Source organism: Puma concolor, chromosome B4, assembly GCF_028749965.1.
Source record: "Puma concolor isolate L17-30 chromosome B4, mPumCon1.1.hap2, whole genome shotgun sequence".
Lineage (NCBI taxonomy): Eukaryota > Metazoa > Chordata > Mammalia > Carnivora > Felidae > Puma > Puma concolor.
The window spans coordinates 41,940,976-42,001,923 of NC_141673.1; the positions used below are offsets into that span (position 1 = coordinate 41,940,976).

Consider the following 60,948-nt stretch of genomic DNA (forward strand, 5'->3'; position numbering starts at 1 on the left):
CTGGAGCCTGCTTCAGATTCTGTGTCTCCCTCTCTCTCTGCCCCTCCCCCGTTCATGCTCTGTCTCTCTCTGTCTCAAAAATAAAATAAACATTAAAAAAAAAAAAAAGAAAGAAAGAAAATTGTTGAGGCTGGAGGCTGGCTTTATGGCCCTACCACATGATTAGGTTGGTTCATCTGTTCCTTATGTTCTCAAGAAGAATGTACATTCTTTAATCATTGGTTCTATATACCAATGGTTCTATATGTATCCATTAATCAAGCTGCTCAGTATATGATTCAGGTCTTCCATATATTCATGAAAACTTTTGGTCTACAATTCACATATTGTATTTGTCCACTTTTTGTATTATTACATCAGTTTTGTTCTCTAAATTTTGAGACTTTATCATTTTTATACTGTATTTTATATCTTTTATTGAGTTCTGTAAGGTTAGAATTAGAATTTCCTGTTGAAACGAGCTTTTTATCATTACGTTGTGAGTCTCCTTATCTTTGACAATACTTTTTTGTCTTGTATTCTATTTTCATTAATATTATTATAGAAACCCCAACATCTTTTGGCTAGTATTTTCCTGGTATACTTTTCAAAAATTATTTTTATTTTTTCATGTTCAACCTTTCTTAGTCCTTATGTTTTAGATGTGTCTCTTATAAACATGCAAAATCCATGTTTATAACAGTCTATCAGTCTCTGTCTTTTAGCTGATGAGTCCAGCTGCCTTATAGATATTGTTACCTGGACTAGTTTCTATCATCCTTCTTGTGCTTTTTCCTTTGTTGTATTTTTGTATGTTTATTCTTTCTTCAGGAAAATTATTGGTTTGGTTCAATTTTTTAAAAATTTAGGGCAAAAAAATATATATCATAAATTTGCCTCTTAAATCATTTTAGCATGTACAATTCAGTGGCATTAATTACATTCCCAATGTTGTGCAACCATCACCACTATCTATTTCCAAAACTTCTTCATCACTTGAAACAGAGACTCTGTTAACTGTTAAGCAATAATTCCTTTATTCCTTTATAGCCCCTGATGACCTTAATCTATTTTTTGTGTTTATGAATTTGCCTATTTTTGATATGTTACATAAGTGGAATCATACAATCCTTATCCTTTTGTGTCTGGCTCATTTCACTTAGCATAAAGTCTCCAGGTTCATCTATGTTGTAGCATGATCAGAACTACATTCTTTTGTGTGGTTTCATAACATTCCAATGTACGTATATACTGTATTTTATTAATCCATTCATTGGCTTATGGACATTTGGGTTGTTGCCACCATCTGGCTATTCTGAATAATGCTGCAATGAACACAGGTGTACAAATAACTGTTGGAGTCCCTGCTTTCAATTATTTTGGGTATATATATAGGAATGGAATTGCAGTTTGCTTTCTTATTTGATTGTTTCCTTCTACTGATTGAAGATTACAGACTCCATATCTACTCTTTAATGGTTAATTTTAAGTAATAGTTTGCATGCATAATAACTAACCAAGTCTACGGTCAATACTTTCACCTCCTCCAAATAACACAAGGAATTTAGAAACTTAACTCTGATCCCCTCCTTCTTAACTTACATAGATTTATTGTCCAGAATCAGGTTCTGTGTCCTTTGTTAACCCCACAAAGCATTTATTATCATTATTACAATTATTATTGCTGGTATGCTGATATGATACAAATTAAATAGCAATCACTAAAAAAGTAGAAATAAAGCATATAATTTAAATAACTAGAAATTTAAAAAGTGAAATATTGATGTAATCTTTCAATGTAAAAATATTCTGATTTTTTAAGTCAGCCCCTAAGTAAAAATAAATAAAAATTTTAAATTCTCAAGGAAAAAAAGACTTTCAATATTGTGCAGAGCAAACAAGACCCCAGGATGACAAATTTCAGCTCAAGTTTAAAATCTATGATGTAACTTGACATTGCCATTATGTCTAACTGTGGTTTGCTCATACCTGCATATGGATAAAATATGATATTTCATTTACCCTGACTATAATAATCAATTTTGGAACTATGTCATCAAGTACCCTAAAGTTTTTCCTCTATGCTTTACTTGTGGCTTGGCAGACCAATATCACTCCGCTGCTTCATTGGTCAGCATACAGTCCTCAAGTGCCTAGGACATGGCAGCCCAGTTTCAGTCATTAAGGACACAGCATTGAATATATTGACAAAAATGAATGCCTTTATATTTGGACAGACATCTCCAAAGAAGATGTACAAACAGCCCATGAGCACATGAAAAAATGCTCAATATCACTAATCATTAGGGAAATGCAAATCAAAACTACGAGATACCCCCTCCCATTCATCAGGATGGCTATCAAAACAACAACAACAACAACAACAACAACAACAACAGAAAACAATACGTGTTGATGAGGATGTAGAGAAACTGGAAGCCTTGTGTATCATAGGTAGGAATGTAAAATTGTGCAGCCACTGTGGAATACAGTATGGTGGTTCCTCAAAAATTAAAAATAGAACCACCACTATAAAATAGAACCACCATATGATCCACCAGTTCTACTTTTGGGTACACACTCAAAAGAAGTGAAATCAGAGTCTCACAGCAGCATTATTTAAATGAAGTAAACTGTGGAAGCAACGCAAGTGTCCCTAGATAGATGAGGGGATAAGCAAACTGTGATATATACATACATTAGAATATTATTCAACCTTAAAATGGAAGGAAATTCTGACACATGCTACAACATAGATGAAACTTAAGGACATTATACTAAGTGAAATAAGCCAGTCACAAAAAAGAAACAAATACTATATGACTCTATTCATATGAGGTACTTAAAGTAGTCAGAATCATAAAGACAGAAAGCCTGATGGTTGCCAGGGACTAGGAGAAAGGGCGGAATGGGGGTTAATGTTTAATGAGTATAGTGTTTCAATTTTACAAGATGACAAGTTCTGGAGATGGATGGTCGTGGTGAAGGTTGCACAACAATATGAATGCTCTTAATCCCACTGAACAGTACACTTAAAAATGGTTAAGAAAAAAAATGGTCAAGAGAGTAAATTTTATGTGTACTTTTTACCACAATAAAAAAAAAATTGAGGAGTGCCTGAGTGGCTCCGTCAGTTGGGTGTCCGACTCTTAGTTTCGGCTCAGGTCAGGACCTCACGGTTTTGTGGGGTCGAGCCCTGCATTGGGCTCTGCACTGGCAGCATGGAGCCTGCTTGGGATTCTCTCTCCCTCTCTCTCTCTGCCCCTCCCCCACTCACACTGACTCTGTCTCTCTCAAATACAATTAAAAAGAAAACAATTTTTTTTGAAAAAAAAAAAATTCCTTGAGGGAATTTACACATAGAAAGAAAGCAAATGAACAAACAAAACATATGCTAAGCCAAATGGTGAGAATGTTCTAGAGAAAAACAAAACAAGGCAAGAAGACAGAGAATGCTGGGGAAAGAGGCTGGAGGTGGTTGCAGTGGTCAGGGAAGATTTTACCAAGGAGGTGATTCTTGAGCAAAGACCTTGTGCTAGAGAGCATTAGCTCTGCCCTCCCCATCTTAGAGTAGAATTGTTACTATGGTGGCTTCTGAGCCAGGACCTTTCCCGGCCCCTCCTGCATCTTGACATAGCTGCATAACCAATGGAATTTGGGCAGATGTACGTTCTTTACTTCTAAGCCAGAGTTGTTAGGAATCTAGTGTGTCTCCTCCACTGGCTCTTCCCTCTTCTGCCAACTGAAGCAGAAGACCCAGAGGCTTCAGAGCGGTTGTCCAAGAGAAATATAATGTGAACCACGTTATTTTTAATTCTCCAACAGCCACATTGCTATGTGTTTGGGGAAAAAATGGGTGAAATTCATTTTAATAATGCATCTTTGAACCCAGTATTTCCAAAAATTATTTCAACATGTATCTAAGATACAAAAAATATCAATGAGATACTCTTCTTTTTTTCAAAATCCAGTATGTGTTTTACTCTTATTGCACATTTCAAGTGCTGCTAGCCCTTTTTCAAGTACTCAGTAGCACACGTGGCACCATGTTGGACAGTGCAAGCCCAGAATATGGTGGAGCATAGATGATGAAAGAAGGTGCGTCCCTATTCTCCGTATGGAGGACAGCCACCCATCAACCAGGAACACCCACATGTTATCATTACCTGAAAAATAAACTTCCTTTGTGTTAATCTCCCAAAGGTTTGAGATTCATCTTGCAGAAACTGATTCCTTGAAGTGGTGTAGAAAATAAAAAACTAAAATATAGAGAATTGGCTTGGGAATAAGGTAACAGGCAGCACAAAAGAGACATTAGGAGCTGGAAATCAGAGACTCATGTTATGTGCTGATAGAACTCTTAACTGTGCACACTTGTGAGACAGAACAGGTACAAGCAGTGACCCTGTAACATTACAGTAATTAAAAAAAAAACAACAAGAATGCCAACAGATGCTGTAGTCATCTGCTCAGGCTGCCATAAAAAAATACCACAGGCAGGGTGGCTTACACAACAGGAGATTATTTTCTCACAGTTCTGGAGACCGGAAATCCAAGATCAGCCCCAGCAGGATTGGTTTCTGGAAAGACCTCGCTCCTTGGCTTTCAGATAGCTGCCTTCTTTGTGTCCTTGCATGGTCTTTTGTCTGTGCATGCATACTCCTGGTGTCTCTTCCTCTTCTGGTCCTATTGGATTAGGTTCCCACCATTATTATCTCATTTTACCTTAATTACCTCCTTAAAGTCCCCATCTCCAAATCCAGGCACATTGAGGGTTAGGGCTCCTACATATGAATTTGGAGGGACACCATTCAGTTCATAAAAGATGCTAAATGCTCCTCTCTGTACTGAACAGAGTAAAAGTACAGAGAGGAGCATTCAGCATCTTTTATTCGGATTCTGGATAAACCTTTAAGGTAGTGCTAAAGGCTCCCTGTCTGAAATTCAGGCATAAATGATGCTTATGCTTCTGGGTGGCTCAAGTCAGAGAACTACATATGCATCAAGACCAGAAATTGGATCCCAGCAGCTCATAAAGTGCTTAATGTGCAAAAATTGTTTTAAAAATGTGTTCAGGGAAGAATTGGCTGGTCTGCAAGCAGAAATAAAAGAGAATGAAGAGAATCTAGAAATCAAGGTGAGTTTGGGGCCTTGATGGTATGGAAAGCTGACTGCTTCTAGATACCAAGCAGTAGGGGATAACATCAGAAATGCTTTGAGCAAAAGTGCCCATTAAGTTGTTTTTGGTTAAGCAGAACTTTTCAAGGCTAAAACAGAGATCATGGGTAACTTATTCTCTTCCCACCAAGCCTATTGCTTCAAGGGGGCCTCAAGTTAACCCCATGAAATTAAGAGAAAAATAAGTAGAGAGGCAAGGAGGGAAAGAAATAGAGAAGGCCTAAGAATAAATTATTTTTATTTTTTTTTAATGTTTATTTTGAGAGAGAGAGAGAGAGAGCATGAGCAGGGGAGGGACAGAGAGAGAGAAGGAGAGAATCCCAAGCAGTCTCCGCACTGTCAGCACAGAGCCCGATGCTGCGCCTGAACCTGTGAACCATGAGATCATGACCTGAGCCAAAATTGAGAGCCAGACGCTTAACTGACTGAACCACCCAGGCGCCCCAAGAATAATTTTCAAGAAAGAACTTTGGATGTGGTTACTGGCACATGGAGCTGACTAGAAATCATGGGAATAATGTTTCCAAAGAACAGTGATCTGAGTCTTAAAAAGCCTGTGACTAAACAGGCTTGTGTGATCCCTTGGACACACCTAGGGATCTCAAGTGCCCAGTGGCAGGACACAGCTGTACATGCTCTAAGGAAGTCAGATTCTTTACTGCTGCTCTCAGATATTGCCAGAAAGGATACTGGGCAAGAAAAATCACCCCAGAGGGCAGAGCCAAGAACTATAGAAAACAGTGAACAAGCAAGTTCCTCCCATCAAGCAGAACCACAGTCTAATGAAGGCACTTCCTATACCATGAGGGTAGGGAGGATTCATTCGTAACGCCTATCCAGTTGGGTTCGCCACTGCTGTGAACCAGTTACTGCTATGGATCTCTCAGCTGCCCTTTTCCAAAGAAGAGCTTCTATTGCTATCCTGTTCTTGATTCATATTTTTTATGTGAGGTTTGTTGTGGGGGAGGTGGGCAGACAATTAGCCTTTGAATTCATAGGTCTCTGAACCAAAGGAACACACTACCCAGAGTGCCTGGACTGTGTTCTGGATGAAGCACCGGGGTGGAACTTTGGGCTGTCTCCTTTGGGAAGGAGGCCACACAGATACTTGTGGCCAGGAGGCAGTCCATGGCAGAAATAGCTAGCTGCCTCAAGAGTTGTTACTCTCTGTCTCTAGTGTTAGGCTCTTACTGGGAATGTGCTGCAGAGCCAGTAACTAGCTATTGTCTCAAGAGAATGTGAGCAGAAGTGATACATGCCTTGTCTACTGTCTGTTTCTCCTTCCACCAGTGAGAAACAGAGGTCTCAGGGATTGTCTAAAGACCGTGCACACAAAGGGAAGGAGCCTGGGTCCCAGAGTTGCCACATACAGGAAATCTACCTGACATCCAGGAACACCGTTATCAGACTATTACATGAGTGAGAGATTGACTTCTGTTTTATTAAACCACTGAAATTGTAAAGTTCCTTTGCTATATAAGTTCACATGAACCTAATTAATGTGCCCCTGAAAGAGGTGAAAGAGAGAGCTGTACATCTCCAGACGAAAAGCATCCCAGGCAGAAGGAACAGAACAGTAAACGCATGGCCCTTGGGCAGGAGAATACCAAACGTGTTCAAGGATTAGCAAGGAGCTGAGCACGGCTGAAGCAAAGCAAACAAGGGGGAAAATTGAAGGCGATAAGATCAGAGTTGTAAAAAAGAGGCCATATCCTTAAAACCTTGTAGGCTACTGGGAAGATTTTAGCTTTTACTCTGAAATGAGTTGGAAAGCCACTACAGTATTTGGAGAGGAAGGAGGACATGATCTGACATTTTAATTTGGATCACTGTATCTGGTGCTTAGGAACAAATTACAGGGGAACAACAAATAGGGTAATCAGCTCTGAGAATATGAAAACAATCCAGGGGAGAGATGGAGGTGGTTTGGAATCAGGAGGTTGTAAACTTGGTGGTAATCAGTATTCGGATTCTGGATAAACCTTTAAGGTAGTGCTAAAGGCTCCCTGTCTGAAATTCAGGCATAAATGATGCTTATGCTTCTGGGTGGCTCAAGTCAGAGAACTACATATGCACCAAGACCAGAAATTGGATCCCAGCAGCTCATAAAGTGCTTAATGTCCTCGGTAGTGAAAAAGGAATAGTATTATTGTTTTGGTATAGGTATTAATAATTGACTTGTACAAAGTAAATGAAACTAACTGAAAGTCTTATGGATGCTTTCTGAGTTACCCACCCCATAAAGAACTTCCCACTGAGATTTAATGCTATTAAAGTACATGCATCTTCAGTGCCACCTTTAATATTAACCACGAGATGGTCATTGGCCTGAGAGACAAGGTTACTTTGGTTTCCTTCAAACAGCAAACTGTGATTTTCTAAAACAAGCAAACAAACAAACAAACAAAAATCAGCTACTACTTTAAATAGGAAAACTATGAAGATGTCAGTTTTACAGCCATGAAATTCAGTGAAGCTTGCCTCACAGGCTATATAGAGGTTTTTCTTACTTTCTCTTTACATGTGTAACAAGAGAATCATTAGAAAATAGTGAAAGCAAGATTATTCTTACTATTGCGCAAATTGTAATTTACCTCCTGCTTTTACATTTTTAATTTTAGCCCTATAGTTGCCACACGCGGAATCCCCCACAAGCAATATGGTGGGCTTTCCTCTCCTCATATGTCCCAGTTATGCTTCGGCTGAGTTTGTCATTTTTTTATGCCTTTAGAAGAGTCACTGGAAAAAACGTAAATCATTTACATAACTGTATTTTTCCTCAACTAGCAACTTTGCTCAGTTTATGTTGACACTGACAAAGGTAAAATATTTTCAAAATTTTTCATTATAAAAAAAATTGCAAGATTACAAAAAGTTTAGGAAAAGAGCAAACACAAATTACCCTAAGTGGATACTCCAGCATCATGTCACGATGATTGCAAACATCAATAAAATATTTAACAACCATGAGACAGGTAAAGAAATCATTAAAATGGAAAAACATATTTCCAGAGTAAATTTCAGCAAGCTTAAGAAAATAGAAGTGGCCACTTGGGAACATAATTAAACAATAAGAAAACCAGTAAAACTGGGTATGAAGGTAGGAAGAAATCCTCCTTGAGTCAAAAGGACAGGCAAAATTTAACTTCATCAGCCAAAAAAATGTTGAATAACTGAAATAAAGAGGAATTACATACACACACACAAACACACACACGTGCACGTGCACACACAGGGTATTAGACCAATTTATATGCTGGCGTAAGTCTAAGGGGGGAAAATAAATGCAAAAAACTTTAGATATTATTTGCAAAAACCAAAACACACAAGGATAGGAAAATATTGTTACTTTGCTTACTTAAATTACATAAAGTATAAGATAAAGTAAAAGAAACTATGCTCTCTTGTGGATAAGGACCTACAACTGTTAAAAGTAACATTAAACATGGGGCGCCTGGGTGGCACAGTCAGTTAAGCGTCCGACTTCAGCCAGGTCACGATCTCGTGGTCCGTGAGTTTGAGCCCCGCGTCAGGCTCTGGGCTGATGGCTCAGAGCCTGGAGCCTGTTTCCGATTCTGTGTCTCCCTCTCTCTCTGCCCCTCCCCCGTTCATGCTCTGTCTCTCTCTGTCCCAAAAATAAATAAACGTTGAAAAAAAAATTTTTAAAGTAACATTAAACAGAAGAAACATAATTTTTTGGCCTTCCTTGGCCAAAACAGGATCACGCTTGATGGCACTTTTATAACAGAGAACATCTGGATTAGAGAGAAAGAAAACTTAATAAAAGTATGTCATTAAACTGTAGATCAAAAGAATATGTCTTAATTTGTAGGGCCTTATAGCTCCCTGTGTGATATGGTACCATAGGTGTCTGCAGCTGAATATAAGAACACAGAAGTTTCCGTTCTACCATCTCAGAAGCACCAATTTATTTGATAGTCATGCTCTAGATAACCAGGGAAGATTTTATTCATATCTTTTAAATCTTTAACAAGAATAATAATCCAGGAATCCCAAGCGATTTTATTAAGTTGGTCATGCAGGCTGCTGTTTTCTGCACTCTTTTCTGAATATTTCTCCGTTTATCAGGAGACATCTCCTCCAACTCTGTTAGGAATGTGGGGTCCCCTCCCATTCAAGCCTTCCTCCTGGAGGAAGGAACAACTCTTGCCCCAATCTTACCTGATTCCACTCACATCTGTACCACTCAAATAAGCCTACCCTGAGCCCTTTCTTCTTGGGGCCTATACCTTCGCGGTCCTATTCTCTAAGCCACAGATACACCCATTTGAGAGTAGTGAGGCCATTACTGAATATGCCCAAGAAGTGGCCATGTTGGTTTGTAAGTAAATAGTAGAGAGGAGCACTTTGGGAAATATTCATCGAAAGAGACCAAACTTTCGTCCAATCACAATGCCTCTGCTACTGTGGGAGGGAAGGAATTATGAGTACAACACAGTGTCTACAACCCAGATTTGGCCACCAGCCTAGGCCCCATGCTTAGAAAAAGGATAAGAAGTAAAAAGCAACTACCAACAGAGATTGTTCTCTGACTCCATATTTCAGCACAGAGAAGCAGTGGCCTGATAGGACTTTGCTGGGTAGGAGGAGAGTGCGAGGGGGAACCAGGCCGTCTCCCATTCGTACTCCATGGTAGTAGCACCTCACAGAAGCAGTAGCAGCAGCAACACCGGTACTAAAAGCAGTGAAGAGCCAGTTCTGGTTTCATGAGATGGCAGTGGCTGCAGCCAGCACCACCTTGACACTGGGCACAGTGTCATCACAGAGTATCCCTGACCTGAGTGCCAACGGCTTTACTTGCCAGAGGTGGCCATGCTACCTGGAGATACCCTATGTCACGCATCACTAATAAGGGCAGAAAGAAACCAACATATGGCAGGGGAGGCCTTGGGTATCAGGGAAGATTTAAAGAACCTGTTTTGAGAGGAGGTATGACCAGGGACTCTCGGAATTCACTGGCGAGACAGGGGTGAGTTTCTGAAGGAGCTAGAAGGTCCAGTGTGTTACATGAAGTATTACAGAGAAATTAACCCCATTTTCATCTCCAGGGACAGACTGAGGAAAGACGTCTTAATGTGCTATGTGGGCGATGTTGGTTAAATGATTACTCTTTCCAGGAACAGTATGCATTTTAACAGAGACTTCTTGTGGACGATACATTAACCTTTGTACACGAACATTTCCCCCTGATTGTTTAGAGAAGACCTGGGCTAATACATCTCCATTTGGGTTCAATATTCTAATTGTCTAGTTTTTTCAAGGTGAAAGGCTCTGCATATAAGATGGTTCTGGGTTAGGAAAGGCAATATCTGTAGTATTTAAGCACAAGTTTCTAGTTCCTGAGCTGCTAACCCCAAGCCTTCTTTCCACCACTTCCGACCCCAACCTCCTCTTTCCACTGCACAATGGAAACATCTTCATGCGGTCCTACCAAGGATCACAATGAATAAATGTTATTAATATGATGATATTAGGTAGGTATATAAATACATTCAGCCATTTAATTCTAAGCCTAGAAGAATAAAGGTCACAAAGGTCAGTCTTTGGCCTGATATTTTTTTAATATTCTCCTTACTAATGTATGTACATTATGTAATGTAATAAGGAAAGAGGTGTTCAGTTTCACTAAATATGGAAATAAAAATTTATTTCAGTAATATTCTTATATATCCATACTAAGTGATAAGGACTCAGTAGTGAGTAGTTTTAAGATGATAATCTAAGTGTCTACTAAGTATTTAGAATGACCGAATTGGCAGGTTCAGAGGTTTTCCAAATCATTCCTACCACTTAATATTTTTTAACGTGCATTTATTTGTTAAAGAGTTTGTGCCTGTGAGCACACCAGAGAGGGGCAGAGAGAGACAGAAACAGAGGATACGAAGCAGGCTCCATGCCGACAGCAGGTAGTCCGATGTGAGGCTCAAACTCATGAACTGTGAGATCATGACCCGAGCCGAAGTCAGGTGTTCAACTCACTGGGCCACCCACGTTAGGTGGCACCCTAATCCTACCACTTTAAAGAGAGACCTGAGCCCCAGGTAGGCAATACTTTTCTGCTTCAGGTTACCCAGCAAGTTCCGGCCAAGCCTGGGCTAGAACCTGTTTCTCTACTCCTCAGTGTGAATTCCTTCCCTTCTATAAGGCTCTGGAAATTAAGGTGAAGCTTGTCCCCCATTTTCTCCAGAATCTCAATCCCAGGGCAGTGGTCAATTCCCATTTTTACTGTTCCGTCCACCATGACCCTTCCAGAGTGGCAGCATAGATGTGGTGCCACGTAAAGGGTGGCCCGTTATACACCCTCCACTATCACATTTCCAGAAACACCTAACCCAGCTTGGAATTCATCCTCTCTGTTGTGGTTTGGAATGTTTGTTACAGCACAAAACCCTCTCCACATCCTGGCCTTCAACATGCACACATGGGTACACACATACACATGCATGCACACCAAACACACTATCTTTTCCTTTAGTGAGAACACAAATTACATGATCACTAAGGAAAATGACCTTGCTCCACAGTGCTAACGATGACAACAAATCTATAAAGAATGAATTCCTCTGTTCCCTATGGGACATGTGATCACAGCTTAGGTACCTCTCTTAGAAGAGCTGGACATCTGGATGCAATTTGAGATGGGAGCCATAACTGCCCTTTGGTATTAATATGATCTTTTTGTTGTTGTTGTTGTTGCTAAGGCTATGAGCAGGAACCAATCATAGACTTACTCTCCTGACATAGCTTATGGTCAGCCAAGAATAAATCTGCATTCTTTGAACTTTCTAGCAGTTAGAGAAACAAATGTATTAGGCCCATGAATGGCTGCAGACAAAGGCCATTTTTAAAAACAGTGTGGAGGTTCCTCAAAAAATTAAAAATAGATATACCCTATGACCCAGCAATAGCACTGCTAGGAATTTACCCAAGGGATACAGGAGTGCTGATGCATAGGGGCACTTGTACCCCAATGTTTATAGCAGCACTTTTAACAATAGTCAAATTATGGAAAGAGCCCAAATGTCCATCAACTGACCAATGGAATAAGAAGATGTGGTTTATATATACAATGGAATACTACTTGGCAATGAGAAAGAATGAAATCTGGCCACTTGCAGCAATGTGGATGGAACTGGAGGGTATGTGTTATGCTAAGTGAAATAAGTCAGGCAGAGAAAGACAGATACCATATGTTTTCACTCCTATATGGATCCTGAGAAACTTAACAGAAGACCAGGGGGGAGGGGGAGGGGAAAAAAGTTACAGAGAGGGAGGCAACCATAAGAGACTCTTAAGGACTGAGAACAAACTGAGGGTTGATGGGAGGTGGGGGAGAGGGGAAAGTGGGTGATGGGCATGAAGGAGAGCACTTGTTGGGATGAGCACTGGGTGTTGTATGGAAACTAATTTGACAATAAATTATATTAAAAAAAAAAAGAACAGCCCTCAGTTTATGAACTGCTAAATTGATACACTCAAAAGAGACTTGAGAATTGCCAGGATGTGAAGCCAAGGTCCCTCTGTTGCTCCTTGTGGAGAAAACGTCAACCTCTAATTCCCTCTGTAACTGAACTTTTGAGAACAGATGATGCTACACCCAGATGACTGAGTTTGAGGGAGTGGAAGAAAAGGAAAATATTGGGGCACCTGGGTGGCTTAGTCAGTTAAGCATCAGACTTCTTCGGCTCAGGTCACAATCTCAAGGTTTGTGGGTATGAGCCCGGCCTCAGGCTCCATGCTGACAACTCAGAGCCTGGAGCCTGCTTCGGATTCTGTGTCTCCCTCTCTCTGCCCCTCCCCTGCTCACACTCTGTCTCTCTCTCAAAATTAAATAAACATTAAAAATTTTTTTTAAAAAAGGAAAAGGAAAATATCTGAGGAAGCTTAAATATTAACTAGACAACTCAACCTGTCTGACTGACATGAATTAATATTTCACTACCAAGTATTTTTACTGTAAAGTGTAAAAACTCTTGGGATTTGCAACCCTCAAGGGATAAAAGACTATTTGCAAGTTTGATAAGCTTGATTTCCTCCTTTGCACAGAGGAATGTCACATGTCATCAGTGTATTTTCTCTTGGTCACAACCCTTGCTGCTCATTCTCTACCTCACCCATGAGTTCTCATTTACAACCTCAACTCCTTTCAAAAATCAGTGACTTAGCCATGAACCAGTAAGACCCAACCCTCTGAATTCTGCATCTACGCCAGAGGGTGACCCACCTGCCCAAATCTTCCTCTCTTCATTGATGGCACAAGAGGGTCCATTTCTGAAATCACTGAGTCGGAAGCATCCCCCAAAATCAATGAATAAGCATACAACCAGCATGATGCTAAGGCACAAGAAACTAGGCATTGGAAAAAAACACCCGAGCACAATTCCAGATCAGGTAAACTAGAAATCTCTGGGTGTGGGATTCAGGTACTGGTATTTTAAAAAAATCTCCCCCCATGGGATTCTAAAGCATAGACAGCGTTGAGAACCACAGCCCTAGCACAATACAGAGCCCTGGTGACTGTTGCTATGTGGGCAGTACAATACTGTTCCAAAGTCAGGGACCTTTCAGGCAGAGTTTATAGAGGTAGAATTGCAAAATAATTCAATCAGCATGAAACCTGGTGTGCCAGTTTTAAAATATAGCCCAAATCATTTGACACTTCTTCCATTGAAACATAGGGTGTATCAAAAAAAAATTCAAATGGATGAAAGACCTAAATGTGTTTAAAGACCTTTACCTAGAGAAGAACACAGGCAGCAATCTTTGTGACATCGGCCGTAGCATCATCTTATTAGACAGGTCTCTGGAGACAAGGGAAACAAAAGCAAAAATGAAAATGAACTATTGGGACCTCATCAAGACAAAAAGCTTCTGCAGAGCTAAGGAAACAATCAACAAAACTAAAAGGCAACCTATGGAATGGAAGAAGATAATTGCAAATGACATATCTGACAAAGGGTTAGTATCCAAAATCTATAAAGAACTTATCAAACTCAATACCCCCCCCCAAAAAAACAAATAATCCAGTTAAGAAATGGGCAGAAGACAGACATTATTCAAAAAAAGACATCTGTGGCTAACAAACACATGAAAAGATGTTCAACGGGGCGCCTGGGTGGCTCAGTCGGTTGAGCGTCCGACTTCAGCTCAGGTCACAATCTCGCGGTCCGTGAGTTCGAGCCCCGCGTCGGGCTCTGGGCTGATGGCTCGGAGCCTGGAGCCTGCTTCCGATTCTGTGTCTCCCTCCCTCTCTCTGCCCCTCCCCCGTTCATGCTCTGTCTCTCTCTGTCTCAAAAATAAACAAACATTAAAAAAAATTAAAAAAAAAAAGAAAAAGATGCTCAACATCACTCATCTTCAGAGAAACACAAATCCAAACCACAATAAGATACCACCTCACACCTGTCAGAATGGCCAAAATTAACATCACAGGAAATAATAGATGTTGGCGAGGATGCAGAGAGAGGGGAACCCTCTTAAACTGTTGGTGGGAATGAAAACTGGTGCAGCCACTCTGGAAAACAGTATGGAGCTTCCTCAAAAAGTTAAAAATAGAACTACCCTATGATCCAGCAATTACACCACTAGGTATTTGCCCAAAGGATACAAAAATACTGATTTGAAGGGGCATGCACCCTGTTTATAGCAGCATTATCAACAATAGCCAAATTATGGAAAAAGCCCAAATGTCCACTAACTGATGAACTGATAAAGAAGATGTGGTGTTATATATGCAATGGAATATTAGCCACCAAAAAGAATGATATCTTGGGGCACCAGGGTGGCTCAGTCGGTTGAGCATCTGACTTCGGCTCAGGTCATGATCTCACAGCTCGTGAGTTCAAGCCCTGCATCAGGCTCTGTGCTGATAGCTCGGAGCCTGAGCCTGCTTCGGATTCTGTGTCTCCCTCTCTCTCTGCCCCTAACCCACTCACATTCTGTCTCTGTCTCTCTCAAAAATTAATAAACATAAAAAAAAAAAAAGAATGATATCTTGCCATTTGCAACAACATGGATGGAGCTTGAGTAAATTATGCTAAGTGAAATAAGTTAGAGAAAGATAAATATCATATGATTTCACTCATATGTGGAATTTAAGAAAAAAAACAGATGGGGTGCCTGGATGGCTCAGTTGGTTAAGCATCCGACTTCAGTTCAGGTCATGATCTCGTGGTTCCTGGGTTCAAGCTCTGCATTGGGCTCTGTGCTGACAGCTCAGAGCCTGAAGCCCGATTCTGTCTTCCTCTCTTTCTGCCCCTTGCCCACTCACACTTTGTTTTTCTCTCTCAAAAATAAATAAACATTTAAATAAAAATTTTTTAAAGAAACAAAACAGATGAACATAGGAGAAGGAAAGAAAAAAAGAGAGAGAGAGGGAGGCAAACCATAAGAGACTATTAACTATAGAGAACAAACAGGATTGCTGGAGGGGAGGTGGGCAAGGGATGGGCTAAATGGGTAATGGGCATTAAGGAGGATACTTGTGATGAGCACTGGGTGTTATATGTAAGTGATGAATCTGTCCCTGAAACCAATATTATACTATAAGTTAACTAACTAGAACTTAAATAAAAACTTGAAACCAAAAAAAAAAAAAGGAAGGGTAGGGTATATGTCCTTTCCTATCAAATATGGGTGGATCTTTGACTGCTTCATCCAAAAGATACAGCAGAATTGATGCTACCTTAGGTCTAAGGTTACATCATGAAAGGCAGTACAATTTCCACTTTGTGGACTTGGGTACTCATGGTGGAGTCCTGAGCTCCTAAAAGAAGTCCAACTGCCTTAGCCACCATGCTGTAAGGAAGATCAAGCTACACTGAGAAGCCACATGCAAGGACTCTTCTTGATGCCCCACCCAAGTTCCCAGCCACCATCAGTGTCCACTGAGTAACTGAGAGATTGACAGAACATTTACAAACTCTGGGACCTGAAGGCAGCAAAGTAAGTGTATTAGAGGAATGTCTCCGAATTTGCCCATCGAACACTCATTTTCCAGTTTCCCTCCAAATTTAAGATCACTCTTTAAGCAAGCAATGCAAGAGTCTGAAGCTATATGTTGAGTTATTCTTGTTCTGAATAGTGGCTACATTTGAAACATAGATAGAAAAAACACTGAAAATGCTAGGAAAAGGTCTGTAACATAAAACTGCCTAACCTCAAAGAGACACCATTATTATTTTAAAATATCAGAGAAATGAATAGACTTTAATCATTTGAAAGTGGAGATGGTGGTCCCCAAAAGGAATATCCACGTCCTAATCTGTGGAACCCATGAATGTTACCTTATATGGGAAAAAAGGTCTTTGCAGATGTAATTAAGTTAAGGACCTAAAGGGGAAACCATCCTGAATATAGGTGGGACCTACATTCAGTAACAAGTGTCCTTATGAGAGATACACAATAGAGATTTAACAGATAGAAGGGGAGCAGGCAATGTAACCACGGAGGCAGAGAACCAAGTGAGGCAGCCAAATATCAAAGATTGCTTATAGTCACCAGAAGCTGGAAGAGGCAAAGAACAGATTCTCCTTTAGAGCCCCAGAGGGAATGTGGCTCAGCCAATACCCTAATCTCAGACTTCTGCCCCCAGAACTGTGAGAAAATGAATCTCTATTCTTCTAAATCAACCAGGTTGTAGTAATTTGTCACAGCAGCCACAGCAAATTAATACAGTTGGAAAAAAAATATTTCCTAATCAAAATTTTCTGCTTCTATACAAGTGTAAATTTAATGAATGGAATTTTATTCTTTATACTTGTCTCCTTATGCTTCTACCTAGAAGATAGATTTCAGTTCAAAATATCATTTCTCATATAAAAATGTCAAATTTTTATTACTGTTGTTATTTTCCTATATGTTTAATGTTTCCATGCGTGTCTCTTTGATACCATCTAACAGTGATTTTTAGGCTGTATTTATCAGTAATCTAAACAGAGTACAAAGTGAAGGACTTGATTGAGCATTCTAAATTCTGCTTGGGAGGTGAGGAGTGGAGAGCAGAGCACTAGACAGGAAAGGATAAGGAGGTATATGATTTGTTGGGAAGTGTCTGTAGACATGCTTTTAAAAGGATGTCTCAAATACCAACAGCAGGACATCCTACAAAATGACTTACCAGTTATTCCTCAAAACCATGGGGGCCAGCAAAAACCGGGAAAGTATGAGAAATATCATGGCCAAGAGGAGCCTAAGGAGACATGAACACTAAATATAATGCAGTATCCTGGAACAGAAAAACAGGTAATTTAAGGAAATCTGAATAAAGAAATGACTTCAGTTATCATTATTGGCTCATTAATTTCAACAAAAACACTATACAAATATAAGGTGTTAAACAGGCAAAACTGAGTGCGGGATATATGGGCACTCTGTCCTATCTTCTCAATTTTCCTGTAAATGTAAAACTGTTCTAAGCACTAATCTAGTAAAACACACCACATACATACACACACAGCTGTCTCTATCAATATCCATATTTCAAATAAGAAACTAAAGTTGAAGGAAGTGAAACACTTAATACAAATCAGCAAGTCGAGGAAATTTTCTCGACTACTTCCCGGAATGCTAGTGCATGTTGCAAAGAATTATTTGGTAAGTCTTTTCCCCCTTAATTATTGGCGATGTTCTTAAAAAGGAACACCAAAAAAACTCTTCCAGACTTAACAAGAAAGGAAAAGAAAGAAAAGGAAAAGAAAGAAAACCAAAACAGCTGGTTGTGCTTGCAGTCTAGTTTCCAGGACTAACTGGCGTGCCATCTGCTCGCAGCATAGAGTGGTAACTATGGTTCACGTGCCACACCAGCGTGCGGCGTTAGGAAGTTTGCCCCAACAAGCCTGGACAACTTAGCTTCCGCGCAGGTTGCTGCGGGGAGGGGGTGGCGGCGGCAGCGTCCAGAGTGTGTATATCGTTTTTCCAAACTCCATCTGCTTTCCCCTCCCCTGGCTGTGCCCGCGGTCCCCCAGCGCGGCAAGCCGAAAGGACAGGAGCGGGCCTTTTATGCATAACAAAAGAGCTCCCCTCCTCCTCCCGCCGCCCCCGCGCCGCCCCCACCTTGGCTTTCCCGCGGCCGCCCGGGCCCAAGTCCCCGGCAGGAATTGGCTCCCGGGCCCGAGGTTTCCAGGTACCCGGAAGGGGGAGGGGGCCGAGGCGGTAACAATTGGGCGGGTGAGGGCTAAACGCGCGGCCGGGAGCGCCAAGACTCCGAGGGGCGGCGGGCCCGGGCCGTGCCGCCGAGCGATTGGCCGGGGCCATCCCGCCGGCCGCCGCTGATTGGCTGATTCTCAAATTCGGTCTCAAGGCGCCAGAGGAGGTGTTTTAGCGGGGATTGCGATCCGGGGCTGGAGCGCTGGCGCTGCCCTGACACCGCGGGGTCCCCGCCAGCTCAGGGCGCTCGGAGCGGGGATCTGCGCGCCTCGCTTTCCCCGCCCGATGTCGCCGCCCGCCTGCTGATCTCCTCTCCCCGCTGGTCCCTCGCGGGTGTGGGATCGTGAAAGGTCCCCACAGAGGCAGGAAACCTCCTTCTCAAAGTGGGAGTAAGTAGCGTGCGGCCCTAAGCGCTGCGTGGAGGCGGGAATTGGGGTAAAAGGGGACCCCCCCCCACCTCCCGCCCAGGCTGCCAGCCTCCCTGGCTGGTGGGGATCCAGTCATTTCTGCCGCCGGACCAAGAGCGTGTGGGGTGTCCTGGCTCCAGCTCTCCCTCCCGTGAGGCAGTAGAGGGGACTTGTTGTTCCTCACGATCTGGGGGGTTCATTGGAAGAGTTTATCCTTGGGGTCTGCTTGGAGGCCTGGGAAGGGGCTGCGTTAAGAGCTGAGTGGGTTTGGTCTAACGATCAGGTTTCCCTCCCCCCTGATTCAAAACCCCCTCAAAGCCGAATTCCTCCCAGTTCTTTGCGCCAAAATTAACTGACCTAGGAGACCCTGTGCTTTCTGACAGATTTGCCCTACACTCTTCTGACTTGGTAACTTTGTTTTGTGCTGTTGCTTTTCATAAACGATTACCAGTTTTGTCGATTTTTTGCCTTCTCAGGTTTTTAGTAATTATCAAACACACTTTAAGTGTTCGTGTTATTCATGTGCGTTTTAGAGTTGAGGGTGGCTGCACTCCTGGAAATTCCCAGGATGAGTTTAGAGAGGGGAAGTTCATGTTCACGAGCAAGTAATAAATATTTTTGTTGGAGGAGAAAACATCCAATTGTAAAATCATTTTCTAATGTAATTGTGCATTACAGATGGAGGTAAATTGTTTAACATTAAAAGACCTGATCAACCCCAGGCAGCCCAGACTAGATTTTGCAATTGAAGATGGGGAAAATGCACAAAAGGTAAGTGTGCTTAAATACCTTATGCTCTAACATATTTAAGATGGTCATTTCTAATTCAATGAAGTATTTCGACATGGCACTTGTATTTGTCTTATAAACATAATAATGTTGACGATCGTTATAGAAATATACTTTTTTAAAAATGGAGGCATCCAAACCATTATTGTTGAGTTTCTCACTCACTGCGCAGTAGAAAGAGGCTGTTAGATGTAATGTTGAAACCAATTTATATGAATCGAAAATGTGCTGGACACTGCAACCAAAAATTTATACTTACAGTTGTCAAGAGTGGATTAGCTCATGCTGTGCAGGAACGTTACCCCTTGGGTCCTGGAATATAGACTGTACATTGTAAATACTGGCTATTTAAAGTGCTGTGAAGTGTTCTTCATACCAATGAACCCTCTCCTAGCGACTATTCCATTCACCCAAAATTAAGACCTGTGCCACCCATATATAGGGAGATAAAATGACTTAGCCCACTAGCATACTCTGAATATTTTACAGTGCTGCTCCTGGTTCTGTACTGAGCCTTTCTCTCTCTTTCTGCACCCCTTGTGACTTTTAAGACCATGGTTGTGTCTTCAAGACCCATAACGAAGTGGCCATTGTAATGTCTAAACTGTCACCATCCCCACATCGGCACAGCTGCACTCACCAGCTAGTGCCCTACGGAAAAGGTGTAATAGCTTGTTAGTGAATGTCTAAGCATTTTTAGGCAGAAGCCAAATATATAACAGAAACTTTGAATACAAATCTGAGCATAGCAACTTACTTGGGCATTGCACTTCTCTAGGCTCCTTGTCTTTATTTTTAGACTTGCCATCAACAATGAAACTGTCTGGTTGCAAAGCACCTCTTATGTGGACCTTTGAAAATACTTGACAACCATTAATTTTGGATAGGTGTGCAACTGTATGTTTTGTAGTGTTTTTTTTTTTTTCCTAGCCTTCAAAATTTTTTTGTTAGGAAAAGAAGGATACCAAAACATTGTTGTTTTCAAGAGGACTTTCTAAAAATGAACCTAAGCCATATGAGGATGGAAATGCCCAGACTTTAAAATGTATATTGAGAGTTTTGGCTTTGGGATTTTCAGAGCAAAACTTTTTGTTTTCCTTTATAATTTGGATGGAATAGCTTTGAAGGAATGTGTATGCATTTATATAAAGCCTGAGTTAGCGTCTACTTCTTTCCTTCTGGGTCAGTGATTTTTTTTTATCAAGTGCCTTCCACAAGGGCATTCTACTCTGGTTGGTATCAGTGAGTACTGTTTGCAAATGAAATTTCCCATTTTAATAGGTGTGGACAATAATTCAAATGACTCCACAAAGAGGTTGGAAAAGTGGTTAAAATGTTTGAAATGGATTGTATGAGCAGGGATTATTTCACCTCTCAAAGAGAAGGCAAGGAATGAGAATAGTGCTTCTGCCCAGAGCCTAGGTGGAGCTTTCGTCTCCTTTTCACATTGCTGTGTAGTAAACAAAGGAGGATTTCTAGGGATGGCGAGAACGTGGGATTTGCAGTAACAGAGATCTGGGTTTGATTTCCTGCTCTGCCATTTATTAGCTCCATAACCTCGAACTAATATATTTATTCAGTCACTCAATAAATATTTATATTCCAGGTGCTGAGATACAGTGGTTTAAGTTTCCTAACCTCTCTAGGCTTATTTTTTTCTTCCATAAATTGGAGCTAATAAATAGCACCTCCCTCTTTAGGTGTTTGTAAAGTACCCAGCAACACATACTGTTCACACTGTACTCAGTGACAACGCAAAGATAAAACTACCCAACTGTACTATCATTTGCCAAGTGCCATCACAGAAGTGGGAACAAAATGTTTGGCAAAATAACAGAAGAGGAAATACATTCACAGGGAATCCCGGGAGATTTGGGAAGCTTCACAGAGCAGGTAACATCTGGGCTAACCATGTCTCCATGCCTGAGGACGTTCAGCCTACAGAAAAACAGGAGTGAGCAGAACAGACATTGTAGGCAGAGGAAATAATGTGAGGTGCAGGTGTTCTAGAAATGTTCAAGATACTCAGAATGGCCAGAAGCTGATGGTGTTGAATTGTTGCTTGAAAGCCTCTGAGAGATGCCTGGCACAGTGTTTTGTGGGTCAGCTGGCATTTAGAGGATTTCTCTTTCTTGACTTTCTACACATTGGTCAAGAGCTAGAAGTACTGTATGATGCATGCATCTTCTTGCTACTTACGGAGGAATTTTTTTTTAAGTGTACAGTTTTCAGTTTCATTACCCACATTTCCTGAGCCCAGTTGTGAGGTAATAAACAAGACTCTCCTCTTAAGTTGTTTACAGAGCATTTGGGGAGGACAAAAGAAGAAAATGGATGGTTTGGCATGCAGGGGCAAGCAATAAGGATTGAGCTACCGGGGTGCTCTGTGAAGGAGATAAACCTGAACAAGGGCTTGAAGGGATGAATGTTAAGACTTAGGCAAGTGGAGGGGCGCCTGGGTGGCGCAGTCGGTTAAGCGTCCGACTTCAGCCAGGTCACGATCTCACGGTCCGTGAGTTCGAGCCCCGCGTCAGGCTCTGGGCTGATGGCTCGGAGCCTGGAGTCTGTTTCCGATTCTGTGTCTCCCTCTCTCTCTGCCCCTCCCCCGTTCATGCTCTGTCTCTCTCTGTCCCAAAAATAAATAAAAACGTTGAAAAAAAAATTAAAAAAAAAAAAAAGACTTAGGCAAGTGGAGAGGGAGGCAACTGGTAAGAAGTAGCAATGAGCAGTACATTTGGGGACAGTGCCCAGACTTAGTGGGCACAAGTTTTCTTTGAAGGTCATTCATCATTTTTAGGAGTGATTGAGAGAGAAGGGAAGGTCAGTTTGAGCTATGTATCTGTACCTGTGTGATTACAGGTAGATAAATGTGTGCAGGAGGCACTGGTTGCCTGACTTTGGAATTCATGAAAGGTCCTAGCCAGATACAAACTTGGGAACTGTCAACATTCAGGTTGGTTTTAAAGCCCTGTACATGAGGATGAGTGAACTGTCCCAGAGAGAGCGAACAGAGAGGAGTGGAGAGCTGAGGTTCTAAGAGTAGAAAACGAGGAACCAACGAAGGAGACTGAGAAGTAGGGAGAGAACCAAGAGAAAAAATATGCTGTTTCCAAAGGGCTGCATGTTTCATAGAGCAAGAATAGTCAACAGTCTCAACCTGTACAGTGAGGTCAAATGAGGTGTTTTACTGTTCATTTGGCAAGTGAGAGGCGACCTAGATGAGACCAGTGGGAACCCCTGGGAGACGGGCAGAGGAAAGCCCTTGGTGTGGATTACTCATTCTAGAAAGTGTGCTCTGAAGAGAAGGAGAGTTTGTTAGTCAAAAGCTAGAAAGAGACGCTTCCTAACATGTCATCTTTGCAGTGAGCCTTAAACCATAGGTCGAGTTTCAAGGGGCAAAGCTTCACCAGTAGCATTAAAGACAAAGTAATGGTGCAGGGCAGGTTTGAAGAAAAGCAAGTGCACTGTTTGGGCACAAGGTAGAATAATGCATGAGATAGAACTGGAAAAGCAGTTGGCAAAATATTGCCAAGGGCCCCAACAAGGCTGATATCTGCACATATTATTTGAGGTAACGTGATCAAAGCTATATCTGAGACCCAAGCAAGACGGGAACCAAGATCTTATAATTACACAGCTTTTCTTTGGCGGCATACAGCAGAGTCGAAGTACTGGTATAATTCATAACAAATATTTGTATAGCACTCAGGTGACAAACTGCCTTCACCTTCATTATCTGAGCCCATCCTCACAGCACCTCTATGGCAGATAAGCGAGGCTATGTTGTGTCCATTTGCATATGAGAATTGGAGAGCCTGTTTCAGGGTTACATTTCTCCAGGCCCTCTCTAATCGAAGAAGCTACTTCCAGGGTGTTGCACTTAGATTTACCGACAGGCAGATCGGACATGGAGGTAACGTGCTGGAGGCTTGTTAGGGGTGCTCTGGGGAGCCACGTCTGTGGGTAGGAAGGGAAGGCAGCAGAACTAGACAGAGGGAGAAGCGGATCTGAGACAGTCTCAGGGGAAGTCTGGAGTTTACCCAACTAGGAGTTCTAGAATGACCCCTCAGAGTCATCCTGAGTGGGGGCAAGCCTGGCTAGGCTTTTACACGTCAGCGCTACCTCTATTGGCATCGAGGACAGTCCGGGTCTCCCTGGGAAGTTATGATTCTGGAGGACTCTGCCCTCTCAGACTGGTGAAGGGCTTCTAGCATCAGGGGAGATGAGTCATTCATTCCTGAAGAGATCTCAGCACATCCCTGTGTCCACCACACAGCTGGAGAGTCTGGTTGGAAAGTTGTAGAGATAGATTCTTTAGTTGGAACCCCTTATTTTTTTGATAAGGAAACTTGGGCCTAGACAGAACAATTTGTCCAGTATCAAAAAGACCCAGAGCGGAGACAAAAACCAGGTTTCCAGTCTCATTCTAACTTCCTTTCCACTTATACAGTGTTAGGACTACAGGCTAGACAGACAGATGAAGCAGTTGACTTTAGATTACAGTTGACTTTCTGCCCATCTGAGATCTCAGCATAAAAATTTGCTTGGCATTCTTTTTTCTCTTGATGTAGAGGTGTGTACAATCATAACCTCGCAGGTAACCTAATTCCCCTCCAACTTTATGTATTAAACTGTAGTAAAAATATATCAAAGTGTTGAAGGAAATAATCCATCTAAATAGTTCCTTCATAGGGCAAAAGTAGGAGCTCATTACTCCTTTGAGAATAGGTAGGTCCGCTAGAGGGAGCACAGAAGGAGTGTGCATCTCTGTAACCTCAGTGAGGCTGGCCCACACCCTCTATCACAGGGATACTTTTTGGAAAATGAGATAATCAAGGCACAGTGTTCTGTCAGCACCCATAAGGGGCAAGGCACTGTGCCAAAAAAACTATGAGGAATGAGCCATATGGAACTTGATTCCTGACCTCCATAAGTGCACAGTCACATTAATGAGTCAAGACACGCACCTAGGAAGTTAAATAGCAATATGACGCATTGTGTTGTTGTATTAGCTCTGAGTGCCAGAATGGACGGTAACAAAGAATGGGAAAGAGGGGAACAGGTAACAGCTAGGTTTTACTGAGGGCTCAATATATGCCAGGAACTACTCTAATAACCCTTGAGGTTGGTATTTTTATGGACTTCATTTTCAGTTGAGAGAATTAGAATATAGTGAGACAAGCAGCTTGCCCACACTGATAAGCAGCAGAGACAGGTAAGCTGGCCCAAGAGCCTGCGTGCATAACTACTTCCCCATACTGCCTCTCCATAGTGCCAGTGGGGATCAGTGGCCTGCTCAGTACCTTTTGTTAATCCAACAAAAGTTTGCACCCACGATAAGCTCACTTCTAGATGCAAGATTTCAGAAACTTCTGCTGTCAGCTGTTTCTTGCATACCAGTAACTTTTATACTGAATGAAGGTTGTATGTGACCCCAGGCAAGTTATTTAACCTCTCTGTGCCTCAGTTTCTTCATCTGTAGACTGGAAAAATAATAGTACCTAGGTCACAGGATTGGATGAGGTGTTAATATATGTAAAGTACATAAAATGGGGTGTGGTCCATAGTAAACACTTAATACTTTCCCCTCAGAATTCCCTTGTAGAAGACTTCACCAGAACTGCACATTAGTATGGATGTGTTAAGAGATATGGGTAGATGCAGTGCTCCAGGCTGGCTGTTTCTGCTGCGTGGTGGGAAACCATCCCCCCCATCCCATTCCCTCCTCTCCCCCCACCCCAGTGACACCGGGGCAAAACCTCACCATGGCCAGCCAGCAGCTTTTGCTGATCCAAGGAACAAGAGATGCCGCCCCCGCCCCCCAACACAGACTCCAGGGGCTCCCAATCTTCTTTTCCTCTCTTCATATGTTGCTCATTGGTGGGAAAGCACCTTTCTTAAAGGACTGCTTAGCGGAAATCCAAGCGCACAGTAGCTACAGGATGCTACATATATAGGAAAAGCATATATATATGGAATATATATATATATTTTCCTATAGGAAAAGCATATATAGGATGCTACATATATAGGAAAAGCTATAGGACAAACCTTTAGCTCATCCACCTTCATCATTATGTAAAATGCAATTGCTTGGAGGTGAATTCTGTTACAGAAAGAACAGAATCTTTCCGTTTTTGAATGATGAGTCCTTATTTTAGGGGAAAGAAACTTGTTTTCATTACTTGGTATTTCCAAATGTGGCTTCCATTCACTTAGTCCTTTTTCAAAGTGGACTAAGGGACATAATGGACCCATCACTGCTCTTTTCTTATAATTATCTAAGGCGGTCTACTCAAAGTGTGATCTGGGGACGGGTGCTAGCCCACAAACTATTGCTAAACCGTAAAAAATTAAGACCAGAATTTGAAAGGCAGGCACTTAGAAAGCTCTGTAACAATTTGATCTTGCCCCCTGTGGCATCTAAGCCCATGATCAGTGGTCTCTTCCTAGTGAACAGGCTGTAGGTTGTTTGAGTGACAAACTCACATGGAGAGTTACAGGTGGTGGAAAATGCATATAAGTCCTGTGAAGTGAAACTACATATCAGTATGTGGGAGTTTGGAAATAAAAAACCCTGCTGGCCCTTCACCGTGGATAGTTTGAGAAGTACTGCTCTAAGGGAATAACAGCCCTTCCAGGTTGGTTTGAAATGTGGCATTTTGTTGGATACTTTTCCATTGGTTGGTCCTGCTACAAATTTCTAAATTAGCACCAGTGAACACTGAACTACAAAAGCATAACTGTACTGCACTAGTTAGTGCAAACTCGTAAATGGAGAAGCAGTATGGACTCAGCCCACATTTGCCCTTATTATCATCCCCAACAATTACAAGCATCTACCAGGGGTACATACACTCAACTTCTTTCCCAGAGCTGCCATGAGAAGTGTATTTAAAAGCAGTAGATGATAATCATGTTCTCACTGAACCACTGTTGGATTCCATGAATCCTTCAGTCTATTTTCATTAGTCCCAGCCTGGTATTTTTCAGCGGTGAATATATGGTCTCTTTGTATTTTCATGTCTCGATGAATCATGGGAACAAAATGCTCTTAGCTTATACCTGCCCTTTCTCTTTCTTACTAAAAGGTCTCTTTTTTTTAAATAGGAAAATATATTTGTTGATCTCTCAAGGATGGCCCCGAAGACTCCAATAAAAAATGAACCAATTGATTTATCAAAGCAAAAAATTTTCACTCCAGAAAGAAACCCCATTACTCCAGTTAAGCTTGTTGACAGACAGCAGGCAGAACCATGGACGCCCACAGCTAACCTGAAGATGCTCATTAGTGCTGCCAGCCCTGACATAAGAGACCGGGAGAAGAAAAAGGGACTGTTCAGACCCATTGAAAACAAGGATGATGCCTTTACAGACTCTCTGCAGGTAAACAGGCTGTGCGTCTCAGGCTTTATAGAAAATTTTTTTTAAGTTTATTTATTTTGAGGGAGACAGAGACAGTGTGAGTGGGGAGGGGCAGAGAAAAAGGGAGAGAGAGAATCCCAAGCAGGTTCTGCGCTGTCAACATGGGGCCGATGTGGGGCTCAAACCCGTGAAACCACAAGACCATGACCTGAGCCAAAACCAAGAGTCAGAGTCTTAGCCGACGGAGCAACCTAGGCACCCCAGGCTTTATAGAATTTTAAACTCTTTACTTAACAACTTAAAAGTCATAGGATTCTCAGTTTTTCAGTTACCATTGAGCCAAAGGCGGTATTAAACTTAATGTCTTCCTCTCTTCTTTTTTTTTTTTTTTTAATGGCATGTCAGATGTCTATAATGGTAAAATACTTTTAGGCAGGCGGTATCTTTCATCCACAAATCCCTGCTGTTTACAGATATCAAAATATGCCAAAACTTAATATCTTACTTCTAGCTGAAATGGAATTCTCACTCTGTGTCTTATTTTTTTCATAATGAATGTATTTTTTTCTCTTCTATATGCTACTCCCTTGACTACTCCCAGTACACATTTAAAAATGATAATTTTTAAAGCAGAACTGTTTCATAATTTTGATTTAATAAAAAAGTTTGGGCTTTTTTTAATGCTGCTGTGAATTATAATTTTTCTCTGATTTTGAGGGTAGCAGTTTATTTTAGACTTTGGAAATTTCATTGTTTTTATATATGTTGAAGTCTTTGGTTTGGGGCCTTAAAGGTAAATCATCTTTAAATTATCTGTCCCATGGAGAACCAGAGCTATTGAATAAGCAGCATATCTATACTTTAAAGAAAAAAAAAATCAATGGTCAATAATTTTCACTCTCCCATTAAACCTTTTCCCAGGCTTGCTAAGAAAAGTTACAGATTTGAATGTTATTTCTCTTCTATTTTTTCCTCCTTTTGGTAGACTTTTTATGCTATAAAAATTACCAAAATGAAGAAATTGAAAAAGAAGAGAAAAAGATATCCTGAATTACAACATGAAATTAATAGAACAAAATGAAGTGAATCTGGTATACTTCATTGCAGTGACAGAGCTAACTAATAGATTTTTCCATGTAACTAAATACAAATCAGACCATACTTTGAGAACCACCACTCCAGAGAAACTCCTGTGTGTATACACCAAGAGACACGAACAAGAATATCATAGCAGCACAGTTCCTGTTAGTGCACACTGGAAACAACACACAAGGCTATGAGTAGGAGAATGGATAACTAAATTGTGGTATATTTATACAGTGGAATATCAAACAGCAGTGACAATGAGAGAAAATCATAGCTACATGCAAGAACGTGGATGAATCATAAAGACGTATGTTGATTGAAAGGAGCAAGTTTCAGAAGACTATCTACTAGTTTCAATTTTACAAACGCTGAAAACCCAAACCAAACAAAACCTAAGCAATATTTTATATAGGAATATATCCATATGTGATAGGATTATTTGAAAATGGCCATGAAATGATACATGCAAATTTAGGAGAAAGGTTACTCTGTGCGGTAGGCAGATGTAAATTAATAGTATTGTTCTGGTTTGGGGCATTAAAGATATTATGTACATGGTAAGTATATTTTATATGACCAAATATTCTATCAAAAGGTAGTAAAAAATCAATTTAAAGAAGATATTCCTCAGTAATTTTTAGGAATATGAAAGGATTCTATGACCAAAAAATTTGAGAACTACTGTTCTAGGGTACACATCTAGTAGTGAAATGATTAGGTCATTGGATATGCAAATATGCACAAAGTAATTGCTTTCCCAAGTGCTGTTCTCATCCACCAATAATGTACGAACATTTATTGATCCACTTCTCTGACACTTGACACTGTGAAATTTATTAATTTCTGCCAATCGAATGGGTGTACAATTGTGTATTATTGTGATATTCACTTGCTTTTCCTTGGTTACTCATGAGGCTCAGCCTCTTTCGACATGTTTACTGGCCACCATGTTGTTTTTTCCCTTTTCTGTGAAGTGTTTGTGCATGTTCTTTGCTGATGTTTATTATTCATTTTTCCATATTGGTTTGTAGGAGTTTATTGTATGTTCTTGAAATACCTTTATCAGCTCTGTGTGTTACATTTCAACTTACTGCTTGTGTTTTTTCATGTTGTATATTATAATCAATTGTCCCTGCACTATTTATTCAGTCCCTCCTGCTCTCCCAAGTGGTCATTGCTATCTCTGTGGTATGTCAAAGTTCTTTTCATGTATGTATCTGTTTCTTGGCTCTCTTCTGTTCCATTGGCCAATTTATGCATACCTACACCAATACCATATGGTAATAAGCCTTGATATCAGGTAAAGCAAGACTCTCATTTTTGCTTCAGAGTGTGTGGGCTATTCTTTGCCTTTTGTTCCTCCATATATACTTTAGATTGGATTTTTTTAATGTTTATTTTGAGAGAGAGTGTGTGCATGCACATACACGAGTGGAGGAGGGGCAGGCAGAGAGAGGGGGAGAGAGAGAATCCTACGCACACTCCATGCTCAGCACGGAGCCCAATGCAGGGCTCGATCTCACAAACCATGAGATCATGACCTGAGCTGAAGTCGGACCCTTAACCGACTGAGCCACCCAGGCGCCCCACAGCTGATTTTTTAAATCTCTTTTTAAATCTGCCTTTATAGCTACTTTGTTAAATTCACTTATTATTTTAAATAATTTGAGATACTTTTGAGTTTTTTATATAAACAATCATCTTCTGCAAAGTGAAAGTTTTGCTTCTTCTTTTCTAATCCCTGTGCCTCAGTTTCTTTTTCTTGTCCTCAGGCACTGGCTAGGATCTTCAATATGATATAGAAGAGGAACAGTAATAATGGGCATCCTTATCATTTTCCAGATTTTAAGGGAATACTTCCAAGATTTTTCCATTAAGACATGTGTTTGCAGTTGGGTTTTTATGGGTACACTTTATTAAAGAAATTCTCCATTTCTGGTTTTCTAAGAGCATTTTTAAAAATCATGAATGGGTGTTAAATTTATCAAATGCTTTTTTCTGAAGCCCATTGAGATAATCATACCACTTTCTTCCTTGAATCAGTTCGTTGAAAAGCCTTTTTTACTGGGGCGCCTGGGTGGCTCAGTCAGTTGAGCGTCCGACTTCAGCTCGGGTCATGATCTCATGGTCCATGAGTTCGAGCCCCTTGTCGGGCTCTGTGCTGACAGCTCAGGGCCTGAAGCCTGTTTCAGATTCTGTGTCTCCCTCTCTCTCTGCCCCTCCCCTCCTCATGCTCTGTCTCTGTCTCAAAAAAAAAATAAAAACATTAAAAAAATAATAAAAAAGAAAAGCCTTTTACTTTTGCGGCTTGAACTGAGCCTTTCTCAAATGTGGGTTACTGAGACAAGGACACCACGTTAGTATCCTTACAAAAAGAATAAAGAGGAGTAAGACTTAGCTGCCCTTGTTCAGTTCCTTGAACCTTGGTCAGTTGTAAAAAATAAAACACATTGGTGACGCAATGCAGGCCAGTGAATCTCAGAATTTTATGTCAATAGGAATTACCCAGGACCTAAATTCTGATACATCAGGTCTGGGATGGGGCAAGCTCCCGGTGATGCCGATCTATAGGTCTAGTGAGCACATTCATAGCAAGGGTGTAGCAAGCTGTAAATGACTATTTTTCATTTTTTTAAGCTTTTAACCAATAGACTCACCCTCAAGTTTCAAAGGAGGAAAAAATCAGTCCAAAGAAAACAACCAATAAAATGTTAAGAAAATTGGATTAGGTAATGAATATATTTTAACCAGAATCTAGAATGCTGTGGACTGGGATGTCCCCCCAGGTTTGCCAATAACTCATTAGTCCATGCATTTCTTCTGCATTTTTCATGCAATTTCTCCACATGCAATTTCGGTGACATCTCTCCTTTCCCTTTTGTCTGCCCTTTGCAGCTTGATGTTGTTGGGGACAGTGCTGTGGATGAATTTGAAAAGCAGAGGCCAAGCAGAAAACAGAAAAGTCTAGGACTCCTATGCCAGAAGTTTCTAGCTCGCTATCCAAGTTACCCCTTGTCAACTGAGAAAACAACCATCTCCCTGGATGAAGTTGCTGTCAGTCTTGGTATGTATCATCAGATTACCTGGAGGCCCGTCTCCAGTCACAGTGGGAAACTGGTTTCCTCGAGCAGGCCAAAGTCTTCAGATAGCTTCTCATTAAGTAAAGAGTGGGCTCCCAAAGGATGAGGACAGAGGAGCAGGTAGCGCTTCCTTCTGTCATCGAATTTCTCATCCTCATGCAGAGGATTTCAGGGAGTCTTCTAGGCCTGAGGGTCAAACAAAAATTTGTGTCTTTTTTAACCTCGTAAAATATTTGTATAAAAGACTCAACGTTAAAAACATATCACTTGTAATTTCATATTATTGCAGACAGACAAAATACATTTTAAAATATCTTACTGTTTATTTTTAAAAATGCTTCTAAGATTTCAGACCTGGTATTACTTCTGTTATCAAATAGGATTTGAGAGCAAGAGCGTTATGTTTGAAGCCATACAGTGTGATACAGCGAGCCTGTCAAGCTGGAGGAAGCACATCCGGACATAACTCAAACAGCTAACCTTCTAACAAAGAGGAGTACATGTGTTCACATGGCATGGGTGTGTGTAATGTGCAGTGGGGTATGGGCTGTAAATATGAAGACAGCTGCCTCAGAGTAGAGACCCCTAGTGGGCATGGGTTGCAGTTGGTCCCAGGATAAACATGTTGACAATCTTAACTAAGCAGAAATCGCAGTGATTTGAAGTTATAGGGTGTCCCCTTAAAAAATAAGGTTTTACACACAGAAGAAAAGAAAAAAAATCAACTAAACAGGCTTTATGATAGATTATATTTTTAATTTGTTTATTCTCTTTCTTCCCCTAGCCCTGAGAAATGTGCCCCAGTAGATGACTGGCCATCTGAATTATTCAAACTGATGGCTAAAACTGTTTTAGTTGTTAGAAACTGAGATAATGAGGCAGTGAATGTGATGGAAGGACCATGGGCTGGGCTTTGGATCAGATGGAGCTCTCCAATTTATAGGCTGTGAGAGTTTTTAAAAAGTTACTTAACCTGTTCCTGTCTGAAACACAAGGATCATAGCACCTACCTTGCAGAAACTTAGCAAAGTTTGGGGAGAATGTCAGCAACATGCCTCACTCAGGGCCGGGCATGGGTAACTCCTACTATTACGTGGAACACTTTCTACTCAGCTCTTACTAGATCTCTCCCTGCCCTCCCCAACCTATCCTGTCACCCTCTGGGAAAGGAAGTACAGTGCCTGGTTGGGGAGCCCAGAAGTAAAATACAGTATTTGGAGTCAGTGCCAATGAAACAAGAAAGGGAAAGTGACCCAGCGGATGAAGACTTAGGGTACACCCATTTGAGGCAAAGGCCTAGAAACTAATCTTACAGAGGATGAGGGTAAAACAGTAGCATACAGTGTCCTTACTGAGGTTCATGCAACCAGCTTCCTCCATATACCCAGCTTCCATCCATGGACCTTGCACTAATGTCAGTGCAGAAGACAAAAGATTAGATCAAAAGATTAGACAAAAACATCAGACAAGCTCCATCTCGGACTAAGGGAAGCATGGTAATAACTGATAAATCCGTGGGGGCGTACGTAATGCCATGGCTAGGATTAACAGGATTACGCTGATACAAAAGGAAAAGGCTGGATGCTGGGAAAAACCTTCCTGACGGAGCAAGCCCCAGAGTAACCTGAAGGTCTCAAGACCTGTGAAATGGAACTTTTTAGTGCACTAGCCAGTAGACAGATAAACCCAGTCCAGATTGAAAGGCAGCTGCCACAGTGGCTTTTACCAACACCGCCTATTAAACACCCATTGTGCATATTAAACACTCATCTTACCTTCAAGCGGTCAGAATCTTCCTTTATTTTCCCTTCTTAGGATGTCTACTCACTAGATGGAGAATTAACAATTTGTATCTAATACAGAATCACAAAACAGCCCAGCATATGGCTGGCCCTGGGGTGTCTCAGTTGCGTTCACATGACATTTCTAATGGGAAGGTTTATGGAATGTTACACTCTAAACAAGATGTGTTAATATATGAAAACAGACTGGAATAAAAAAAAAAACAGGCAGATCTGGACAAGGGGCTGTTGACTGCCCCTGCCAGCACCTTCCAGCAGGCATCTGGCACCGAAGTCTGAGCTTCTGAGGATGAAGAGCCTTTCAGGTTCATGAGCCGAAATGTTCTGATGAACTGTGAAATGCCTCTTCCTGCAGATAATAGAACTTCGTTTCACCTCCAAAGTTTTCATCAGAATTTGATCAATTTCTTGTGTTAAATCTTTGAAGGGCCAGAAGCTACATTCACTAAGCCTGCTCTGATTATATAACGGCTCCTGGCAAGTGAGCAGAAAGAGGACATCTTTGTAGCTGGACCAGTTTTCTGGGAGATGCCCGGAGGCTTTTATTATGGGTTCTCGGATGAGAGCAAAGGAGCCAGTGGGTTCCAAAAGCCTAAGGGCCTGTTGCTCAGCAGGATGAGTCACAGGAAAGTTTTAAAATCTGTTTATACTGTGACTTATCATGCTAGCAGGGATTTTAGGTATTTCCAATGCTGTGCAGAAAGTATTTACAAAATAATACATAACAGTAGATAAAAATTGATACCCTATTGGAGACCCGTTACATTTATGGTCACATTTAATCCTCCTCATCTAATGAGATAAATACTAAGGCATAGAAAGATTACCCAGGTAGTAAGGGATTGAGCAGGGATTCAAATCCAGGCAGTCTGACCTCAAAGCCCCCACACTTAACTCCTGTAAATATTTTTGGTAAATGTGGTAGACAGCCCTATAACTCTAGCTATTTTGAGAGTGTTGGGAAAGTGGGTAGAGACTTGAAGAACTTCATGGTCAGCCAGTATTGTGCATAAAGAGTGTCTGTGCTTTACCCCTGGGCTGTTTAGCCCGAACGGCTGTGAATGGGAGCACGGGAACAGTTACCAGCGGCCAAGCTATGAGCAAAAGGAGCCTCGTATATTGTTCAGCCCTGGCTGTAGCTTCCTCCAGCAGCTTGAGAAGGGTGCCCAAGCTGTAGACTCCTAAGTTTCCAACGCAAAATAGGAAACAAAATATTTGCCATCTGTTTTCCTTCCTGGGCCATTAAGAAAGTTAACAAAGATAATTATTCCACATCATTCAAACTCCAGGAAAGGATATGATTGTCCAAATGAGGTGTCACGCGTTGGACACAGTTTATTTTACAGTCTGCATAATTAGGAGAAGTCAAAATCAACCAAACAGCATTCATCAGGTGTCCATTAGACATACTGGTACATGTGTTGCTCAATCCCACCTGTTTTAACGTGCTGAGGTGTTCACGTGGTTTACCTAACGGGTCTAAAGAAGAGACATACTGGTGTTGACGTAACAGAGATGCGACTATCCTCCATCTCTGGGTGGATGTTTTTTACCCTCGCTCTTTTAAGGGTTGGATCCCAAGAACATCCTTACAGGTTCGGTTTGTGGAGCATCCACCCTTGCTGCGCATTGCCCTGGGCAGCATGTAGAGTAGTTTACAGACATGGTCCAGGCCCTCAAGGAATTTTTACTCAAAAATGTTTGCCTGCATGATTGTCGACTTCTGTTTTTCAAACAGGCGTTGAAAGGAGACGTATCTATGACATTGTAAATGTGCTGGAATCACTGCATCTGGTCAGCCGGGTGGCCAAGAATCAGTATGGCTGGCATGGACGGCACAGCCTGCCAAAAACCCTGAGAAGCCTCCAGAGACTGGGAGAGGAGCAGAAATATGAGGAGCAGATGGCACATCTCCAACAGAAAGAGCTAGAGCTGATGGATTATAAACTTGGAGAACGTAAAAAAGATGGCTGCCCAGATTCTCAAGATCAACAGTTACTGGATTTCTCTGAACCCGACTACCCCTCTTGTGAGTGCACCATAAAACCGCACGAGTGATGGTTCCTTCCACAGAGATTCACTGCTAAGGCGGGAAGTGCCAGATCGACAGCCCTGGAGGGAGATGTCCTCCTGTTCTACCTACTGAAGAAAGGGGGACAGATGGCTCCCCCACTGGGCTTCCCACTCGACCTCACTTCAAGCCTGTCTGGTGGCAGTTCACTTGGTACTTGGTGTGTTTGGACCACAGATCGCTAACGGCGCTCCCGTTTCTGATTGACAGCCCCATGCTGATTTCTGTTTGTGAGCCTTTAAGGAAATTTCACTTGGAAAGAAGTTATCTTTTCACAGAATTCAGTTTTTTAAATTCTATTTAGGGTAGATTACTTAGGAACAAACCCCGTTAGGAGAACACGTTGGTAAGAAAGATAGATAACCCCTGCTGTCATTTGATACAGAATTTTTTTTTTTTATTTATATCTACATTATTCTTCCCCTCCCAGCTCCTTTTGAGCCTCTTCCTGTTTTGACCACTGATCTTCATCATTCTTACCCTAAATCCCATTGCTAAGATGATAAAGTACAAGTATCACTCAACATTTCCCTTACATATGTAATAGGGATGGAAATGTGGGCCTGGTTTTCATTAGATTTACTGCCTCATGCCTTTTAGCTCCACCCCATGAGCCAGTTCTTATACTAGTAACCAGAGGAGACAGCCATCTGTCAGGGATGGTTTGCCTGCCATATACAGCAACAGACATCTAATCAGTGTCTCTTACTCATTTACAGCTTAGTTCTTCACTTATTTCTGAAAAGCAATGGAAGAGGCGAGCGCCTACTGTGTTTAAGATATATTCTAGATATTGTGGGCACAGAGAAAGAAAAACAGAGTTCTTGCCTTTGAGGGAACAGCTGATGTTCTGAAAACCGTCTGTGATGTCTACCCTTCCTTTTATCCTTCTGCATTCATCTTTTCAAAAAGTTGCTCCAGGAAAACTACCTCATGGATTTATTCTATGAAGTAGGAGTGTAAAGCATTAAAGAGTGGTTTCAGATATGCATTTCAGAGTTTATGCCTCCTGTAGAGTCATTTTCCAAGCCATAAGAAAACCCATCTCATTTCTTGAGGCGCCTGGCTGGCTCAGTCAGTAGAACAAGCAACTCTTGATCTCAGGGTCATGAGTTCGAGTCCCACATTGGGTGTAGAGGTTACTTAAAAAAAAAAAAAAAAAAAGACAAAAATCCATCTCATTTGTTTACAAGCCATCTTTTTGTGCTGTGTGTCCAGTAGGCTTCTGCCTGTAACAAGACTGATCTTTCCATCTGCTGGTGGAGTTAGTAGTTCTGGCAAACTCTAAGTACCATCTTTCATGTGGTAAATTATATGTTTTGATGCTTTCATTTCATTCCCTTTGTAGCATCTGCAAACAGTAGAAAAGACAAGTCTCTGAGAATTATGAGCCAGAAGTTTGTCATGCTATTCCTCGTCTCCAAAACCAAGATTGTTACTCTTGATGTGGCTGCCAAAATACTGATAGAAGAAAGCCAGGATACCCCAGACCATAGTAAATTTAAAAGTAAGCATCTTCACCTAAATCCACTTATAAGTACAAAAAGGGTGTCATATCATATATTGATATTTTCTGCCTGTGAGATTGAAGAAGAAATTGTTTTTGAGAAGTGCAGTCCTTCCTGCACTCATAAAGATTCTTGGGGCTGTGAGAGGTAAGTTAGTAAATACTATAATTCCCATTAAAGTTCTGTCCGATGCCTTTTCCTCGGCAGTTAGGATGGATGGTGGAAGCAGAATGCCATCCATCCCACAAATGCAGGTCAGGGAGGGTGTAAGATGCTTTGCGTTTCTCTTTAGTATTGCTGCTTCCAAGACAGAATGTCTGAGTTTTCTTTCCCCTTTTTTCCTCACCCCCTGCCTACTCTCCTGATGGGTGGAGATGAAAGTTGTCTGCAGGTAAGAAACAGAGGAATGACCAGGGTAAGGTAGGGGTGGTGGGATGAGGCTGCTGGGCAAGAATAGAGTTTCCGAGATTCGTACCCAGTGCATCTTCCTTTTCTGTCGAGCCTAGGTTGAGCCAAATGCCCTTGGCTGCCAGTAGCCCTTTCAAGGCCTGGGAAGCCATGATCTCAGCTTCTGCTTTTTCTGTTTCCATTGGAGGTATAGGCACCCTGTGGGAGAAATGAGTAGGTAAAATGCAGCTCTATCAGAATTGGGAAGAAGATTGCATCTGGGGTGAATGTTTGATGTTCCTGGACCATAATCAGAGCTCCTCTGATTGATCTTAGATACAAAGTCAAGTGGGTTTCCTACCTGTAAATTGATTTCTTGAACGGACATTACTTTGTGGGTATTGCCCTGCCTGTCAGATGTCTTACCACCTCTTCTGAATGTCTCCTCTAGTACCTGCATTTTCAAATGTCTCTCCCCCAGCCCTCATAAGACTCAGGGAAGGACCACCCCGCCCCTCCCCCACTAGGTGGCCAGATGCCTGTCTTCAGCACAGCTGAACCTCATGACCTTGAGCCCCAACGGTCTTGTGTGCCCAAGAGCGCAGCCTCACGGGAAGCTCTGGGGAATCCCTGTCATTTTCACAGGCCAGCTGCCTGCTGGAGCTGGTGCCACCACCTCCTGCTGGGAGAAACTCAGAGCGAGCTTTTGACATGCCACACATCAGAATTACATTTACTAAGCCTTTAATTATAGCCCCTTTCCCTCCCTTGGCGTTCTTGAAATCTCGGTGCTCCCTGCAAATCTCGGTACTCCCTGCTCATTACCAGGTGCCTCTCACAAGGGGTGTGAAGTTGTGGAAAAGGAAAGACACACTGACCTTCCCGTAGTATGTGTCTTCAGATACATCAGATCCATAAATCTCGGGCCATTGCACGACAGAGCCGTTGGCCTCTGCTGCACCCCACTGCTTTCTGCTTGAGGTTTATATGGCCGCCCAGAAAAGTGACCTGTCACATAAACTAAAATGTAATGGTGTTACAGACTGTGTGACCATAATTGTGTTTTATATCTTCAAGCAAAGGTACGACGCCTCTATGACATAGCCAATGTTCTGACCAGCTTGGCTCTAATAAAGAAGGTGCATGTAACCGAGGAGCGAGGCCGGAAACCAGCCTTCAAATGGATCGGGCCTGTGGACTTCAGTTCCAGCGGTAAGGTGGCATGGTTTTGCTAGGGACCTATTTTATTTTCAATCCCCAGTTCCTTTCCCAAATCATGCATCTACCACTCAATGAGATTGATCTTCATTTCCCATAACCTGTGTCACATTCAAAATTAGACTAGAGGTATCACTCTTGGAACAAGGAACGTTAGTCTTTAAATGGTGTGTGGGGCCAGCTCCCATATGGTAGGAAGGGAGATCCTGAGAGCTTATAATGTGGGAGTTTCTGTAACTATTAAATTATAACTCATTAGCATGTTTTATTTTATTCCAAAGTTCCTGGAAGTTTGGGATTAAGGATTAAAAATAACACTTCTTACAAACTCTGGGTGTTTCTGCATCAGCAAAATAAAGCATTATTTTTCTTCGAAATCCCAGATAGTGTTAAAATTATATCGATTACTATCACAAAACTAATACGTGATAAGATGGCTTCTAAATATAGTATGGATGTCATGAACACCTTTTTGGTAATTTATTTAACAGGTTACAAGTGTTATAATTTTACTAAACTAGAGCAAAAAAGGGTATTATCTTCTAATTTGACAGGTAATATCTGAGCAATTGGGGACTGGATCCTACTATACCAGCTACTTTACATATAGCTGTGCTGCCTGGAAAAAAGAAGCCATTAAAGTTATTTTTAAATTACCCTTCCAATTTTGGTATTAGTGGCATAAATTCCTGCCACTTAACCCAGGCTTATAAAAGATACAGCTCTCTACCTCACTTACAACACATTATTCACTTAGGATCTAGATGAAACCACTTAAAATCAAGTATAACTAATTCAGGCCAGCCGGCACTTACTGCATGTGCATTGTGCACATGAAGTTACTGTACTAAATGCCACGAGAGATTGAAAGGCGCGTGTGACGCCATCCCTGCCTGCATGAATTACACACCTTTGCCATTTTGCACACCTCTGCCTTTAGCTTCTAGCCTTTTCACTTGTGAAGCCCTCTTCTTTTCAACCCAAACATATTCTACTCGGCTTTCAAGATCTGGCTTGAATGTCAACTCCTCCGTGAAGTTTTCCCTGATCACCCGGAGAAAAGACTGTCACATCTGAGCTGTTGCGATGTAGTATTGTGCTACTGTGCTCGGTGATGTTGATGTCATGCCATTGCCCCAGCTCTCTGCATTCATTGGAAGCCCGACGTGGTCATTTTGTTTTAATTTTTAACAACCATATTAAGATATAACTCACGTAAGCTGTAACTCACATAACTCATCAATTTAAATTGTACAATTCGGTGGCTTTTAGTGCAGGGTTGTGCAACCATCACCACAATTACTTGGAAAACACAGTCCATCCCCAAAAGAAACCCTGTCCACATTAGCACTTCCTTCCCACTTCTTCCCAACCTCTCCCTTCCAGCACCAGGAGAAAATTAATATATTTCCATCTCTGTAGATTTGCCTATTCTGGAGATTCCCTATAAATGGAATCACACAATATATGGTCTTTTGTGACCAACTTCATTCACTTAGCATAGTGTTGTTAGGTCCTTCAGCCTCATAGCATGTATCAGTACTTCCTTGCCTTCTGTTGTGGAATACTATCCCATTGTATAGATGTGCCACATTTCATTTATTCATTCATCGGTTGACAGACACTTGGATTTTTTCCATTTTTTGGCAATTATGAATAATACCACTTTGAACATTCACAGAGAAGTTCTGATACGAACGTCTGTTTGCGTTTCTCATGGGTATATCTAGGGGTGGACGTGATGGCTCATATGGTAGCACTATGCTTAACATTTTAAGGAATGGTCAAACTGTTTTCTAAAGAGGCAGATTCCCGATGAGTTAAAAGCAGACTCAGCCTGTGTTCATCCATGATTACCCTATAGTACCCAGATTAGTGCCTTTACTTGCTTTAGTTGATTAATGAGCTTCTATCGAAGGTGTAATTAGCCTACATTTGAAAATTAGAGAACGATTAAGCACGACACATGGTGGTCCTGGCTCTGGGGGAGCTCAGAGAGGATATGGGTGACATTCTGATGAATGGAACCGTTAGGTTTTGGAGGGAAAGAGAGCTGTTGAGTTCAGGGAGAAGATACCTAAGAACAAATCTGGTGCATGTTTAGAGATCAGCCACCCTGATTTAGGTGTAGGGCATGGGCTAGAGGATAACGAGACATAAAATGTGATTGGTTGGGACGTTTTGGAAGCCTTCAAAATAAACCAAGAAATCTGTCCTAGATGTAATAGGCAGAAGTGACAAGAGATCTTTAGATAGATTAAAAAAAGAAGAGGGACTCAAGGGTAGTAGTGTCATTGCAGAAAATAGGGTAGTCAGGGAACTGAGGTGGTGTTGAGAAGTCTCACGAAGGGATTTGTGTACCCAGCTAGAAGGGCTCCAATCTGATGAGGGGACCAGGACTTGAGACCAGGTCAGGAACCTCATTGTGAACCCACTTTCTCTATCTGACAGAAACCTGATCTTCTTTCTGTATATCTAGTTTCATTACTGACATCACCATCGTCATCAACAACCCAGCAATCTGGAACTTCACATTACCTTTGATTTCTTGAATTCACTCTCCTTCACTCCTTGTGTAGCAATTCCTCATGGGTAAACTTAATAAATGTCTCTTTCCTCTTCTCCTTCCCACCATCGTGGCCTTTTCATCCTCTTCACAGCTTTTTTGAGTTATTATGACACAGGATAAATGGCACATGGTTAAAATTACAATTTGGTAGGTTTTGCATTGTATACACCTGTGAAAGAATGACCACAGTCAATATAATGAACCCATCACCCTCCAAAGTCTCCTGTGTCTTTGTAATTCCTCCCTCCTTACCCCCGTCCCGTCCCCAGGGCAACCACTGATCTGCTTTCTTTCACTCTAGATTTTGTACATATTTTCTAAAATTTTTTATAAGCAAATTATATACAGTCGATGCTCATTATTCAGAGTGCATATTTGCAAATTTACATACTCACTCAAATTTTTTGATAACTCCAAAATCAACACTCGCAGAATTTTCTCATTCATTCACAGACATGCAAAGAGTGGCAAAAAATTTCGGTTGGTAACACCCTTGTTCCCAGCTGAGGTCAAACAAGGTAACACAGCCTTCTTGTTTCTCATACTTGTTCCTACTTGGCTCTCATGCTATAAACAAGTGTCCTTTCCATGGTCTTTTTAAGGCCATGTATTCACATTTTTTGTGCTTTGTGTTGGGGATTATGCTGTTAAAATGGCTCACAAGTGTCCTACTGAAGTGCTAATGATTCTAAGTACAAGAAGGCTGTGAAGTGCCTTACAGTGGAAATACATATGTTAGAAAAGCTTCCTTCAGGCATGCGTTCTAGTGCTTTTGGCTAAGAGTTGAACACTAATGAATCAACAATGTATATTAAATAAGGTGTCTTTAAACAGACACACATATAAAACAGGGTTATGTGCTGATCAGTTGATGAAAATGTTGTGACTGGAGGCTGGCAGGAACCTAACCCTGTATTTCCTCTAAGAGCAGTAGTTCAGTATTTGCTAATTCAGTGTTCATGGTGACTTCACAGAACATAACTACCGTGAATAACAAGAATTGACTGTAATGTGTATACTCTTTTTATCAAGCTTCTTTCACTCAGCATAATTACTTTCAGATTAATAGTATTGTATCATGTGTCAATAGTTTATTCCTTTACATTGCTGAGTATCCCATTATATGGATATATCATTCTTTATTCATTTACTTGTTGGTGGACATGTGGATTATTTCCAGTGTTTGGCTAGAAATTTACTTATAAATTTATTTATTTACAAATAAAGCTACAGTAAATAGTCATGTACTTCTGTTCATATGGTAGAATTCACCAGTGAAGCATGTGGGCAAGCAGTTTCCTACATGAGAGGTTTTTAATAACAGATTCAATTTTTTCAGTTATAGGGCTATTCAGTTTATCTCTAGTAGATCTATCCTTCTACTTTGTGTTCAGTTTTCTCTTTTTCTAGTTTCTTAAGGTAGAAGTGGAGGTGATTCTAGATCGTTCTTTTTTCTAGTAGGTATTTAATGCTGTCAACTTTTACTGTAAGTGCTGCTTTAGCTCTATCCCACAAATTTTGATATGTGTGTTTTCTCTGTTTTTCAATTCAAAATATTTTGCAATTTCCCTTTATGTTTTCCTTTTATTGGGATGTGAGCTCATTTCCAATTTTTCTGAGATTTTTCCAGATCTTTTTCTTATGGATTTCTAACTTCATTCCATGTGGGCAGAGAATATACTTTATGTAACTTGAATCCTTTCAAATTTATTGAGGTTTGTGTTATGGTACAGATATGGTCTACCCATATGCACTTAAAAAGAATGTATATTCTACTTTGTTGAGTGGAATGTTTTACAAATGACAACTAAATCAAGTTGGTTGATTGTGTTGTCTAATTCTTCTATATCCTTACTGACTTTATGTTTATTTCTTCTCTCAGTTGCTGGTAGAGGAATGTTGAAATGTCTGATTATAGTTGCAGATTTGTCTATTTCTTCTTTCAGCTCTATCAGGTTTTGCTATGTGTATTTGAAGCTGTCATTATGTACACAAACATTTAAGACCAATCCCTACGTCTTCTTGGTGAATTGACCCTTTTCTCATTATGAATGACCCTTCTTTATGCCTGATGATATTCTTTGTTCTGAAATCTACTTTATCTAATGGTAATATAATCATTTCAGCTTTCTTTCGATTAGTTAGCATAGTGTATATTGTTCATTCTTTTAACTATTGGTACCTATATTTAAAGTGAGTTTCTAGGGGCGCCTGGGTGGCTCAGTCAGTTAAGCGGCTGACTTCGGCTCAGGTCATGATTTCACTGTCCGTGAGTTCGAGCCCCGCATCGGGCTCTGTGCTGACAGCTCAGAGCCTGGAGCCTGTTTCAGATTCTGTGTCTCCCTCTCTCTGACCCTCCCCCGTTCATGCTCTCTCTCTGTCTCAAAAATAAATAAAAAGGTTAAAAAAATAAATAAATAAAGTGAGTTTCTAGTAGGTAGTATATGGTTGAGAGTTTTTTCATCTAATCTGACAATTTCTGCTTTTTAATTGAGTTGTTTAGACCATTTGCATTTAAGGTGATTATTGATATTTGACTTTAGTCTGTCTTGCTATTTGTTTTCAATTTGTCCCATCTGCTCATTGTTTCCCTTTTTACTTTTTTTTTTTACTTCTTTTGGATTTATTATTTTTTATGCTTCCATAAAAATTTTTTTTTTACTGGCTTTATTGGCTTATTAGCGGTAACTCTTTGTTGTGTTATTTTAATGGCTGCCTTAGGATTTATAGTATGCACTTTTAACTTATCACAGGCTACCTTCAAATGATGTACTACTTATATAAGGATCTTCTAATAGCGTACTTTCACTTCTCCCTGCCTGGCCTTTGTACTATTATTACCAAACATTTTACTGCTCTGTGTGTTATAAACTCCACAATGCATTGTTATTATTTTTGGTTTAAACAGTCTATTGTCTTTTAAAAGACTTTCATAAGGGGAAAACTTTATATCTACCCATGTAATCACCATTTCTGGTGCTTGTCATCCCTTTTTTGTAGGTGCGGGTTTCCATCTGGTATCATTTTTCTTGGCTTGATGGACTTTCTTTAACATTGCTTGTAGTGCAGGTTTGCCACTAATGAATTCTTCCAGCTCTCCTATGTCCAAAGATATCTTTATTTTCCCCATTTTCCAGCTTTATTGAGATATACTCAACATACATCACTGTATAAGCTTAAGGTGTAGAGCATAATGATTTGACTTACATATATTGTGAATTCATCACTGCAGTAAGTTGGGTTAGCATACATCATATTAATACAATAAAAAGAGAAAAAAAAAGGGGAACAAATTTTTTTCCTTGTGATGAGAACTCTTAGGAGTTCTGTTAACAACCGTTAACTCTGTTAACAACTATTGTATATAACATACAGCAGTGTTAGCTATAGCCATCATGGCAGACATTACATCCTGAGTACTTATCATGTAACAGGAAATCTGTATGTTTTTTACCACCTTGCTCCATTGTTTTTAAAAGATAATTTTGCTGGGACTCCTGGGTGGCTCAGTCAATTGAGTGTCTGACTCTTTGATTTTGACTCAGATCATGATCCCAGGGTCATGGGATTGATCCCTGCATTGGGCTCTGGGCAGTGTGGAACCTGCTTAAGATTTATGCTCTCTCTCTCTCTGCCCCTCTCCCCCATTTGCACTCTCTCTCTCTCTCTCTCTCTCTCAAAATAAAATAAATTTTTAAAAAGGTATTTTCAATGGGTAAAGGTTTCAGGATTGAAGGTTTTTCCTCTCAGTACTTTAAAGAAGTTGCTCTACTGTCTTCTAGGTTGGATTGTTTCTTGTTAGAAATCTATCATCATCTTGTTCTTCCAGATATAATGTGTCCTTTGTCTCTGGTTGCTTTTAAGATTTTCCTTCTGCTTTGTTTTAAATGATTTGATTATGTGTGCTTTGGTATTTCTTCATGTCTCTTGTACTTGGGTTTGTTGGGCTTCTTAGATCTATGGGTTGAAGGTGTTTATCAACTTTGACAAATTTTCAGCCATTATTTTTTTGGATTTTTTTTCTGTCCCCTCTTCTGTTCTTTGGGGACTACAGTTATGCCTAAATTTGGCTGCTTGAAGTTGTCCCACAGTTCAGTTTTGTTTCTTTCATTCTCTTTTCTGGGTTTCATTTGGGAGAGTTTCTATTGGTATATCTTCAAATTCACTATTTTTTTCCTGCAGCATTACAGTTTTTATCACTGGAAGTTTGACTTGAGCCTTTAGATTTTTGATGTCTCTACTCAACATGTTCAGTCTTTCCTCTAGTTCCCTGAGTTCATGGAATTATAATACCTGTTTTCATGTGCCCGTCTACTAATTCTATCATGTGTCACTTTTGAATCCATTTCCATTGATTTGTCTCTTCACTGCAGGTTATATTTCGCTCAACTTTTTGTACCTGGTAATTTTTAATTATATGCCAGACACTAAGATGTGGGGTGCTAGATATTTCAGTTTTTCTAAAAATGTTCTTCAGCTTTGTTCTGGGATGCAGTGAAGTTACTTGGGAACAGTGAACCTTTCAGGCCTTGTTTTTAAGCTTTGGTAGGCAGGGCCATCAGCAGTTAGTCTTTAGTGCATTATCCCCACTACTGAGGCAATAATACCCTTTTCAGCATTCTAACCAGTGACCCATGAATTACAAGATTTTTCCATGCTAGCTATTGACAACAGGCACTATTCCCAGCCCTGGGTGAACTGCAAGACACTATTCCTTCTTCTCCTTTTGAGTGGTTCTTTCCGTAACATTGGGTAGGTTTCTCACATGCGTGGGTGTTCCACGGAATACTTAAGAGTGGGAGTACCTTCTGCAGATCCCCACCATTCTTTTTGTGTGGTTCTCCTTTCTGGTATTTTGCCCTGCAAATTCTAGCCATCCTGGCTTTCCTTGACTCCCAGCTCCAACCTCAATGTGGAGAGACTTCCAGTTTCTGTCCAGGTTCCCTTCCCTATACTCCAACTTGGAAACATTCTCCAGACAGTAAGTGGGGGGGCAATCCTCAATCTCACTCCATTGATTCCTGTCTTTAAGGACCCTGCTGTCCAGTGTCTTGAGAGCCATTGTTTTGATATACTTTGTCTGATATTTTGTTTCAGAAAGGAGGGTAAATTTGTTCCCTGTTACTGTCTGGACCCATTTTCTTTTTGATTTTATAATTTTTAACTTTCTAAAGACCATTTTGGGGGTTTTTGTAAAGGTGATTTTGTTTTTCAGTTTTTATGTGTTTTAGAAAATGTAAGTCTAGCAGGGCCCTTCAGTTTATTAATCTTTTCATTAAAATGGGCATGCTTTGGGGTGCCTGGGTGGCTCAGTCAGTTAAGTGTCTGACTTGATTTCAGCTCAGGTCATGATCTCACGCTTCATGAGTTCCAGCCCCACATCGGGCTCCGTAATGACAGTGTGGAGCCTGCTTGGGATTCTCTGTCTCCCTCTCTCTCTGCTTGCTACCCCCACTGGCACCTACTCTCTCTCAAAATAGATAAATATTTCTTAAAATTATGCGTGTTTTTTGGTCTCTGCACTGACAGCACAGAGCCTGCTTGGGATTCTCTGTCTGCCCCTCCCCTACTCATTCCCTCGGTCTCTCTTTCAAAATAAATGAATAAACAAACAAATGTGCATGCTTTGAACCTAGAAAGAAAAATCACACAGATGAACAGGGTGGGAATGACTAAACAACAGGGACTATTTCTATGTAGAAACATAGGCCTGGCTCTATACAGGAAGTTTTGTCCTGATTTTACACAGCCTCTTTAAGCAAAAAAATGGGCCTCCAAGGCCCTTCTATTCTCACTGTTCTGCAGCACTTCAACCATGACGTTTTTGCTGACCTTATTCCCTTGGTCACTTAGTAACTGAGCCTCCTACTGCCTAAGAAAGACATAATAGAACATAATAGAAAATAGAGATTCGTATACTCATTGCCCTAGAGCTGTGGCAGAAGCGGCTGATCCCAATTAATGTTAAAATCTCTAAATATGTGTGTTGGGCTGAGCATGGTTGGGTTTTCCTTTGATATCTCTGCCCAAAGAAAGCATCTGAAATGTCAGGTCCATTCTAATTTGGGTTGGAGAACATTTTGCTCTACTTTTGTTGCAGTTGGGATAATTTTAGAATATATATGAATTCGGTCTCACTTTATAGTCTTTTACTAACTCTTAAAAAAATTAGTACATCTAAAGAAATTGGGGTTTGAGACAAGGCTCATAAAATTCCTTTGATTGTCTTAGTTTTTAATTTATAGGATAGCTCCATTACAATTACAGGCTCCCAAAGCTATATTCTAAAAAGGCTAAAATTATCCTGAATTATAGCTATATAACAACACTACCAATTCTCTCATTTATTTAGATGAAGAACTAGTGGATGTTTCTGCATCTGTCTTACCAGAATTGAAAAGAGAAACATATGGCCAGATTCAAGTCTGTGCAAAACAGAGGCTGGCTCGACATGGTTCTTTTAACACAGTTCAGGCTTCTGAGAGGATCCAGAGGAAAGTGAACTCAGAGCCCAGCAGCCCTTATAGAGAAGAACAAGGTATATGCCTTTTCTTATTCCGTGGACTCCGTCAGCTGTCATGTAACAGTCACCCTACCCAGGCATTTTAAAATGAGCTGACTCGAGGCCATGCCCTTTTTTTCACTTACCTGAAGTAAAAGGATGGTTGAGGGCAAAAGAGTTGCTGACTTCACAGGGAATGAACATGGCTCCGTGCCTGAAATTCATCCTAGTCAGCCATGAAGATCCACTGGTTTGCCAACTGGGTCTGTTTGATGCATCTCAGACATTCATCAGGTTTACAAAGCAACACTTGTTTTCTTTGTTTTGTTTCTAATTATTGATGAGACCTGAACTCCCCACTAATAGCTAGCTTCTGGAAATTTCTCTCTTTGAATCAAAACCAGAATGGATTTGAGATAATCTTATAATCCCTGAGCTGTGAATAATGAATCCTACTATATATAATTGGTGTGTGTAAGTCTCTTGCCATATTTTGTTAGAGTTTTAATTTCCTTTTTAGGATCAGGTGGCTACTCCTTAGAAATTGGAAGTCTAGCAGCTGTTTACCGACAGAAAATAGAAGACAGTTCACAGTAAGTAGTTTTTAAAAACTCTGAGTGTATTCTTTTCTATTTTCTGGTGTTAACTTTGAACACATTGAAATGCAACCCATCAAAAGGTAAATTTAGCAGTCTTCCTCAGAAGTCAGCCATTTGTTTATTAAGAATTTTCTGGGGTGCCTGGGTGGCTCAGTTGGTTGTGCATCTGACTTTGGCTCAGGTCATGATCCCACAGTTTGTGAGTTCAAGCCCCATAGCAGGTTCTCTGCTGTCAGCACAGAGCCCACTTTCAGATCCTCTGTCCCCTCTCACTCTGCCTCTCCTCTACTCACACACACACACACACACACACACACACACACTCTCTCTCTCTCTCTCTCTTTCTCTCTCTGAAAAATAAATAAATACTTAAAAAAAAAAAAGAATTTTCTGTTTCCCCTTTGTGCCTAACACTGTTCTGGATATAGCATCAAGGACACAAAAGTAGGAAGAATGGATCCCCTATGCTAATGAAAGCTTATGGGAAAAAATAAAAACAAATACACTGAGAAAAGACAATCCACTACTAACATGGCACTGAGGACTGAAGATTGGAGCTCCAGGAGTCATTTTGTCATTACCATAGATAACTTTGTTTATGAACCACCAGATCTTGTTCCAAAAGTTTTATATATATTAACTCATCTAATCATAACAAACGTTTGAGGTGGGTACTGTTTTTTCTTCATTTTACAGAAAGGAAATGGAAACCCAAAGAGGTTAAATAACTTGCCCAAAGTCACAGTGCTGATTCAAACCCAGGATTCAAACCCAGACTCTTTGATTCAAATTTTGGGTCTGATTTTGAAGAAAATCACGTATTATCAGAAGAAGCAGAGGAAGTGCTAATGAGGGAACAAGAGTGGTTTTTAAGGACAAATTTGGGAAGAAACAGATTATGATGTGGGGTCAGGGAGTACCGGGACATTAAGCCGATTAGTTTAGCTGTAATGATTTGTCCAAATAGGATAGTAAAGGGAAACATCATTCGTAAAAAGAACTTGGGGTGTTGGAGGTGAATAGGTCAGGTTGGCAAAGAGCTTTGAAAGCCAGGTGGAAGAGTTTGGGTTTATGAGACAGACAATAATGAACTATGTAGACTCCATGGAGAACAGCACTCTGGCCGCTTTTATTAAGCAGGTGGGATTCAGCACCTGCAGCCTTTCTGCTGTGTCATGGTGCAGATCTGAGCTGTGTCAGCTGCAGACGGAAGAGTAGAAATCAGTGTAAGACGGTGAGTGAGCAAGACTCACCGAAGTAGAGAGACATCACAAAGAACACCTGGATCTCAGACGGTGGTGCTGTTGTTGGTGGAGGTAGACAGGTTGAGGATGGATGACCAGAGGGAGGACGGTGAGTGATAGACTCAGCATGGCCATGTTGAGCTTCTCACAGCCAAGTAGTAGTGATCACTCTCTCAGGCTGTGGTTGGACAGATACACTCACCTCTGCAGCCCGGTGCCCTCCATTTTAACTTCAGCACACGGACAACAAGACCGGGCAAAATAGGTCCTACTGATTAGTTCTTAGAAGAGTCCTTTTTTTTAATGTTTATTTATTTTTGAGACAGAGAGAGACAGAGCATGAATGGGGGAGGGTCAGAGAGAGGGAGACACAGAATCTGAAACAGGCTCCAGGCTCTGAGCAGTCAGCACAGAGCCCGACACGGGGCTCGAACTCACATACCGCGAGATCATGACCTGAGCCGAAGTCGGACGCTTAACCGACTGAGCCACCCAGGCGCCCCTCTTAGAGGAGTCTTAAAAGGATTTTCTTCACCTGTTTCCAAAAATACACTAGAAATATAAATGTTTTTTAATATTTAGACATTTTTCCATAGAAAACACCCAGACATTGTTTATAATCTCATATGTTAAATGGGGGTTAATTTTTCATGTGTTCTGCCTAAAAATTGTGATACTGAACAGAACGGGACAAGAATGGCAGAAAATAATTTAGTAGGTAACTTTATTTCCTCACTGCCCAGTTCATTTATGTCACAGTGGATTTGAAACAAACCAGATGTATCCTTTAAATGAAACTCTGATCTGGGGGCACCTAGGTGGCTAAAGTCAGTTAGGCGTCCGACTCTTGATATCAGCTCAGGTCACCATCTCGCAGTTTGTGACATCAAGCCCTGCATTGGGCTCTGTTCTGTCAGTGCAGAGCCTGCTTGGGATTCTCTCTGCCCCTCTCCTCTCTCTCTCTCTCTCTCTCTCTCCCTCTCAAAATAAACAAACTTTAAAAAAATAAATGAAAATAAAAAATAATAAATAAATGAATAAACTCTGGTCCAGTCTTTGCTATCTACCCAGAATGTCATACAGTGCCTAGTGTGAGGCCCAGCTTCATCACGTTAGAGGTGGGTGACCCTCAGTAGGCTGATGAGCCTCTGAGCTTCAGTCTCGTAAACTGGTGGCAGAGAGCTATCATTATCATAATTATGTAAAACAATTATAATATTATGCTAACTGATAACTATTAGATGTAGAAGAAGCAGGGGAGGAGCCAGTCTGAGCTCTAACCTGAGATCCCTCAAAGGCGGCCCTCCCAATCCCTAACCATCTATCCACGTTACATGGGCCCCTGCCTCTGGGATTAGCTAATAGGTGCTCAAGGGGCACACTTCAGTAGCAGCATGAGCAGCATTATCTCATTTCTGCTTTGGTACATCTCTCTGGAGGAAGGCAAAGAATCAGGAGCTGGTGGAACACGATAACTTGTTGAGACCCATTATGTTTCTTTTCATTTCAGGGGAAAGGCCTTTGCCGGTAAGAGAGTGATGCCTCCGTCAAGCAGCCTGGACCCTGTTGCTCCTTCCCCTACCCTGTCTGCTGACTCAGAATATCGTGTTAATCCTTTAGCGCACCAAGTATTTTCTGTGGCCCAAACGGACCTGCAGTCCTTCTCCATGCAGAATGGTCTGAATGCACAAGCGGGTGTCTCACCGTCTTCTGCCGCCTCAGACGGGGAAACGCCAAAGCCAGCCCTGCTGACCGGCCAGCCCTTGGTGTACGTGCCCTCCACCTCACTGTTCATGCTGTATGGGAACCTACAGGAGGGACCGTCCCCAGGGTCAGGCTCAGGGTCGGAGAGGGACGGTGGAAGCTTGGAGGTCACGGCATCAGAGCAGTCACCCACACCCTCAGTTCAGAAGCGCCTGGGTGAGGAGAGGAAGCCTCAAGAGGAGGAGCCAGCCACTAAAAGACAGAGCAGGGACTATGATGACAGCCCTCTAGCCCTTGTCATGCCCAAGGTAAGGGAGTTTGGGGAGGGAGGGACATGTTTAGTGACATCCCGTTAACCCAGAATTCCTTCCCAGTAAAGACACACAGATACTAATAAGCTACTGAGTCTGGAATGGAAGGTATTTTGTGTATCACTTGTATAACTAAGCCTGGGACTGGCTCTCCCATAGTCTTGCCATAAAGTAGTACCATAGGAAAAGCGATTTTGGGGGCGCCTGGGTGGCTCAGTCAGTTAAGCATCCAACTCTTGACTTTGGCTCAGGTCATGATCTCAGGGTTCGTGGGATCAAGCCCCACGTCAGGCTCTGTGCTGAACATGGATCCCGCTTAAATTCTCTCCCTCTCTCTCTGCCTCACTCCTCCCCCCAGCGCATGCATGCATGCACACATACTCAAAAAATTTTAAAAAACAAGTGCTTTCTATAAAGCTCCTGCTTTGCATAACATGCTAAACGATATATGAAAAATAGAAAAGAAAGACCCATAATCCTTCCACATAGAGGCAATCACCGTTAACATGATTGTAGATCTCCTCCCTTTTTCTATACTTTCTGGGTTTGTTTTTGGTTTTTTTTGTTGTTGTTGTTGTTTTCAAACAAGTTGAGATCACTGAAATAGCCACCGTAATCCAGGAGGCACCAGAGTCTCAGAGTCAGGAATACAGGTGCTATTTGGCTTTTAGTGTCTGTGTCTGTTCTCATCCCTGTTCAGAGATCCTGTTTCCCCAGCTACAAAGTGAAGGGAGCAAAAATGTGAGCTGTTCGTATCTCTCACAAAGTAGCCCTCGAAGGTTAATGAGATATGACCAGTAAAACACTGTGAGAGCAGAAGCACGGTCATGACAGCAGTCCATGGTGGGTCAGCCAGACTCATAGAGATCAGTACCTTAGTTACGACCCCTTCTCTTTTATTCCTCCCTCTCGCCAGAGTGAATTGTTCTAATTGTGTATATAGCCTGGGGTTGCATAACAGCAGGGAAGACTGACTGGGGTATGTCTTAGGTAACCAAGACTGGCTTTGGGCCCATCCTGCCGTTCATACTGGGCCACTAAAAGATGCATCCACACTCTGGATGCGTTAGCAGCTCAGAAATTTATTTCATAGTGTAAATACCATGGCCAGTTTTTCATTATTAAAACTCCATCATTTCTGTGCTTCAGAATCCTAAACCTCCAGGAGCACATGACATGTCCTTGATTTTCACACCATTCCTAGAAGTGTGACCGAAACAACTCACATACACGATGCAGTGTGGCACATGGCGATCTCTGACCTTTCTGCTTATGTCTTAGCTATTTTGAGAAGGCTGTTCTTGAAATGTACTACTGGGATTTTTACGTGCCTTTCTGGTTCCTGCTTGGTTGTGCTTAGAAACCCTCAGATTCCACAGACATCGCTTCTCCCAAGACCCTGGGTCCCGGAGGATCTGCGCCCCTCGAAGACATTCACATGGAGAGTCAACTCTCTGCTGCAGAACAGGCTTCGGGAAAGGCTTCAGCAAACTGCTGCGTTTCTTCCGAGTGGGGAAATTCTTCAAGAGATGCAGAGGTTGAAAAGTCTTCAAAAGAAAATGAAAGCACCAAAGAGCCCTCTTTGCTGCAGTATCTTTATGTACAGTCGCCAGCCGGTAAGGGATGTCACCCTGTCTTAGGGCCCCTTGGGGTAGTCAGATCATGAATTAGATTTTTAAATTTTCGTCCACGTCACCTGACCGAAGTAGCCCATTAGTGATGCTGTGTACAGCCTCTGAGCCATTTTACTCTAAACCGCTTGTTTCCTCCCTCTGTGAACCAAAGGCAAAGGCTGTCTTCGTTTTCACCAACTGGAAGGATACTAGGAAAATAATTAGGGCAAGTGAGTTTTTTGTTAATGCGTTGAACTTCATTTGCTAAAAAAGCACAATTCAAAAGATCATTCTGTTTTTATAATTCAGCTGAATCTGGCATTGGTTCAGTTTACTGAACAACATGAACCTCATGGCCACTATGTGCAGCTAGCCTGCCGATGTCTCGCATATCTGGAGGTACTGAGCATTCACTGTGGTCGAGGGCCAGGTCTGGAGACAGAGGGCTGGACATCAAAGCCACTTACAGTCTTCATGAAGTATTCAGCCATCCTCACCAGTAAAGCAGCACTAACCATGGCTGCTATGCAATGGGGGTGCTCTCAAAATTGAACTAAATTTTATAAGATAATACATCCGAAGCACTTCGATAATAGGACCTGACAGAAAGACTCAAGTGCTGTTAGTATTTCAAAATAAAGCTGAAACATAGTAGATACCTAATTTTTAAGATATGCACCATGTACATAAAGCTGCTCTCAATGCAAAGAGACTTTAACTGATTTTCCTCAGCTTTCCATTCACTTCACAGGTTAGGCAGGTGTTTTTTTATTGTTCTCTTATCTAGAAAATGTTCTTTATTCCACTAGCAAATATTTTTTGAGGGTCTGACGTAAGCATGATACTCAGTGGTGCAGATACATTGATGAACAAGAAACAGACTTGGTTCCTGCCGAATGAAAATGACAGCCCAGCACAGGGATTATTAGTTTTTTCTAGGCCAAGGACCCACTGACACTTTGGTAAAGCCTGTGGATTCCTCTTCACAATGTTTACAAATGCTTAAAATTATTAAATACATAGGATTATAAGGGGAAGCCAATTGTACCAAAACAAAAAATAATTTTTACTAGTGACAAAGTCAAGGTGCTATTAATACTGTCAGATTTGTTGCCTAGGATCCAAGTTGAGGGAAATATAAATTTGCTAGAAGTTTGTAAGAATAAAGATAACAATTTTTCCATCCAAGTTCATTTTCCTCCTCGACGTGGAACTCACATTAACTGACCCTCTCAGTAGCCCTGGGCATCTACCACATTGTCACACAGATGGTTATGGGATCTCATTCGTGGCCATTGCTGAGGAGACGCAGTGCAGGGTGGGGAGAACACAGGAAGGGGGTTGGCTGGTCAGGCAGAATCCATTCTTTGTGGGTTCTTTCTCATTTGGAAGCGCCGTGCGGGATGTGAGCTGGAATGGAATCTTCCTGTTATGTTGACTTACCTTGTTCTGCTTCTGTTTCAGGATTAAATGGTTTCAATGTGCTCTTATCTGGCAGTCAGACCCCCCATCCTGTGGGGCCACCTTCAGGTCAGCTGCCATCACTCAGCATTCCTTGCATGGTCTTACCATCCCCGACGCTGGGCACTTTTCCTGTTCTCTATTCTCCCACAATGCCCAGGCCAATTTCCTCTGCCCCTGGTGCTATCCCAAATGTGGGACCTGTGAATTTTGGCTTGCCTGGCCTCGGATCAACGGCTCATCTTCTCATCAGTCCTGCAAACATGGTTAATCCAAAATCATCGACACTCTCCTCCGCAGACCCTCAGCTTCAGTGTCCAGGCTCACTCAACCTGAGCCCTGTGATGTCAAGATCACACAACACCATCCAGCCTGAATCCCCCATGTATGGGGGGCATCCAGTCTCTTTAGTAAAATTACAGCAGGTGAGTCCTAAAGTGAGCCCAGGAAGGTCATCACTCTGTGATGGGGTCTGCCTGCCTTTAATTAGCTTTAAGTCACATGACTGTAGGACGGAGGCTCTAGGTCAAGGTCTTCCTAGCTTCCACTGTAGACCCAGAGTTATCTGCTTATTTTATAAAGCATGGAGATATTAAGGCAGGAAATGCTGTGCCTTAAAGACAGAAATATTTTTAGTTGTCAATCTGTTCCTTAAAATTAGAGGGACTTATTTGAGTGATGGTTCAGGGGGTATTTGTGAGGAATGCTGAATAGTCAGATGATTTCTCCAGGCTTTCATTTCAGTAGATCAATAAAGGAGACCACCCTGAATTTTCGTTGTACAGCTATAGAAATAATCGAGAGAAACAGAAGTCTAGATACTAACACAAAGATTCTTAGCATCTGTCATTTCTTAAAATGCAGTGTTTAGGAGACAGGAGATACATATAATGTATACAAATGTACACATAAGACTATTATAATCGATATAAATTCATCAATACCCTATTTCCCCCTAAACTCCCATTTGTAGCAGTCAGTAAGTATGTGTTGATTTCCTCTTATGCCTTAGGCATTGTTCAGAGTGGTTACTTTTCTCTCACAGAGGAAGAGTTATGCTGTGGCCAAAAATATTTTAGACAAGTCTGTCAGAGGCTGACAAGGTTGCTAGACATTGAAATAAACAGTTTCTAAAGGTGATTATAATGTAATAACATGCTTTCTGATCACCAGTTATGTGCCAGGCACTGATCCAGGCAGTAAAGATATGCCAGTAAACAGGATAAAGGCCCCTGTCCTTTGAGGGAACATTAAGGAGATCAACGTTTAACACAAGAGGATACATATTAGCAAGTAAATAAAAAGCGGCAAGACAGATGCAGATACTTGCTGTTTGCCCAGTGTGGTCTAAAAGGTGCTTGATAAACATGATCTTGTTTAATTCGTGCAGTTCTGTGAAGTCGTCACTTTTGTCATCCCCGTTGTATGGATGAAAACATTGAGGGACACATGGGTTAAGTAATTTGCCCAAGGTCACACAGCTGGTTGCGCCAGTGGCACCCTTCTAACCTGTTTGCTAGGCTGCCTTTCTGCACACGAAATAACAAAGTTAATTTCAGTTGTAAGTGCTGGGAAGGTCAACCCAGATGAGTGTGACAGAAAAGTGCAAAGGAGAGAACACTTACACGAAGATCACAATGACGCAGGCCAGGACAGGGTTTACTTAGTTCAGAGATCGAGGACAGTTTGGACCTCACTGATGTTTTTATTTGCTTTTTCAGTCACCGGTTCCAGTGACCCCCAAGAGCATCCGACGCACACATCGTGAGACATTTTTCAAGACGCCTGGCAGCCTAGGAGACCCAGTCCTTAGGAGAAGAGAGAGGAATCCGTCACGAAACACCAGCTCGGCACAGAGGAGACTCGAAATCCCCAGCAGCGGGGCCGACTAACCCCACGCCTCACCAGGCGGGGGCGGGATCAAACCACCTGAACTTCCCTGTCGCAGGTGATGCCCTGACGCTGGATGCAAAACGGAACGCAAGCCGTCCGGTCTTCGGCACATGTCCTTCCTCTGTCTTTCACCCACTGGTTCTGGTTACCTGCCCGTCATCACGGATCCTCTGTTTTCCGGAAAGTAATTGTTACTATTTGTGCATTCAGTACCAGTTAGAGTCCAGACTCTGTGCGTGGTGTCACAGTGAAAGCACCAACTGACTTCTGTGGTTTTGATTCAAGAATCCTCTTATTGCTGGAAGTAGATCTGAACAGGCTACTGGAGCCTTGTGGTTTTTCTGCTGGGGGAAGGGGGAGCTGTCTAGCACTTAACCAGGGTGAGCGTTCTGGGCATGTATTTCCCCTCACCCTGACTATAGATCTGTGGTGAGAGAAACTTCCTTTCTGCAGTTTCAAAAAGCTACTGCTTCCTTAGGCTTCACCAGGAAGCCAACTCCAGTTGTGAATCCTATGGTATTATTTATTTTGTTCCTGAAATGGGATTTAGTGCAAAAAGTTTACAACTACAGCAAAACACATGTTTTTTCAGGGTATGACGACTTGAATGTTTATACTTTTTTCCTATGATTTGCCCTGCACTTACTTCACAACCTGCTAATAATGTGGATAAATGTATATGCATGACAGAATGTCAAGACCAAAATAACTGTGAATGGCACACCTTGCTGTACTGAACTGTGCTAACCCTGTCTGGGCGCGAGAACCAAGAGGGACGCCAGCAGCCTGAGAGCTGACCCGTGTGAACCGTGAGGTGTTTACTGTTCATTTGTAAAAATCCTACCATGTGCAGTTCCCTTCACTCTGTGCCCCGTGGGTGTTTTATTTAAATGTTAACCGTAGAGTATCAGGTTTGGAGGCCTTCAAAGAATCGCTGTTTATTGAATAAATCAGGATGGTAGCAAGTGATTATATGGAAAATTGGAACCTGGATGGGACCTTGTGGTAGAATTCTGAAGAGCTAATGATGTGGAACTTGATATAGGAAGATAGGTGATCGTTTTATTTTTTCTTTTGTTTTTTTTCTTTATTATTGGAAGGGTAAGAGGGAAAATGGACACATTATGTTGAGCATCCAAGAGTATGCAAACCAGTTATTTTTCAGTTTTTCTGAAAAATACAAGTGGTGAGTGCAGGGATTTCATTGTGCTAACATGAATACTATTCTGGAAACAATTATGCAATACTCGTTTGTTAAACCATATTGCTTTAGGATTTCATCAAGTAGCCAAACTAGCTCTTTTATTCCTAGATTTTTTGATATGTACCTCATTCTTGTCTCTTCCAGTAAGTGGCTTCCTCCCTCCCTTCCTTCCTTTTTCCCTTTCTTTTTTAAGCTTCTGTCTTAGATTTAGAATCTTGGTGTAGGGTTCTATTTTATTATTTTTGGACCCAATAAAATGTTCTATGAAATAAAAATATTAATTTAAGAGACTCTGGGAGTCTGAGCAAAGTAGCTTTATATTAACTACAGGATAATATTAGCCTTATTACCCCACGAGATTTTTGAAAACTTGAGGTAGATAGCCAGATTAAATAAATTTGTTATTATATAAAATTTTTATCAACACTAAACTTATAAAGTTTACAACATGGCATTTTTTTCTTTTTTATAATCTTTGCTAGCATTAAATGGATAAAATTATGGTTCTAATCATCCACAATTTCCTGGTAATGATTACCCTGAGCTAATATGAGCTAATATTTGTTTTATACTTTTATTGAAACAAATAAAAATATGCCCTTTTCAGGACACACAGCATCTATATCTGCACAGGGTACATGCATTTTTAAATATACCATACTTAAGAACGTCCACAAAAATATTTTCACTTGAGAGGTCTACATTTGGAAGACATCCCAATCTGATTTTCCCCTCACTGTTTTTGGATGTTCGCCACTTATTAAACTTCTTTGCTATCCCTTTTTTTTAATTATTATTCTGTTCACATGATGACCATAAAAACCTCAGAGAGTTCACGGTTCTTGAGGGGTGTTAAGGAGCAACCAACCCCCTAAATGAGAATATTAAGACTCTGTGACCATATTCAGCAATAGAAAACTGAGAACTAATCCCTTTTGTATCCGGGACACACTTTTTCATGTGGCTTCGTGATACATAAAAAAATAAAATGATGCGGTGGTGGTGTCTGTCAGGAGAACGTATGTTCCTTACAGAGCAACTGATGAAAATGGACTGCTAAGCTAGACTTGGGTATTTGAAGAAGCGGAAAAGCAATGGCAATCTTGAGTCTATCGTTGTATTACTTAGTAAAAGAAATAATTGTTGGGGACCCTGCTAAGGACACGCAGCTGTGAGTAGGCACTGAGGGAATGTGTGTGCCCTACACTGTCCAGGGTTTGTGAAACCCTTTCATTCTGGTACAAGAGTTGGGAGAACTTTTATACTTGAATCTACCTACCAAGTTTACATTGCTCAATTCTTTTTGGTAAGGTGCTATTTCTGTATTTAAGTAACTTTTTTTTTTTTTCAACGTAAAGCTGCTTTCAGCTAATCTTGTTGCACTGCTAGTTTTGTGTAGGTATTAATTTTATTGCTGCTTACTGCTTTTGTTTTCATCCTATTTAGCTCTGCTCTTTTTTCTAGCGGCTATATTATCTATAGCTATCTGCTTCGAACTTTCCTATATGTAAACTGATTTGTTTTTCTTTTAGAAAAATATTAAACTTGATAAAATAGCAATAAAAATTAATTCATTTAATGAGATGTTGGTTGTATTTGCTCGTGGGCTGTGTGTACCAATTTCAGCAAGACTGTTCATTGTCGCAGCTCAGCTAACCAAGCCCTCATAAAACCCAAATCGGATCTTTTTTTTTTTTTTAACGTTTATTTTTGAGACAGAGAGAGACAGAATATGAATGGGGAAGGGGCAGAGAGAGAGGGAGACACAGAATCAGAAGCAGGCTCCAGGCTCCAAGCCATCAGCCCGGAGCCCGACGCGGGGCTCGAACTCACGGACCGCGAGATCGTGACCTGAGTCAAAGTCGGATGCTTAACCGACTGAGCCACCCAGGCGCCCCTAAATCGGATCTTTTGATTGAGACTTCCCGGTAGTTCCCAAACACCAAACCTTAATATGTCAGAATTACACAGGAGCTTGAGAGGATAGGACTATGCTCTTGAGCCTCTGATTTCTACAGTCAGAATCTCCATAGGTTTGGAGCTTCCAGATGATCCTGATGCCTATCCACTTAAAAGAAGCTCAGGTGAATGCAATGCAGACCACTTCCCCAACTTCTCATGAAATCTGCAAGGTTAAATGCCTCTCATTCCAGCAAATGCCTACCTTGAGTTCAAAGCCAAATTCCATTGTTAACCCTCACTTTCAAATTAACCTCCAAACAGACCTAATCTGATTTTCTCTACTTTGTTAGCTCTCCAGTCATTTATGTCACGTTAACTGTCAGTCCCCCCACCCCTGCTAAATTGTAGAGTCCTGGGGAAAGCGGCATTGAAACCCCAGTATCGAGCCCAGTCTTGGTACTCAGAAGGCCCGAAATGGTGAAGGGAGGAACCACAGGACCCCGCCCAACAGAGCTGGCCCCTTTGCCAGCACTGTTAGAGTCAGCTCCTGCCTCTCTTATTTTACTGTGGCCTCTTCCTTCCAACACACCACTTCCTGTCCCAGTCTCTAGCCTTCCTTCTCACAAGGCACATACATACAGTTGACTCTTGAACAACATGAGGTTTAAGGGGTGCCTGCCCCCGTGCAGTAAAAAATCCAGCATAACTTTTGACTCCCCAAAAACTTAACTATTAACGGCCTACTGTTGCCCAGAAGCTTTACCAATAACATAACACATATTTTGTTTAGGTACTGTGCATTGTATTCTTACAATAAAGCTAGAGACAAGAAGAAAATCCATTTAAATGGACCTGCACAGTTCAAACCCATGGTATTCATAGCTGTATAACACAGGATTAAGCATGTTTCTACACATACACCAGGATTAGTTAGGATTTTACTAGCATATATTTAGCGGTATATTATGTTATAATGGGGTCGTGCTGCATTGTAGGCACCTACCAATATCTTCTCCCTACAAGCCTCCCCTTTTTGTCTTTCACGGGGTAAGTGCAGTGAACAAGCAGGACTCATGATGTAGTCCTGAAGGCGATTTTGTCTTGTCTCCCCACACTCCTTTGAAGCCTGGTCAACCGGGGTAACCCATCTGCCCCTGTTATGAACATCAGGTCAGGTGCTGTGACTTCTCTGGTTACCGCCAATGACAGAAGTTCTATAGCCATTTTAAGTTACAAAGACAGTCTCAATTTATGCAGGTGAACATTTAAAACTTCTGCACCTGGGGCTCAAGACGAGCAAGGAAGGCGTGGATCTTTGTTTCTACTGAGCCTTTCCCCTTCCTCAACGTGCTTACCTAGATTACTAACCCTGGCAAGATCAAAGCGTGCGAACATTTGCCTGAACTTCCTGCAATGCAGGCAGTATGTTTTCCTGCAGCTGCTATTCTCCCGCAGTCTCTGGTTTTCCTGCAGTCCGTTCCACAGGCGCTCGTGGGCGGGATTTAGAACAGTCCAGGGCTGCCTCTATCCACTGTTAGCCCACATGCGGTGCCCTTTGCTCTGATTCTTGGAGAGAAGGTCCAGCCAAACTCATAGCGGCCTCTCCTTCCTTTTGCTGCCAAAGCTGCTGGCTCACCCACAACCCCTACATCCCCCAGGCCAGTGTCAGACACCAGAAAAGAGGGAGAGGCAAGCAACACCTCCCACACCTCCCCTTAGTGGTTCTAGGGAGGCAGGGGTGTGAAGCCACAGCATAAGTTTCCAAAGAAGTCACAAAATCCATTTTTATTTCCATTTGCTCAATCTTTTCAAGGCCTACGGGTGAACGGATTCAACAGTGGCATAACTGATGTGCAAAACCTCTTCTATCAATTCTCTGGAACACAGCCTTTATTCAATTTGGTGCTGC

The 60,948-nt window shown here is 41.5% G+C and overlaps 1 protein-coding gene and 1 long non-coding RNA gene across 3 annotated transcripts; one reads left to right on the forward strand and one right to left on the reverse strand.

Moving 5' to 3' along the window:
• Nucleotides 1-4,235: 4,235 nt before the first annotated feature.
• LOC147579026 (uncharacterized) lies at nucleotides 4,236-18,336 on the reverse strand. Its single transcript, XR_015253474.1, has 4 exons — nucleotides 18,232-18,336; nucleotides 17,297-17,404; nucleotides 13,916-13,981; nucleotides 4,236-4,665 (listed from the first exon to the last, which is right to left on the reverse strand). It is a non-coding gene; the product is annotated as an uncharacterized LOC147579026 (long non-coding RNA).
• Nucleotides 18,337-18,513: 177 nt separating this feature from the next.
• On the forward strand, nucleotides 18,514-58,716 carry E2F7 (E2F transcription factor 7). 2 transcript variants are annotated; one of them, XM_025926958.2, is made up of 13 exons: nucleotides 18,514-18,713; nucleotides 19,410-19,502; nucleotides 26,631-26,906; nucleotides 30,867-31,035; nucleotides 34,592-34,882; nucleotides 36,273-36,431; nucleotides 37,897-38,031; nucleotides 46,959-47,144; nucleotides 47,629-47,701; nucleotides 50,462-50,963; nucleotides 52,327-52,582; nucleotides 54,044-54,465; nucleotides 55,762-58,716. In XM_025926958.2, the coding sequence occupies exons 2-13, from the start codon at nucleotides 19,410-19,412 to the stop codon at nucleotides 55,930-55,932; spliced, it is 2,733 nt and encodes a 910-aa protein (XP_025782743.1). In that variant the 5' UTR covers nucleotides 18,514-18,713; the 3' UTR covers nucleotides 55,933-58,716. The 2 variants fall into 2 exon arrangements, with proteins under 2 accessions (XP_025782743.1, XP_086568885.1); XM_086712759.1 differs by lacking the exon at nucleotides 46,959-47,144.
• Nucleotides 58,717-60,948: the final 2,232 nt, after the last annotated feature.

Coding starts and splice junctions, on each gene's coding strand:
- E2F7 (XM_025926958.2), top strand. CDS start 19,410: ATGGAGGTAAATTGTTTAACATTAAAAGACCTGATCAACCCCAGGCAG. Junction 36,432..37,896: donor AGACCATAGTAAATTTAAAA/GTAAGCATCTTC, acceptor TATATCTTCAAG/CAAAGGTACGACGCCTCTAT. Junction 52,583..54,043: donor TTATGTACAGTCGCCAGCCG/GTAAGGGATGTC, acceptor CTTCTGTTTCAG/GATTAAATGGTTTCAATGTG.